Here is a 72,089-nt window from a genome sequence, read left to right on the forward strand (position 1 = left end):
TTTTGATGGGAAAATACATCACTTGGGCTATTTTCACTACCCTGAGTCACCTCTTCCTTGGAATTGGTTGGAAAAGGGCTCAGTCTGTGCTGGGCTACTGGATAGGATGAACATAAACCTTTATTTTGCAGGCAGTCTTTGTTTCAACAATATGAGGCAATATCTCCATCCAGTGTGTTCACCATTAGGTCTGGAGTCCAGCTGACCTAGTACACAGTACTGCCACAAGAGGGAACTGTCGTACCATGGTGGTCTTGGGGGATGGGTGGGGAAATGGTGGGAAAAGGATTCAGTCTGTGTCCAGCTGCTGGAGAGAGGAAGGACTGCAATTTATTTATTTCGGAACAATATATTTGGGGATGTAAATCAAGTAGTTTTTTTTATTACAGTGATACAAAACACTCATTCTGAACTGCTTGGTGTCGCAATACACAGCCTGCAGACCTGCAAACAACTAGTAAATCACCAAAATAATGCATTGCAGTCTACAGATACGAAAATAGATAGTAAATGGTCAAAATAATGCTTGTAAAACACAATGCAAACACCCTCACAGTGCTTAAGCAGCCCGAATAATGAACTGCACAAGCACTCATTCCATATAGGAAACACTTTCGGACTGTCATTAAGATATTCGATTGTGAGGTATCAGCACACTGCCCCCCTACAGAGCTCCAAGGTGCGCATGCCAGACGGCGCACTGACATCAGTCCCATACATGACCTCTGGACCGCGAGTACGTGTTTGTCATTGCTGGCGTGATACCTATATACCTGCAGTCCAGTGAAGACCTAATTGCTGAGTGACTCACCATTGTAGGTGCAGATAAAATGTTGTCGGTGCTATACTAATGTCTCATGTCTATGTAGAATGACAGCCAAGTCTCTGGGGCTTTCGTGATTCTCAGCTTGTATGCATGGAAATGTTCGTGCTAACAGGAGCTATTTACAAAAATAGCCCAGAATAATACTCAAAAATGGGCTACAGATTGTCAAATATGGAAAGACACTTGCTCCATTACATTGAGGATGGAAGCGTGAATATTACAGCATGAAACCAATCTCCAACCCAGCAATATACACTATGTGATCAGAAGTATCTGGAAACCCCCAAAAACTTACGTTTTTCATATTAGGTGCTTGTACTACCACTACGTCCAGGTACTCCTTATCAGTGACCTCGCTAGTCATTAGACATCGTGAGAGAGTAGAATGGGATGCTCCACAGAACTCATGGACTTCGGACGTGGTCAGGTGACTGGGTGTCACTTGTGTCGTATGTCTGTACGCGAGATTTCCACACTCCTAAACATCGCTAAACCCCTTAGCTGACTTTGTAAATTATAAAGATGATTTGGATTCTATTATATCACCGAAATTGGTATTCTCGAGTGGAAATATCAGTTTCCTCTATTTATTTAGAGTTTTCACTTAAAGATCTTCGCCGACAGGATAAGTTTCCAGTTACTCAGTGATCTACAGCACGCTGCATCTCGTTAAGGTTTCGGATTTCTAGAGAAATAATTTCCAGTCTATATCTTCGAAATCACACTGTGAAATTGATACTGCTATGCAAGTCATATTGCTAAGTGGTTCATGTAGAGACGTATCGCGTGAATGGTATAATATTCTGCCAAATCATGTGAAAATACATCTGTTTTTCTAATCCCAGAGTCTGGAGATGGGTATAGAAAGCAAGCAAGCAAACAAGCAGGTTAGGGCCAGAAAAGGTAACGCCTATATGTAAAGGGAACTGACCCCAACTTTGTACAACAGTTTGGAGAGTTTCTTCAGTGCGCTGAGGGAGATCTGGTCACGTGTTGGGGGTGGATGACTTGTGACTGTCGGCTGTGGTGGATGACCGGCCTCGCGGGAAAGATCTAGTGCTGCGAGGAGTATATACGGAGCGTAAGCTAATGCTGTCTGTCTTCGCAGCGTATGTATGAGTGTCTCGAGGTCGATAGCTATATGCATGATGCAAAACGGGCGATTTTGTATGGCACAGGATAAGAATTGTATGCTTACTACATCAACATGGTATGTGGTGATGTATTGCTGGGTTGGAGATCAGCTTCACGCTCTAATGTTCAAGCTTCTGTCCTCAGTGGCAGACCAGTATAATTGAGCAAATGTCTTTCCATATTTCACAATCAGTAGACCACTTTTTTAGGGTTTAACTGTCAGTGCAATATCGTGGTCTGTACAAAATGGTTTTGTTGCTGGAAGTATCATCTGCATAAAAAAAATGGCGAACAGTGCTCCTTCACTGGCAGCAGTGGCAGTGTGGCAGGTAAATTCAGTAAGAGCCAATCAGAGTTCTCCATTCATTCACAAGACATCCTTTGTGCTGGGATGAACAAGCCTCTACATAGGGGTGAGAACGTTTACTGTTTCTGAGACATATGTCGAAAGCAAGTTGTCACGATTTTCGGGAAGAGTAACATGTGATGTATGGGGTGCATTGTTAGGACCATCAGGATGAATGCGGTCACTGTTATTCTGGGCTATTTTCGTAATCAGCTCCTGTTAGGACAAAAACTTCCATGCATACAAGCTGAGAATCATAAAACTTCCTACAAAAGCGACTGTTCACTATTTCTGCGCCACTTTTCAGTTTCTGTGAGGGTCTGATATGTGGTGGACGGGCTCTGCCGTTAGGAGCAGCAGGAAGAATGCATTCGTTGTTATTCTGGACTATTCACGTTAAAAGTTTCTGAAAGGATTGCAGAAGATTTCCATACGCGTCTAGAGGGTGGACTTGGCTGTCATTTACATAGACATGGTTCAAATGGCTCTGAGCACTATGGGACTTAACGTCTGAGCTCATTAGTCGCCTGGAACTTAGAACTACTTAAGCCTAACTAACCTAAGGACATCACACACATCCATACCGGAGGCAGGATTCGAACCTGCGACCGCAGCGGTTGCGCAGTTCCAGACTGTAGCGCCTAGAACCGCTCGGCCACTCCGGCCGGCAACATAGACATGAGAAATCAGTATAGCACTGACAGCCTTTTAGTTGCGCCTGCCCTGGTGAGCCGTTACACGGACATGTCTCACTTGGCAATTAGGTCTTCGCTGATCTGACAGGTATGTGGGTTGGCTGAATAAACACGTATGCGGCCTGAAGCGTCTCGCTTGTCCCGTTACGATCGCTAGGGAGACTGCACCCAGTCCTGTTCTAGGAAACATTGCAACAGACTTTTGTAGCAAATTCAGAGGGGATACTTGGCTCTTATTTACATAGACCTGTGACATCAGTATAACACTGACAACCTTTTATCTGTGCCTACAATGGTGAGTCGCTCACGTATGGAACCTGTGTGAGCGTGCCCTCTGGGGTGCGCCCATTGCAGCTCTGTATAGTGGCAGTTCGCTGATACATTGCAGTCGAATGTCTTAACGATAGTCCGAGAGCGTTTTTTACGTGCAATGAATGTTCGTGCAGTGCATTGTTTCTGCTCTTCAAGCGCTGTGTGTGTTTGCATAGCGTTTTACACGCGTTATTTTGACAATTTACTAGCTATTTTCGTGTCTGTAGACTGTGCAATGCATTATTTCCGTAATTTACGAGTGGTTTGCACTTCTGTAGGCTGTGGATTGTGACCCCAAGCACTTCAGAGTGAGTGTTTTGTATCACTGTAATAAATAAACTATGCGATTACTGCCCCTAAATATATGGTTCCAAAATAAATAAAGTGCGCTCCTTCCTCTCTCCAGCAACTGGACACAGACTGAATCCTTTTCCCGCCATCCCCCCCCCCCCCTCAGACCGCCATGGAGCGACAGCGAACTCTGGTGGCAGTACTGTGTACTAGGTCAGTTGGACTCCAGACCTCATGGTGAACACACTAGGTTGAACTACTGCCCCAAATTGTTGAAATAAAGACTGCCTGCAAAATAAAGACTTATGTCCATTATATCCAGCAACCCAGCACAGGCTGAGACCTTTTCCCGGCAATTCCAAGGAAGAGATGGCGGTTGGATGACTTAGGTTAGTGGAGGTAGGCCAAGTGACTTTTTTCTGCCAAAATTTGATCTGAGCCAGAGGAAGGGGAGGGGAAGGGAGGGGTTGGGTTTGCCTAGGTAGCCCAGTTGACCTATTTTCCCCCCAAAATTTGAACTTCCCACTATGATGTCATTACCACACCTATCGCGATCTTGGGTCGCCATCTTCAATAAATTTAGCAACAATGCAGAGTGGGGTGATGCCGGCCTTGTCCCACTGTTGTCGTTCTTGATCCATTGTAGAGTGAAGATAATTTTTATTGGTTTCAGCCATACAGAGTGGCCGCACGGTTTGAGGCATCACGTCACGGACTGTGCGGTCCCTCCCGCCAGAGCTTCGAATCCTGCCTTGGGCATTGTTGGGTGAGCTTTTCTTAGCGTAAGTTACTTTAAGTAGTGTGTAATTCTAGGGATCGGTGATCTAAGTAGTTTCGTCCCATAGGAATTCACACACACACACACATTGGTTTCGGTTTAGAAAAGCTCTATGGCATAGTGTGACTGAGAGAAACAATGGTCAAGAAACAATGGCTTATAAGTAATGCACAGGATAACAATTCAGTGAAGGGTTTCATGCACTGTCCATCTAACAACATATATCCACAACTGTAGCAGGTGCCTGCGATGTATTTTTATTTGATGCAGCACCTGCTCCTTATCAGACTTATCACATATTTCTCCCACAATCTCCAGTGCTGCAGTCAGAGTGTCATCGGAAGCTTCAAGCTAAAATTTTCTCTTAACAGTTTGGAAAATGTTTGTGATTTCTTTCATAGCCATGTATCGTTGTGAGAGTTCTTGCATAAATCAGTCTATGCATTCAAACATTCATTGACAAACTTTTTCTTGAATCGATAATCTGGCGCCATGATCTAGCTCACTGAAGCGACAAAGAAACTGGTATAGGCATGCGTACTGAAATAGAGATATGTGAACAGGGTGAATAGGGCGCTGCGACACCTATATACAAGTGTCTGGCGCAGTTGTTAGATCGGTTACTGCTGCTACAATGGCAGGTGAGTTTGAACGTTGTGTTATAGTCGGCGCACGAGTGATGGGACACAGCATCTCCAAAGCAGCGGTGAAATTGGATTTTCCTGAACGACCATTTTACGAGTGTACCGTGAATGTTCGGAATCCGGTAAATCATCAAATATTCGACATCGCTGCTGTCGGAAAATGATCTTGCAAAAACGGGACCAACGACGACTGAAGAGAATCGTTGAACGTGACAAAAGTGCAATCTTTCCAAAAATTGCTGCAGATTTCAATGCTGGACCATCAAAAAATGTCACCATGCGAACCATTCAACGAAACATCATCGATATGGGTTTTCGGAGCTGAAGGCTCATTTGTGTACCCTTGTTGACTGCGTGACACAAAGCTGTATGCCTCGCCTGTGCCTGTCAACACCGACATTTGACTGTTGATGACTGGAAACATGTTGCGTGTTCGGACGAGTCTCGTTTCAAATTGCATCGAGCAATGGACGTGTATGGGTATGGAGACAACATCATGAATCAAGCGACACTCCATGTCAGCAGGCGACTGCTCATGCTGGTGGAAGCTCTATAATGGTGTGGGAAGTGTGCAGTTGGAGTGCCTGATACGCCTACATACGACTCTGACAGGTGACACTTACGTAAGCATACTATCTGATCACCTGCATCCAGCCGGCCGGAATGGCCATGCGGTTCTAGGCTCTATAGTCTGGAGCCGAGCGACCGCTACGATAGCAGGTTCGAATCCTGCCTCGGGCATGGATGTGTGTGACGTCTTTAAGTTAGTTAGGTTTAATTAGTTCTGAGTTCTAGGCGACTGATGACCTCAGAAGTTAAGTCGCATAGTGCTCAGAGCCATTTGAACCTGCGTCCATTCATGTCTATTGTGCGTTCCGACGGACTTGGGCAATTCCAGCAGGACACTGCAACACCCCACAAGTTCATAATTGCTACAGAGTGGCTCCAGAAACACTCTTCTGAGTTGAAACACTTCCGCTGGCCACCAAACCCCACAGATATGAACGTTATTGAGCATATCTGGGATGTCTTGCAACATGCTGTTCAGAAGAGAACTCCACCCCCTCGTACTCTTACGGATTTATGGACAGCCCTTGAGGATTCATGGTGTCAGTTCCCTCCAGCACTGCTTCAGACATTAGTAGAGTCCATGCCATGTAGTGTTTCTGCGTGTTTGCAGAGGGCGTACACGATATTAGGCAGGTGAACCAGTTTGTTTAGCTCTTTAGTGTATTTTATTTACCCTTCTCCTTCCTCGTTGGTCAATATTGATGTCCATTTTAGTGCCAAAAGTAACACCATCGTACATGATTGTAGTTCTTTCCATCACTAAAAACTCATTCATGGTATTTAATTTGGCGAGTTCTTTACTGAAAGTCATTTTTGGAGACTGCACATATTGTTGGACCATATTTACTTCCTCCAATATCGTGTGCCAAAAGCTGATGTAGATCAAAAAGATAAAACCACATATAACTGGAAGGAGCAAGCTTTCTGCAGCTCTAGTATCAAGGTATGCCTTGGCTGGATCTTGCATATCATCCAGAGTTTGTTACAGTGGCTATCAGACAATACTTTCAGACTTTTTCCTTTTTTGCTACAAGTAATTCCCAATTGTATGAATAAGACAAGGACAAAAGAAATATAACTTCTCTACAGTTCCAAACCAGACAACACTAGATAGAGCACTTTAGAAAACATGAAGTCCAAAAAGAGTTAGGGAATGATTAGCTCAGGGATTGAACAGAGCTTTTGGACTGACTTCTTGAATTTTTTCGTTGCACTCCCCCATGAACACCTAACGTTAACGCAGCATTCTTATAACCTAAAGAACTGCACAAGGTAATATCCAGGACATCTTTTCCAGCTACAATAGAATATCTTTCGATATATCCTCCTCAGTATAAGCGTAGACTTCCGCTGCCATTGTTACAGTCAATACATTTTTTTCTTTGTTTGTAACCGCATTGTCGATATGTGAAACTACCAACGTTTCGGTCACTGTTGCAAGTGACCTTCTTCAGGGTGTTTTTGTTTACCATTGAATGAGAAAACTTTGTTTATTATACACCTGCAGACATGGATGTTATCTAATTCTGACAGGCTGTTAAGGGTGATGGGAAGGGATATTAGAAGTTCTTTATTGGTGGTTTTATTATTTCTTTTCATTGGTGGAATCCCGATGTTTTGATTGGTGTTTGCATTATTGCTTGTGATTGGTGGAAATCGGCGAATGGAAAGCCAGGCAGCAGTTGTGATGTGGCGTTGTTTCCCTGCTTTCTAGAGCCGGCTGAGGCGCGACAGTACTCCATGTACTTGCATACATACCTACATACATAAATCCTTGTTCCATAGATCATGAATATGACATTTAATAATGATGTGGAATGTGTCACTTTAACATACGTTTTCTCTAAATAAAGTCATTAATTAATTAATTAATTAATTTTATGGTTACTACTTCATATCAAAGAATTCGTCTATTGAGTAGAAAGAGCTGTCATTCAGAAATTCTTTTAATTTGCTTTTAAATGTTGGTTGGCTATCTGTCAGACTTTTAATACTATTTGGTAAATGATGAAAGAATTTTGTGGCGGCATAATTCACCCCTTTCTGTGCCAAAGTGAGATTTAACCCAGAAAAGTGAATATCATCCTGTCTTCTAATGTTGTAGCTATGCACTTCACTGTTGTTTTTGAATTGGGATGGGTTATTAATGACAAATTTCATAATTGAATATATGTATTGCGAAGGTACTGTGGCCGTCCGCTGTGGCCGAGTGGTCCTAGGCGCTTCATTCCAGAACTGCTCTGCTGCTATGGTCGCAGGTTCGAATCCTGCCTTGGGCATGGATGTATGTGATGTCTGTAGGTTAGTTAGGTTTAAGTAGTTCTAAATCTAGGGAATTGATGACCTCAGATGGTAAGTCCCATAGTGCTTAGAGCCATTTGAACCATTTTGAAGGTACTGTGAATATCCTGAGTTCCTGAAAGAAACGTCTGCAAGGTGATCTTGGGCGGGCTCCAGCTATTATTCTGAATACACGCTTTTTTGCAATGAATACTTTTTCTCTTAATGACCAATTGCCCCAAAATATGATGCCATATGAAAGCAGTGAATGAAAATAGGCATAGTAGGCTAATTTACTGCTATGTTTATCACCAAAATTTGCAATAACCCTAATAGCATAAGTAGGTGAACCTAACTGTTTCAGCAAATCATCCATGTGTTTCTTCCAATTCAATTTCTCATCAATGCACACACCCAGAAATTTTGAGTATTCTGCCTTAGCAACAGACTTCCGTTCATAGTCTACATTTATCAATGGTGTTATACCATTTACTATACAGAATTGTATAAACTGTATTTTCTCAAAATTTAGTGAGAGTCGATTTCCAGAGAACCACTTAATAATTTTCTGAAAGACATTATTTGCAATTTCCTCAGCTGATTCTTGCTTCTTGGGTGTGGTTACTATACTTGTATCATCAGGAAAAAGAACTAGCTTTGCATCTTCATGAATACAGAGTGGTAAGTCTTTGATATATATTAAGAACAATAAGGGACCCAAGACTGAACCCTATGGGACACCATTCTTGATACATCCCCAGTTGGAGGACTCTGCTGGCTTTTGCAGACTATTTGTGCTGTCAATTTCAACCTTCTGCAGTCTTCCAGTTAAGTACGAATTAAACCATTCGTGCAGTGTACCACTCATACCACAATACTTAAGTTTATATGGTATAATTTCATGATTCGCACAATCAAAAGTCTTTGACAGACCACAAAATATCCCAGTTGGTGATGTTTGATTATTCAATGCATTTAATATTTGATCAGTGGAAGCATATATAGCATTTTCTGTTGAAAGCCAAATTGACATTTTGTTAGTACTTTATTTTTACAAACATGTGATGCTACTCTTGAAAACATTACTTTTTCTAGAATGTTGGATAAAGCTGTCAGTAGTGAGATTGGACGGTAGTTGTTAGCATCAGATCTATTCCCTTTTTTATGCAATGGTTTGACAATAGCATATTTCAGTCTACCTGGAAAAACACCCTGTTGCAGTGAGCTACTACATATGTGGCTGAAAATTCTACTTGTTTTTGGGAACAAGCTTTTAGTACTCTGTTGGAAATGCCATCATTTCCATGTGAGTTTTTACTTTCGAGTAGGAGAGGTGGGTTGAATTTCACTTTTATCAAATTACATAGGTACTGCCTCTTCCATATACTGCCTTGCATTTTCTAATGAACAACTGAATCCTATTTTCTCTACAACACATAAAAAATGATTATTAAAAATCTTTTCTACTTATGACTTCTTGTTAACATACTTTTCATTGTGTCTGATCGAAGTACAGTCTTCCTGTGCTTTCGGTTGCCCTGTTTCCCTTTTCACAATATTCCAAATTGTTTTAATTTTATTATCAGATGTGATAATCTCAGACATAACGCACATACTTGGGGACTTTTTAATAACCTTTCCTAATACAGTACAGTAGTCTGTTTCACTGTTTTGGGATCATTACTCCTCCTAGCTATAAGATACATTTCCCTTTTCAGTTTACAAGATATTTTTATCCCTTTAGTAAGCCATGGCTTTTTACATGCTTTCTTACAATTATATTACACTGCTTTCTTAGGGAAACTGTTTTCAAATATACTCGCAAAGGTATCATGAAGTAGGTTAAATTTTAAATTAGCATCACGTTCCCTGTACACATCATCCCTGTCTAACTGTGGCAAGCTTTCCCTAAAATTTTGAATTGTTAAATCGATAATAGAATGCACTATTTTGGAGGACTGTTTTGCATTACTGTATGGAGCTATATCCTATACTGTAACTACCTGTGCATCATGATCAGACAGACCATTGTTAAGAGGAAAAGTTTTTATTTGATTAAAGTTATTTTTGTCTATGAAAACGTTATCTATCAGTGTGCTGCTTTCCTGTACCATCCAAGTAGGAAAATCAATAACTAATGTCAAATTGAAAGAACCATGTAATACTTCAAGGTCAAGCTTTCAATCGGACTCTTTCAGAAAATCTAGATAGAAATCCCCACAAACAATACTTTGCTTTCCTTTGTCTAACAGGTAGCACATCAAAGAATCCAAGGTTTTCAGAAATAGTTGAAAATTTCCCAATGTGGACCTACACACAGCTACAATTATAAAAGTGCCATTATTTAGTCTAAGCTCACATGTACATGCTTCTATTTTAGCTCCCAAATTTTTCACACTGAGACTGATTTTAACATATATGGTAGCTCCTCCTGTCTCAATAGTGTCTCTACTTACATGTGCTCAAAGCTTATATCCACCTACATTTACCATTTCCATACCTGTGACTGTATGACGTTCAGACAGGCATAGTACATCTATTCCACCCCCCAGTTTCTAAATCTTCTAAGCAAACTAGAAGCTCCTCTACTTGTTTTTTATAAACCCCCTCATTTCTGATGCACTATATTAACTTTATTTTTTGGTGTGCTTTTATGTGAATCTTGTGACATACTAAAATTGTTTTCACTGTATTGTTATGAGAATCTTGTGATATTTTCGCATCTCCAGTACCTGCCTGTCTGAACTTCTCATTAAGCTTAATTTCAATCAATGTAGGATCACTGGACACTGATCTTAGCCTAAAAATATACTCCCATGAGTTTCAGTGACACCCCCCCCCCCCCCCCCTTGAAGATTTTGCTGTCATCCCAGCCTTTCCTATTGAGATGCAGGCCATGTCTTGTGAAGTCCCACCTACCAATACCATCAACAGGAACCAAACCTATGACTAACAAAGAAGCCATCAGAAGCAGCTGATCTAGCTCCATATTGACCCTTTTGACAGAGCTGTTCAATTGTGGCCAGTCATACCGCATGAAAGCAGGAACCAAACCAACATTTGTATGATTCATTGCAGATGCCATCTCCCGTGAGCCTGTGTGTATTGCTTCACGTGGATTGTGGTCCCATAAGACCTAGTAAGTCAGTACCCGTGTTCTCTTTTCATGTGGTCGGGTCGCTTAGCTATTTCTGTTGCCTCTCTAATACTCCTCCTGAAAGTAAGAGGCTGTTTCACCAGTATGCGAGCTTCACCAACATCAGTCTGTTTGGCACATACATCCTGGTGTTGTGCCTACGCTGACTTTGTGTGTTTTCTCAGCAGGATATATCTTTTGTGTTCAGGTATAGATAACAGCCAGGTCCGCAGGCATATAAGAAACAAAATTTTCTCATTCAACAGTAAACAAAAACACCATGAAGAAGGTCACTTGCAACAGTGACCAAAATGTTGGTAGTTTTACGTATTGGCAATGTGGTCACAAACCCAGAAAAAATTTTATTGACTGTATCCTCTTCAGTGTTTCGTGGCACCTATTTTTCAAGTATTTTGCATAAGTATGGTGCCTCTAAGTCCAAACTGCCTCTTATTTACTGAACACATTTTGGCCTTATTTGGAATCTGATTAAAACTCTTCTGGTCCTGGGGGGGGCTTCTAAAGCTCGAAGCCCTCGAGTTTTGTGGCTCTCCAGGCCTAGAGGCCTCAGGGAGGCCACTCCCACACCCCTCTTAGTCCGCCACTGTACATTTATACAAACTGTCATATATGGAAGCCATACTGCAGGAAATCTAGATATTTACAGACACCGAAAACTTTTAAAAATCATATTTGCACTGATATGTAGAGCCATATTATTTTATAATCATGTTCTCTTGTGTATTTTCAGCACTACACTTGGTCCTTATTTTGCCTTCTTTCTGACTGAACTTAGTTTCTAAATGGAAAAGGAAATGTAAACTATAATTTCGAAATTGGTTTTTCATTTTTTTTTCAAGAAGAAGAGATAATATTTTTCGTGGAACAGTTAATATCCTCCAAAAGTTTGTCCATGTGATATACAACACTTTCCACATATCATTTGAATCTGATGTTTCAGTGAGAAAGAGTTTTCATTCAAGTAAGGACTGATCCATATATAACTATCTGTCTGCGCAAATCTCTGTACACATCACCTCTGCACAGAGAGAACACAGAGCGTGTACAGCAGATTTACTCACATGTGAGTTGTGTGCAGAAGTTGGAGTTTGAATTTTGAACAAAAATGCTCAAATATCCAAGCAGAAGTAATATCTGCACAGACAACTCGTAATAGGTGAACAGATCAAATCTGGTGCTCCAAATGAGTTTGACTCAGCTGTTTGTTCAGTATACTGTTTCCTGTCTTTGCATACACAGTGACTTCTAAAATGGTTTATATGTGTCAGTATTGTAGGGAGTTCATTGCTTAATTTATTGAAATGTACATGCTTGAGTAAAGTGAAAATCAAAGATTACAGTGAGCGAGATAAGAAGGCTGCTGCTTATAATTCTTTAATGGAGGAGCAGTTGACCCCATGGCAAACAGAGAAACTGTAAATCTAGAAGAAACAAAAGTCGTAGCAGGCTTCACCAAAATTATTAGTACTGCTTGCTTTGCACTTAGAAATTCTTTCATTGTGATGCCCTAAATAAGCTAGCGTACTGTCAGTCAGTACAGTCCTGCCCCATATCTAAAAAATAGAAGACAGATAACTGAAATCTCACATATTTCAAGTTGCTCAAACTATATTGTAAAGTATACTGCAGACCCAAATTATGTAAGTATAGGTGTCCCACAGGGTAGTGTCCTTGGCCCAGTACTATTCCTCATTTACATAAACGACTTCCCACAGAGCATCAAGCATGGACAAACAATATTGTTTGCAGATGACTCAAATGTTCTAATCAGTGACAAATCACCAGATGCACTAAAAGAAAAAGCCAAACAAACACTAAACAGTGTACGTGAGTGGGCATCCAATAATAAACTAACACTAAATCTTAAAAAAACAAGTGCTTTTAATTTCTATGTCTGCAAAAAACCACACTATAACAACTTTAAGTTAAACAATGAAACTATAGAATGTGTAGACTACACAAAATTTCTTGGTATGCATGTTGACAGTCAGTTAAAGTGGGAAGAACATATTAAAATACTTAGTAACAGAAGCGCTACAGCACGCTATGCTCTTAGAATTCTGACTGCAGTTTGTGATACTACATGTGTCAGATCTGTATATTTTTCTTATATCCACTCTGTTATTACCTATGGAATAATATTTTGGGGAGTCAACAGTAAAAATATTCAAATAGTTTTCAAATTACGGAAAAGAGCAATTCGTATAATAACCAAGAGTGGCAGTAGGGCTCACTGCCTTGAACATTTCCAAAAGCTGGAAATCCTAACCGTCCCCTGTGAATACATTTTTCAAAGTGTTATGTATGTAAAAAAAAAAAAAATATTGACTGCTATATGAAAAATTCATTAGTACACAGCTATGAAACTAGAAACCAATACAATCTGCATCTAGAGAGGAAAAATAAAGTTAAAACTCAGCAGAGCTTGTTGTACAATGCTGTTAAATTATATAATAAATTACCCCAAAAAATAAAAGATATTGACACAATCGGACAGTTCAAAACAAAACTAAATTTTTTTTATTAAATAAAAGTTATTACACAGTAATGGACTATCTGAATTAAAACATGTAGTGTAATTAAAGTAGCCTGGATTGTAATACATGAGGAAATAATTATAATATGAAATCAAAAATTGTACAGTACTATAAGAAAATTACAAATTACACAAGGATATAAAACTAATTTAAGATACCTCAAAAATGTGTGTAAATACAAATTTTATGTGTATAATTGTAGGTATATTGTATTGTACATGATTTTGCTGACGAAATCCACCCATTTTTAATTGTTACAGGGATTAATAAAGAAATCAATCAATCAATCAATATTCTCCTCCATAAATTGAAGTTTTACGGGATTGACCATGTAACCAACCAATGGATAACATCATACATGAGTAAAGGAATGCAGGAAGTTGTATTTAGTAGTTCAACCAATGTAATCCAGGGAGATTACTCTGGCTGGGGAGAAATCACATAACAGGCTCCCAAAGGTTAAATCTTAGGTCTGCTATTGTTCCTCATATATGTAAATGTTCTTCCACCTGATATACAACAACCAGAATCAGATCTTTTTGCAGATGACAGTAGTATTGTTATCAGTCCAAGCATACTTACAGCAACAGAAGAAATGATAAAAAAATGTTCTTAAAAGTATCTTTGACTGGTTTTCTGTAAATGTCCTCAGCCTCAATTTTAAAAAGACACAACATATTCACTTCTGCCATATCTAGGGTTAATACACCAATGATAAGTGTAACATATGGTGAGGAAATAATATATGGGATGGAAACTTCAAAATACTTAGATGTCTGTATTAATGAGAATTTAAACTGCAAAAGCAAATTTCGAACCTTCTAAACAACTTAGTCCATCTATGTTCACACTTCGAATCATTGCAAATGTTGGGGGGAGACAAATCAATAAGTTGACTAAGTTGACATATTTTGCATATTTTAATTCAGTAATACCATACAGAATAATGTTCTACGATAACTCATCTTTAAGTAAGAAATTGCTCAAAAATGTGCTGGGAGAATAATATTTGGTGTTCAACCACGATCATCTTGTAGACATCTGTTTAAGGAGTTAGGCATTGGACTACATTTTCACAGTATATTAATGCCTTCATGAAATTTGTTGTAAATACTCCACTACAGTTCAAGAGGAACAATGACGTATATAATTACAACACTAGAAGGAAAAATTATATTCATTAGTCCACATTAAGGTTGTCTTTAGCACAAAATGGGGTGCACAGTTGGCAACAAAACTTTTGATAACTTACCCAGTGATATAAAATATCCAACAGACAGCATAGTAAAATACGAATATACTGATAAAATTTTCTCGGGCTTCCAGCCATGTCCAAGGATTTAAAGTCCATGAGCTTTCAACCGAGTTCTCCTCGGCCATTGTCGAGTGGGGACTGTCGAATGACTGCTGCTGCTGGCCTTATACAACCGCACTGCCTTCAGGACAATAACAGGAAAGATTACCTGGCTTCTAAAGAAGCATAAAATCGATACTGTTTTTAGGGCAACAGGTAAAATTGGACAGCTAGTGGCTAGTGAGGCCTGTGAAAGATGATGTTGGACTCAGAGCGATGTGAGTGTATAAAGTACCGTGTGGGTGTAGACAGTTCTATATTGGACAGACTGTTGGTACTATTGAACAGTGCCATGTGGAACACGAGAGATGTCTTCACCTAAGGTGTCCTGAGAAATCAGCAGTGGCGGTACATGCTTTAGAAAGTGGACACCGTATTGCATTTCCTGAGACATCATGATTTATCATGCAAGTAACCCATGGAACATAAAACTAACTAACTGTGAGAGAGAATAAATAAATAAATAAACTAATTAACTAACTTAACATGTCTTCACGAATGGTATACAGCTGGTATACAGCTTCGCATGTGCCAGGTATTGATTCATTCCATTAGACTAGATTAGATTAGATTAGATTAGTACTTGCTCCATAGATCATGAATACGACACTTTGTAATGATGTGGAACGCGTCAGGTTAATAAAAGGTGTCCATACAGGATATTACAATAGACAAAATATTACATGACACTCAATATTTTTAATTTTTTGAATTTTTTTAATTTTTTTTTTTTTTTGGTAGGGTTGGGAAATTACCCACTTACTATATCCAAAAATTCATCTAATGAGTAGAAGGAGTTGCTATTAAGAAATTCTTTTACTTTCCTTTTAAATGCTTTATGGCTATCTGTCAGACTTTTGATGGTATTAGCTAACTGACCAAAGACGTTTGTGGCAGCATAATTTACCCCCTTCTGAGCCAAAGTTAGATTTAACCTTGAGTAGTGAAGATCATCCTTTCTCCTAGTGTTGTAGCCATGTACACTGCTATTACTTTTGAATTCGTTCGGATTGTTAATAACACATTCCATAAGTGAATATATATATTGTGAGGCTACAGTGAAGATTTCTAGCTCCTTAAATAAGTGTCTGCAGGGTGATCTTGGATGAGCTCAAGCAATTATTCTGATTACCCACTTTTGTGCAATGAACACTTTTTTACTCAATGATGAGTTGCCCCAGAATATGATGCCATATGAAAGCAGAGAATGAAAATAGGCGTGGTAAGCTAATTTACTCAGATGTATACCGCCAAAATTTGCAATGACCCTAATAGCATAAGTAGCTGAACTCAAACGTTTCAGCAGATCCTCAGTGTGTTTTTTCCAGTTCAACCCCTCATCAATGCATACACCTAGGAATTTTGAATATTCTACCTTAGCTACCGATTTCTGATCGGAGCCTATATTTATTAATGGGGTCATTCCATTTACTGTGTGGAAGTGTATATACTGTGTTTTCTCAAAGTTTAATGAGAGACCCTTTGCAGAGAACCACTTAATGATTTTCTGAGAAACATCGTTTACAATTTCACCAGTTAATTCTTGTCTGTCGGGTGTGATAGCTATACTTGTATCATTGGCAAAAAGTACCAGCTTTGCCTCTTCGTGAATATAGAATGGCAAGTCATTAATATATATTAAGAACAGCAGAGGGCCCAAGACCGAACCTTGCAGCACCCTATTCTTGATTGTTCCCCTGTTTGAGAAATCACCAGTTTTTTGCATATTATGTGAACTGTTTATTTCAACTTTCTGCACTCTTCCAGTTAGGTATGATTTAAACCATTTGAGCACTGTCCCATTCATACCACAGTACTTGAGCTTGTCTAGAAGTATTCCATGATTTACACAATCAAAAGCCTTTGATAGATCACAAAAAATCCCAATGGGTAGCTTCCGGTTACTCAGAGCATTTAATATTTCATTAGTGAAAGTATATATAGCACTTTCCATTGAGAAACCCTCCTCGAAACCAAACTGACATTTTGTTACAACTTTATTTTTACAGAGGTGTGGAGCTACTCTACAGTACATTACTTTTTCAAGAATTTTGGATAAGGCAGTCAGAAGAGAGATTGGGCGGTAGTTGTTGACATCAGTCGTATCCCCTTTTTTATGCAGTGGTTTAACAATGGCATACTTCATTCTATCTGGGAAAATACCCTGCTCAGAGAGCTATTACATAAATGGCTAAGAATCCCACTTATCTCTTGGGAACAAGCTTTTATTATCCTGCTGGAAATGCCATCAATTCCATGTGAGCTTTTATTCTTATGAGAGTTTATTATCTTCCTAATTTCAGAAGCAGAGGTGGGAATTTCAATTGTATCAAGTTGTGTGGGTAAGACCTCTTCCATTAACTGCCTTGCTACTTCTAATGAACATTTAGATCCTATTTTCTCTACAACATTTAAAAAACGATTATTCAAAATGTTTTCGACTTCTGGCTTGTTGTTTATCAAGTTTCCATTCGATTTGATGGTGATACCATCATCTTGTACTCTTGGTTGTCCTGTCTCCCTTGTACTAATATTCCAAATTGTTTTGATTTTGTTATCAGAGGTATTAACCTCAGACATGATGCACATGCTTCTGGCCTTTTTAATAACCTTTCTTAATGTAGCACAGTAGTTTTTATAATATTTGGCTGTTTCTGGGTCATTACTCTTTCTTGTTGTTAGATACAGTTCCCTTTTGTGATCACAAGACTTTTTATTCCTTTAGCAAGCCAAGGTTTTTTGCATGGTTTCTTGTAATTAGATTTAACTACTTTCTTGGGGAAGCAGTTTTCAAATTATCTTACAAGTGTATCATGAAATAAGTTATATTTTAAATTAGCATCCGTTTCCTTGTACACCTCATCCCATTCTAACTGCTGAAGATTTTCTATGAAATTTCTAATTGTTGAGTCATTAACTGAACGCACAACTTTGGAGGGTAGTTTCGAATTACTGAATGGAGCTATGTCATGTACTGTAACTAGCTGATCATCATGATCAGAAAGCCCACTCTCAACAGGGAAAGAATTTATGTTTTTAAACCTATCTTGGTCTATAAAAGTGTTATCTATCAATGTGTTGATGTCGTTTACTACCCGAGTAGGAAAATTAATGACAGATGTAAAACTGAAAGAACTGAGCAAGACTTCCAGATCATTCTTCCTATTACACTCTTTCAGTGAATCAACATTGAAGTCCCCACAAATAATAATTTGCTTTCCCCTATCTGACAGATAGCACAACAAGGCATCCAAGTTTTCCAGGAATAAATGAATGTTTCTTGAAGGGGACTTATCTACTGTTACAATTGTAAAAGGGCCCTCCTTCAGTTTAAGTTGACAGGCACATGCTTCTACATGTTGCTCTAGACAAAACTTTTTTGTATCTAAGGTTTCTACACCGTGATAACTTTTGGCATATATGGCAACTCTTCCTCCCACCTTATTCTCACTACTCATATCTGCAGCTAGTTTATAACCACTGATATTTACCCTATCCATATCAGACACAATGTGATGCTCAGACAGGCATAGTATATCCATTACATTATCAGATTCAATGTCATCTAAACAAACCAGGAGCTCATCTACTTCATTGTTCAATCCCGGAATATTTTGGTGAAAAATAGTAACATTATTTTTTACTTTACTTTTGTGAGAATCTGCTTTTTTCTTTAATCCACCAATATTTTGTTTAAATATGGTGACATTATTATTTACTTTCCTGTTGTGATTATTTTGTGAGTTTTGGACCTCTTTAGCACCTGCCTGCCTGAACTTCTCATTGGGCACTGGTATTAGTCTAAAAAAAGAGGTACATCCATGAGTACTAGTGTCCTCCCTCATGGATTTCATTAACAACACTGCCAGTTTACCCTTCCCTTTCCTATTGAGATGTAGGCCATGCCTTGTGAAATCAATTGCCTTGACAGGAACCAATCCAATGTCTGACAGAGTGTCCACCCTACGCAATTGATCCAACTCCATATTTACCCTCTTGACAGAGCGGTTCACCTGGGGCTGATCATGCCGCACGAAAGCAGGCACCAGCCCAACACTGGTATGGGTCGTTGCCGAGGCTATTATCACCAGGTCTCCCTCAATGCTGTAGCTCTGATCCCTATCAATACTGTTTCCCACTCCACCCACTATCATCACATGATCCTGCTATGTGAATCCCTTGCACAAGGAACCTACATCCTCTACCACCCGGCTAAGACTTGCACTTGGCTTGAAAAAGTTTGTGACCTGGTACCTGTCACCTAATTTTTCCTGCAAAATCTGGCCCACACCTCTTCCATGGCTGCTACCTAGCAACTGAACTTTCCTCTTACTTTTTACTTCTTTTGAAACATTTGGTTTCCTAGTGATATTCTGTTGCATCTTAACTACATCTACTTCTACTGGAGCCTCTTCCTTACTTAACTGTGGTAACAAGGCAAATCTATTGGTTGTGCCAATTGGGAAACTGTCAGACACTGCCCTCTTTCTGTGGCCCCTGTTCCCAGCTACCACTTCCCACCATGCTTCTCTGAACTTGTGTGTGTGTTAGAGAGGCAGCTAGAACAATCGACAGTATCAAAAAGGAAAACCTATCCTTTATTTCATCAGAGTCTTGCAAGATGAATTAAAAGAAATATGTGAGGAATACAAGATGAATCCGTGTAAGTCAGACACTCGTGATTCTCATATTGTATAAGCAGAAATTTTAGTAATTCTGAATTGTCTACGCAGTAATTGCGAGGCGAAATGGATGTGAAAAGGAACAAAAGTGAAGTGTAGTGTAAGTAGTAATTCGAAGGTACATCAAGTGAGAAGAAAGAAAACAGAAATCTCGTGATAGCCACAGTAAGCGACTAGCCCTAGAATTACTAAAAATAGTTCGATACACAAAATAAAGGGCACTGTAAAGTCTGGCGCACATTTCGATGATGTAACTGAACATGTCTTAAGTAAGAAATATGAGGAACATGATACAGTTGTGATTTGTGCTGGATCCAATGACATATATTGCAATAGTAAATTATAGCATTAAATAATTATCTAAGACTATTTGTTCTTCTTATTAGCACAGATATTACTGTAATTAATTACAGCAAGAGACATAATTTTCCTGAGTGGTCATGTGTGAACAAGAAAATTGACTGAATTAATAATAAGCTAAAGAGATTTTGTACTAAGTTCTCTGATGTTAAATCAGTGGATGTAAGCATGTATGATAGGTCATGTTTAACTACCCACAGTCTTCAAATGAAGAGCCAAACAAGCACTCCTAGTAAATGAATACATTAGCGCTCAGTCACACACACTAATCAAAGAACAAAGGGTGGAACAAAAGTATTAATATGCTTATTACTGTAGACAAGGTTTCTTGTGAGAGCATAGTTGGTCTGAACAATTCAGTAATGTAGCTGATAGCAAACAAGGCCTGAAACTAAAGCACAAATATATTCAGTGCCTCAGAAATAAACCAGACCTTTTACAAGTTTTTGTGACTGAACAACACCCTCCCCCATGTCATTGTGATTACTGAATATGCTCTTAAAGCTGAAGAAATAAAATTTTGTAAATTTGAGGGTTATATTGTAGCTAACAGCTACTGTAGGTAGCGACATAAAGACGGTGGGGGTGGCTATTTTTGTTCAATAGACTTTAATTACTACGAAAATGTCATTCCTGGATAGACATAGCAGTGAAAGAAATCTAGAAATTACTGGAATTATTCTTGAACTGAAGGGAGAGGGTAGTAATTATACAAAAAATTATACACAAAGTAATAGCAATTTATCACCCACGAAATGCAGAAATATCACAATTTTTAATACACTCAGCTTATTAGTTAATTAAGTGGCCCAGTAATCTTACCATACTTCAGGATCTGAATATTATTGCAAACTCCAACAACATGACTAACTTGAAGCTGACAGATATATAGAATTTATGCAACATTGTGAACAAATTAGACACTAATACAAGAGTGGCAGACTACACCTCCAGCAGGAGAGATTATGTCATAATCAGTAAACTTGCTACAAATGGTATTAAGAACAGCAATATAGAATTTCACTACTCACACCACATTCGACAGTTTGTTGAGTCCATGGGTATAAACACAGCAGAAGTAGCAAATGTTATTGAACACAAACAAATCTTGAACTATCATTGACATTTACCAGTCAGTTGTACACATCAAAAATAACATTGCTAATTACTGCACAAACAGCTTTGTCCATGACCATGCAACAAGTGACAGACTCAACTTACATTCACCAAGAGAAAATGAACAAAACACTCAAAACAGTATTTTCTACCAAGGAATAAAAATGTACAATAAATTACCAAAAGACATTAAAGAAATTGCAAAAATATACTTATTTAAAAAGGCAGCTAAAAAGTACCTGTTATGCAATATATTTTATACATTGAAGGATTACTTAGATGAAACAGAGTAGGGTTTTGGTAAAAAATGTTATACAAATAAATAATAATAATGGTTATAAAACATCCAACATTCCACATAAAACCTTCACACTGTATTTTTTTTCCTTTTTTTCCTATTCTATAAATACTTACCCCCAAGCTATGCATAGCACAACATTAACAACTCTTCCTCTTTCTGAGATCGACACCTCACTTATTATAGAGGGCTGCTGACTCAATTTTCCTGGATAGCAAATGGGAAGTTGTGGTACAGAAAACAGCCCAGAGAGCAAATGTGTGTGTGTGTGTGTGTGTGTGTGTGTGTGTGTGTGTGGTGTGTGTGTGTAGTGAGTGAAGTGTTATGAAACAGACTGTGTTTAGTGTATGCAGTGACTGATAGTGAGATATGAGTGAACAGTGTGACATTAAATTACTTAATAAGTTATTTTAAAGAAAGAATGCATACCAGGAGTAAATTTAATGATTGTCTCTAACTGGAAGTCCGTAAATGTATGTGTTTACGAATTAGCTTATTTTAAATTGATCCAAACTTGTAAATATTTTCAGATGTCCTATATCCTGGTAAAAAGAGATCTACAGATGACTAAAGCTACTGCTACTACTACTACTACTACTACTACTACTACTACTATCATAATTCAAACTGCCTCTAACATAAACTAGCCCAGGAGGAATGGAACAGTGTTTATATGGTAAAATGCCCACACAATAAATGAAATGAATTTTATGAAACAGTTTTGAGACTCTAATACATGGAAAGAATCCAAAGCGGAAACTACGCGGTAGTCTGATTAAACTGAAGCAGAATGTTCATGACCTCTTCTTACTTTACAAATCTAAAAAGGATATCATTCTCAAGGAAAAGTATTGCAAAGCCATGAAAATGTTTAAGACATAGCTTTCAAATTTCAGAAGAAAGATCTCAATGTTTTTATAATTAAATCTGACAATGTGAGTGAAGCATTTTGGAAGCTCATTTATCTACGCCAGAAAGCACCATCAAACGTGAATACAGAAGAAACAAGCATATTGCATGAAGGGAAATTAATAGAAGATCCAATAATAATCTGTGACTCTTTAATACATGTTTTGTCATTCTGTGAAGCATCCCAGCTCAATCTATTGACCAAAACATTCAGATAAACATTTGCTCACCCTAAGGTATAAACTTTGAATTCAGAACTATAAGTGAACTTGAAATAAGTCGAATAATCAAGACATCAGAGACCAAGCACTCAACGGGCTGTCATGAGATATCTTGTGCTCTAACTAAAAAGGGTCATACAGAATTAGTTTAACTTATTATCTATCTCATTAACTGCTGTATTAGGGAAAACAGCTACCCAGACTCATTAAAAATGTCCTTACTTAAACCAGTATATAAGAAAGGATCCAAAAAATATGCTAAAAACTTTAAGCCAGTTTCATTAATCTCTACATTTAGCAAAATCTATGAATATTTTTTGCTTTCACAACTGAGTGACGATTTCACAAAAAATAGTCAACTTACAGAAACACAATATGATTTCAGGAAAAACCACAGCAACCTGTGACTTTTACATAATGGATGTAGTGTACTACATAAAGGAATTGGCAACAGGCATATTCCTCGATTTATTTAAACGTTCCCTATTAATAAAGAAACTTGAGCATGTAGCTGAAAAGTTTCAGCAATACTACTGCTGACCTTCTATCTGTCAAACCAGAAGCAGTGCACAAAGCTAATCTATCAAATTAATGATCACGCTGTAACCTCTCAGTCTTGTAGTGAAACAAGAGGTCCCCCAGGGGTCAATTCTTGGCCCCTCTCTTCTTAGTCTATGTGAACAATATTACCCAGCCACAGAACTCCAAAAGGCTGAGGGATGCAGATGAAAGATCTTTGTTGTTTTTTGGCAAAAACACTTGGTAATTTACATCTTCTGCAGCAGATGGAGTAATAAACAAAATTAATTACTTTCGTGATCAAGATCTAAATGTAAATATTAACAAATCGCAATATCATTTAAGATTGTTAACTCTTACCACACCTCTGTAAACCATATATGTAGAACTGAACCAACTGATGCCACTAGCAGCAAATTCTTAGGCCTAAACTTAGATTAAGTGTTGCAATGATCAAATCATATTAACTTTCTATGTGGTAAAATTATCAGTGGATTGTATCTATGCAGTCACCAAGCAAAAATAATTACAGACTCTACTAACAAAACTGTTTAGTATGGAACAATATATCCTTTATTAAGCTCTTCCCAACCAAGATCACCGCCGGGTTAGAGCACAGGTATTTTCTTTGTCCACTAAGAGAACTTATTTAAGAGGAAATAGTGTCGAATTTAAATTTTCTTTGTTTTTTATACTTCCTGTAGTGTCCGTTCTTGTCACACAACTGAATATTAGCACCCCATCATCGCTTGTTCTTGAAAAAAACTTGTTCTTTAGCTGAAGTCCCGATAATCGCAACATAAACGAAAAAATTTTGAGTGACGTAAAATTCGTTTAAAAAAAGACTGCTACTAGTTTCATCAGTGTCTATTGCCGCAATAAAAGTGTAATTGGACGGTTCTAAATCGTATTTAACTAATACATCTAGTATTGTTTACTAGTTAGATAGACGTGATCTAGGCCTAAATTTTCTGAGTTATAAACGTTTGAAAATCTGACCAAACACGCCTGATAACGTAAATTCTCTAAAAGCAAATTAACTACAAATACATTATTCTGCACTTGTATCTATAAATCAGTAAAAAAAACAAAGAACCACCGCACATAAGACTTTTGTGTCGTTTTTTGTTTACACACAGCCAATTTCGCGTCCTTAACAAATTTAAAACATTCTTTAAACTTAATTATTCTTTCGAAACTGACCATGAGTGAGAAAGGTGGGAGCTGTTATAGGGTAGTGAGTAGAGGTATTTGTTGCCAATCTTGTAGGAAATATTTTCACTGGAAGGGATGAAGTGGGGAGAACGTTGGGAGAATTGAAGAGGCTCTCACCTGAAACTGCAAAGTATGCAGTAGGAACATTTTGATTGGAACCAGGAAAGGATAACCTGTGCCCTTCAGGCACAGTTGGAGGAAGCAAGGAAGGAACTCAGAACGATCAAGGGAGCTAGGGGGAAGGAGGATGGTTGGGAACTGGCAGCTGGTAGGAGGATAGGAAGAAAGATACCGGTAATGCAATCTGACAGTTTTATCATCAACACCAAAAACAGGTATCTACCACTGCAAGAGTTAAGTGGAGAAGAGCCTCAGGTAGAACGAGGAGCAGGAAATGTGCAGCACACTTCAAGAGGGCCAAGAAGCCTAGGAATGTACAAAGTGTTAGGAAGAAGAAAGTGCTGCTGCTAGGTAGTAGACATGAGCGAGGTGTAGGCCCTCAGTTACAGGAAAGTTTAGGGGCAGCGTACCAGGCCACCAGTATCTTCAAGCCAAATGCAGGGCTAAGTCATGTGATAGAGCACCTAGGGTCTTTATGTAAGGACTTTACAAAAGAGGACCATGTAGTGATAGTGGGTGGGGCGGGAAACAGTTTGGACAGGGATGGGGCATATGACATAGGTAGTGACCTGGACAAGATAGCTTCCCTGACTCATGGCACCAACGTACACTTTGTTGAGCTGTTCCAGCATCATGATTGACCACAACATGATGGAGCTATGAGGCAAATCAATGTGGGGTTAGGGATGGCTCTGAGGACAGCCAACTTTGCTCATGTTTCTATGGTGCCCGATGGGACAGTCAACAGATGGGGTTTCACTAGGTATGGCCTACACCTAAACAGGAATGGGAAGGGAAGATTGGTACAGCTGATTCATGAAAGTATGGGGGGTGAATCTTGGGCCACACATGGTCAAATATCTGTTGTCATATGTAGGAAAAGTAGGTCCTTTTTAGAATAAATCCAGAAAAAAGGTTCCCCTGCTCAAAGAGTATCTCCAGCACTTAAGAAAATACTGAAACAAGCACTCACAAGGCAGATTTTAACACCTCAAATATCACATATATCAGATGTCACAAAGAAAAATAAACCATTGGAAGGAGTAACATGGGTCATTTTACAGACTTAACAATCCTCCATCAAAACATGCAATCAATAAAAAATAAAATAAAACTATTAGAAGTTGAGCTCCAATCTTTTAACTGCACAGTAGTTTGTATTACTGAGCACTGGTGTGGAGTCACAGAAATCCAACATGTAGTGTTATCATTGTACGAAAAGGCAAACTTTTACTGCAGAACTAGATCAAGGGGTGGAAGATCATGCATTTATATCAGAAAAGGAACACAGTTCAAATCAAGACATGACCTCAGTACCGTAAATGAAGATAAAAACTTCGAAATATCAGCTATTGAATTAACAGGGTTTGATATCACCAAGAAATTGAACATTTTGTGGGTGTATAGATCTCCCAGTGGTAGTGTCGACACTTTTTTCAATAAGTTAACGGAAGTTCTAGATAAAGTCTCAAGTACAAAGGTCAACATAATACTGTGAAGGGACCTTAACATCAACACTAACATCATAAATGAATCCAGCAGCACTTTCATAAAAATCCTCCAAAGTTTTGGCATGTCCCTATTGGTCAATAGTGCAACAAGGATTATCACACTGACTTCATCAGTAATTGACCATGTGGCCACAAATATGGACAGGCAAAAATGTGATGTACCTGTAAAAGATCACAGATTATCAGACCATCTCTGTCAATCAACAACAGTAAAATCAGGCATTGAATCATTCCCTAAACTACAAGCCTACAAACAACATCTATCAGAAACAAAAATAAAAGATTTTTCAAAGCAACTAGAAAAACAAAGCTGAGATGAGGTGTATAAGGAAACCAATGTGAATATGAAATTCTCTAAATTCTCCATATTGTTTAAATTGAACTTTGAAAAGGCATTTCCAGAAGTATGCATGTCTGTATCAACATCCCACCAAAACAGATGGATAACAGCAGGTATTAAAAAGTCCTGCCAAACACTTAAACGCCTCAATTCCATGAAAAAGATTCGCAATGATCCAGAATTCTTAAATTTCTATCATAGATACATAAAGATCTATAGAAAGGTGCTGATTGCTGCAAAAAAGTCATTTAATGACAAAATAATATATAATACAGAGAATAAAAACAAAGCAGTCTGGGATGTTATAAAAAAGGAAACGAGGAGAGGCAAACAAACGCAGAATAACACACTGCTAAGGAAGAGGGATAAAGTTATAAATGATCCACAGCACTTAGCAAGCTATGTAAACGAGCATTTTTCAAGTATTGCAGAGAAGTTACAGCAAAAATTCTCCCAAACAAACATAACACCTGTAAATAATGTTGCACTTAACACAATGTTTTACTTCCAACCACAGAGAATGAAGTCAGTAAAGCAATTCAAAAACTAAAGAATAAAAATTCGGTAGATTTATATGAAGAACCCATGTGTGTACTAAAAAAATGCATAGGGATTACACAAGGCCCCTTAACAAATATAATAAATGAATCCTTCACATCAGGGACATTTCCAGAGCAGTTAAAACAGGCAAGAGTTGTACCTTTGCTTAAGAAAGGTTATGCAGAAGACATAGAAAATTACCGGCCCATTTCTCTGCTGTCAGTATTCTCAAAAGTAACAGAAGCAGTTATGAAAGACAGATTAATGAATTACCTGAATAAATACAATCTTTTAAGCGAATCACAGTTTGGTTTCTGAACTGGCAAATATACAGAGTCAGAAACACTCCATCTACAGACCACAAGTGGCCCATCGGGACCCTCCAACCATCGTGCCATCCTCAGGGGAGGATATGGCTGGAGGGGCGTGCGGTCAGCACACCGCTCTCCCAGTCATAATAATGGTATTCTTTACTGAAACTGCTACTATTCAGTCAAGTAGCTCCTCAAGTGGCAACACGAGGCTGAATTCACCCCGAAAAATGGCAACAGCACATGGGGGCCTGGATGGTCACCCATCCAAGTGCCGACCACCCCCGACAGCGCTTAACTTCAGTGATCTAATGGGAACCAGTGTATCCACTGCGACAAGGCCGTTGCCTGTCAGCCATAGTAAACTTCACAAAAGCTGTACTTGATGCTCTTGTTTAACATGAGTGTGTTACAGGCATATTTTTGGATCTTTCTAAGTTGTTTGATACCATCGACTACAAGATTCTATTAAATAAATTAGAAGCATCAGGAACAAGACGGGTAGGTAATGACTGGTTTCGATCATACCTAACAGATAGGGTACAAGGAGTAGAGATAACACATACTACAAATAGATCTAAACATTTAGTAAAACACTTATCTGAACAAAAATGCATTAATATAGGGGTTCCATAAGGTAGAATATTAGGACCAATTGTGTTCCTGATATACATCAATGAATTTCCCAGTAGTGTTACTCATGGTGAAAAAATCCTCTTCGCTGATGACAACAATATTATAGTCACTGAAAAAACCAGAGAATTCCTTGCCAAGAAAGCAAATGAAACTCTCAAGGAAGTTTATGATTGGTCAATAGGTAATAAAGGACATTGAACATAAAGAAAACTAATGCTTTGAATTTCAGTTTGAAGAGGAAAAATGACAATGTTAAATTAAATGTGGATGGCACCTCTACAGATTGTGTAACAAAAGCAAAATTTCTAGGAATGAATATTGATTCTCAGTTGAAGTGGTGTGAACACACAAAGGTAGTTGCCAACAGAATGTCATCATCATGTTATGCCTTTAGAATCCTATCGTCAGTATGTAACATGCAGGGTCTTTTAGTTACATATTATTAATATGTACACTCAATTCTTAGCTATGGCATTCTCTTTTGGGGAACAAATGCACAAAATATGAACACAGATTTCAAACTCCAGGAAAGAGCCATAAGAATAATAACCAAAAATACTAGTTGAGCTCATTGTAAAGATCTGTTCAGAACACTGGGGAGTTTAACTGCTCCATGTGAATACATTTAACAGGCAGTTGTACACATTAAAGATAACATTGCTAATTACTGCACAAACAGCTATGTCCATGACCATGTAACAAGAGATAGACTCAACTTACATTAACCAATAAAAAATAACATAAAACTCAAAACAGTATTTTCTACCAAGGAATAAAACTGTACAATAAATTACCAAATTGCAAAAATGTACTTATTTAAAAAGGCAGCTGAAAAGTACCTGTTATGCAATATATTTTATATATCGAAGGATTACTTAGATAAAACGGAGTAGGGGTTTGATAAAAAAAATGCTGTACAAATAAATAATAATAATAATAATAATAATGATGATTATAAAACATCCAACATTCCACATAACGCCTTTACTTTATGTTTTTTTCCCTTCTTTTTTCCTTCCTAGAAATACTACCCGCAAGCTAACCATCACACAATACTAACACCTCTTCCTCTTTCTGAGCTCAACATCTCACTCATTATGGAGGGATGCTGACTGTGTGTATAGTGTGTGCAGTGACTGATAGTGAGTAATGAGTGAAAAATCTGACATTACATTATTTAATAAGTTATTTGTAAAAAAGTATTGTATACGAGGAGTAAATTTAACGATTGTCTCTAACTAGAAGTCTGTAAATACATGTGTATAGGAATTAGCTTATCTTAAATTGATCTAAATTTGTAAAAAAATAGATCTACTGATGAATAAAGCTACTACTACTACTACTACTACTACTACCACAACATGATACTGGATGATGAGGCTGCACTGCAGATACACATCTCAACAGACTAATGTTGTAGGAGAAGGCAATTACAATTACGCATGGCTTGAGTCAACGTGATTACTGTAGAGAGGTTTTTGCCCGAAATAAGTAATACACACACTACTGGCCGTTAAAATTGCTACACCACGAAGATGACGTGATTAACCGACAGGAAGACGATGCTGTGACATGCAAATGATTAGCTTTTCAGAGCATTCACACATGGTTGGCGCCGGTGGTGACACCTACAACGTGCTGACATGAGAAAAGTTTCCAACCGATTTCTCATACACAAACAGCATTTGATCGGCGTTGCCTGGTGAAACGTTTTTCTGATGCCTCGTGTAAGGAGAAGAAATGCGTACCATCACGTTTCCGACTCTGATAAAGGTCCGATTGAGACATATAGCGATTGTGGTTTATCGTATCGCCACATTGCCGCTCGCATCGGTCAAGATCCAATGACTGTTAGCAGAATATGGAATCGGTGGGTTCAGGAGGGTAATACGGAACGCCGTGCTGGATCCCAACGGCCTCGTATCACTAGGAGTCGAGACGACAGGCATCTTATCCGCATGGCTGTAGCGGATCGTGCTGACACGTCTTGATGCCTGAGTCAACAGATAGGGACGTTTGCAAGACAACAATCGTCTGCACGAAAAGTTCGACGACGTTTGCAGCAGCATGGACTATCAGCTCGGACACTATGGCTGCGGTTACCCTTGACACTGCATCACAGACAGGAGCGCCTGCGATGATGCACTCAACGATGAACCTGGGTGCACGAATGGCAAAACGTCATTTTTTCGGATGAATCCAGGTTCTGTTTACAGCATCATGATGGTCGCATCCGCGTTTGGCAACATCGCGGTGAACGCAAATTAGAAGCATGTATTTGTCATCGCCATACTGGCGTATCACTGGGTGTGATGGCATGGGGTGCCATTGGTTACACGTCTCGGTCACCTCTTGTTCGGATTGAAGTTTTAACAGCGGATGTTACATTTCAGATGTGTTACGACCCATGGCTCTACCCTTCATTCGATCCCTGCAAAACCCTACATTTCAGCAGGATAATGCATGACTACATGTTGCAGGTCCTGTACGGGCCTTTCTGGATACAGAAAATGTTTGACTGCTGCCCTGGCCAGCACATTCTCCAGATCTCTCTCCAATTGAAAACGTCTGGTCAATGGTGGCCGAGCAACTGGCTCGTCACAATACACCAGTCACTACTCATGATGAACTGTGGTACCGTGTTGAAGCTGCATGGGCAGGTGTACCTGTACATGCCATCCAAGCTCTGTTTGACTCAATGCCCAGATGTATCAAGGCCATTATTACAGCCAGAGGTGGTTGTTCTGGGTGCTGATTTCACAGGATCTATGCACCCAAATTGCGTGAAAATGTAATCGCATGTCAGTTCTAGTATAATATATTTGTCCAATGAATGCCCGTTTATCATCCGCATTTCTTCTTGGTGTAGTAATTTTCATGGCCAGTAGTGTAGTACATTCTTGGTATATATTTAAAGTATTTTTATTTTTTTAACGTCGTCAAAAACATGCTAGAAAATGCAATGACATATATGACCACAATACTAGAAATAGAAATAACTATAATAGGCAAAGAACTAATCAAAAATAAGTGACCGCACTCCTTACATCAATGGTTAAATCTGGATTAATAAATTGTCAAAAAATTTATGCGCACTTGATGGAAATATCTTGAAATAGAAAATTAGGTTATTCTTGGCAAAAAAATTTTATACTCACTTTCTGAATTTTCAGTTGAAAACATGTGACATTACTGTTTTTAATACAAATTAAACATATTTTAATTGTCCACCTACTTTTGTGGCTTATTCTTTTTTATGCTTGTATTGCAGTTTTGTTAATTTATATCAACTATCTATTTTATTGGCATTTTAAAAGAAATTCTGAAAATGATGTAAAACAACACTGATGTTTGCAATCTATACAATCTATACAAAAACTAAATAAATAAAAATAAATGTATTGCTAAATCTTTGTAACTTCATACTGTTGCCTGGAATCGCAATATCGCTGTAAGACGGTCGTGTGCCGAAATTACTCTCCTCATACAAGTATTTCACCGTGTGATATGGGGAGTCCATTCTAAAATAATTTCGCCAATCGTCAGGTTTTGCATTTAGCTTGCGAAGCACATTATTTTATGAAAAGCGATTAAGTAGCTTCTTAAAGACGTTTTGGCTGAGATTATATTATGCTTATAGACGTTTCTCCCACAACGAACATGAAAACAGAACCCTGTATTATCTCTCATATTAACTAATAATCTCCTCTTTGTGAAAGCGAACATTGAAACAAACCAATAAACCTGGAATGTGTTTGCTATACTGTACGTGCTAGAAGTGAGGACATTCGAGATATCGAGTGGTAAACACAAATAATATCTACGGCAGAGATTATGGTAGCCGTTGCTGCGGACATTTTTTGACTTCTAGTAGATGTATCTGTAAGTGCGAAAGCTGTGAGTATTAAAATTGGGTTTCATTCTTCAGTTGCATGAATTTTTTACAGTTTTATATGTTTTATTACTTGCTTACCTTTACGCTAAGTTTGTTAAGCCTTCCCGTTTTATGTGTACCAATCGGCTATGATGTAATGAGATTTTATGTCTTGCTTATCGTTACGCCATATTTATTAATTCTTTCCATGATATATGTAACAGTTATTTGTGTTTTAATGAGGCCGTGCTTCAAATAATTATTTGATGTTTCGTAGTCGAAGAAAATGAGGCTAGCAGGGAGTGTGCACATAACCGACTACTTGGAAAATACCTTGCTTCAAAACTACGATTCAGTGGTGTCTCTTCAGTCTGCTCATGGCGAAGACTTATTGTCAGTAGTGAATCCGCACCTCAAACCCGGCGTGAGATACAAGGTACTGGGCTGTTACCATAAGTTATGTTTCACGAAAGGCTACCATTTCATGATATCTTATTTTCAAATGTGTACTGCTTTACATTCTCTCATTTGCAGTCAATTTACAGAGTCGTATTTAGTTGTTCGTACATAACATAAAGCATATTGGGCGCGTTGTTTGGTACGATGTTCATGCAAAACTTCTATCTTTTGTGCAAGTGCAACGTAATGTTTCAGTGACCTTAACGTGCTGACAACAAAATGTATTTTGTGAAGATGTAGAAAATTGTGTATAGTCAGTCATTCACCTACACCAACTAAAGCATTTCACCCTGAAAGTGCGATCTGTACACTATGCCACACTATGATCACGTTAAGAGATATTTTAATGAAGCTGACTATGATGATAACTTAATGTTAATAAACTGTAACTTTAATTCTTTTATTTAAATGAATATCTGATAGATATCTAAAACCACGATAATGTTTTTATGTAATAGAGGCCTAGAAAATCTCGTCTTAGTTACATGTTGTTTCCAGTAATCTCTGTTGCACATATCATCACTTATGTCCAAGGGCGTATCCAGGATCTGAAGTGGGGGGGGGGGGGGGAGGTCATACTAGTCTCAGGAAACAAGGACTCAAGACAACATATAGCACTTCTTATTAAATAAAACAGTAAACCAGTGAAAAACTGCTTTTAATAAACATTTCAAATACAAGAATGAACTTGTACAATCCGAGAAAACATGCAGCATTTCTTATTAAATAAAACAGTAAACTAGTAAAAAACTGCGAATATCTTCTACGGGGGGGGGGGGGCAGCAGCTGCCCCCTCCCCCCCCACCCCTGCCACTCGCTGGGTATGCCCATGCTTATGTCACTGACACAGTTGCATTGCTTAGAGTTTATTCTCTCTTCCAGGAACTGTAAGCTGCATTTATGCAAGTTAAATCTGAATTGTAAATTCTATGAAGTTTTATTTTTTTGTGCTGTGTAGAAGACTCTATAGCTGCATGGTTATGTTTTGCTCTCTTGTGTTCTTTTAAAGATCAAGATACTGGTGTTTGTAATAAGTCACATTGTTAAGTGGGCCTAATAATCTATCTTCGTATTGCATTCTTACTGGCATGTCCATATCTGTTGGTGCTAATTGTTGACCATTATCACAGGCTGTGTGCGGCACTGTTTATAAAATAGTTATTACTTTTGAACACACAGAAGTGTTGTTCTGCATGTATAGTATTAGCTGTAACACATAATGTATAGTTAACAACAACAACAGCAACTGTTACATAATTGTGCCTTTGTACAGCTGCATTTACCAAATACATACCAGTACTTGAAATTTCCAGGATATTGGGTAATAGTCTGAATAGTATACCTTTTCCTGGCTATGTAGCTATATATTTATGGATGTGCACAGTCATTGCTAAAGTTTGTTGTGGTTAGAATATGGTCTTTGTCTAATGTGTTGAAGTCTTGTGCTGATCTGATAACCTCCCTCCTCCCTCAAATTACTTTTGGTGTTAGCCATTGAATCAAAGTGTGTTTCATGAAAGACAAAATTATATTGTAGTGATATCCATAGAGAAAACTAGGCAACAGCAAGTGTATAATATGTCATCAAAGTCTGCCGACAACGTTCTTTCATTTGTTTTTCTTTGCAAGGAGGTGGCCTATAATAGCTTACAGCTGAGTTTTGGTTTGTAAGCTGTATCACTTCTAGTAGTTGTTTTCATAAGGTTGGATGCAGAAGTTACCTGTGGTGATTTACTAACCCCAGTGGTATTAAGGATTTATTTTGTAATTAACATGTTTTTCTTCTGTTTGATGTTTGAATTACAGAGTGACAAACTATTAGCCTCTCTGGAATCTGAAATAGTTGTGAGCTATAATGTGAGAACATATTTAAGTATAATTATATTTTGTGACTTCTCTTTCATATGAGAACTGGTGGTAGAAACCAGAACTGTAGCAGAGACATAATTAATGTTGTTTTCAGTACTCCATGGAGACAATTTGTTGGACTTCCTGGAAAGCTAAATGGCATTTGGTCATTATAATAATATGAGAGTTTTAAGTGCACATCCATAAAATGTATTTTATATTGTTTGCCTTTCATGTAATCTGTTTTATTACCAACTGACAAGACTTTGAAGAGACAGTATTTGTTATTATGTGAATTCAGTAACCGTAAATAAAACTTTACTCATCAAAAGAAGAGGTTTTTGAATAGGAAAAGCACATAAGTTCTATTACATACTTTATTTTGAATTGTGGACCCCGCATTCCAAATAGATAGAAGTTGGAAATCTTCATGACAGTTTTGTATCTATTCATTGCCATGGGAAGATATCAAGCAACACTGTGTTTATCAGAATTGTAGTACTCATCAATTAATGCTATTTCACTTTTGTGATACACAGTTCTATAGTAGCAAGTATTGTGATTGAAAATGTCACTACTTAAGGTGATTGAAGTTACAGATTCCTTTACACCAAACAATTAAGGGCCTGATAGCTTTGTGTCACTTCAGATTTCATAAACTATTTCAGTCTACCTATAACTCGTGTTTTCATTAACTGTTGGGCTGATTAACAATTTACCCATAATGTGTTTTCATTTTGCTTATCCAGTAACAAGTCCTGACAGTGTTCAGGACTCAACACATATGAAATGTGATCTAGGTTACCTTTAGCATATGGACATTGTTTAACACTGTAACAGTTGTTACTGAGTAAGCAGATTGAGCAGATATGATGTGCATTCTATAGGCTGTTATACACTGATGTTGAATGTTTTACTGTGCTGAAGACAATGATTAGATAAAAATTATATCTGCTTTTAAATACATATGAACTTTACAAATTCTAGACTGACCACTGGAAAGTGATATGGAGTATCACTTGAAAGAGTTGGTTATCAGAGTGCAAGATGGTCAGGAGTTATTTTTCTTTGTCTGTATCTACCTTTTGAGTATAGCAGTTGTGTTGGTGAAGTATTGACTCTTATGAACGTTTTAGCTGTGTAGCAAAAGTTATTGAGTTTTACTATTATCTTACATCTTTTTAATTTTCAGTTGTAGATATTCCACAGAAACAACACTGATCTTTTGTCATAATTTTAGAGAGTTTGATTGATAATTGACAAGCTTCTGCAAGATGTGGTCAAATATCCATCAGCTTTCAGTCTCATAAACTATTTTTAAAACTATGATAGAATGGTATGAATATAATTTGTGTTCATTTATGACTGATAATCCTGTTTAGTTTGTAATGACAGTGAAAATCTGAGTCAAGGATGAAGGTATGCTTAGAAAACTTTATTGCTGAAGCAATTTCTGACAAAAGCAGGAAATACAGGTTCAAGTCATGACCTGTTGCAAATTTTAAGTTGTCGTGATATATTTATTAAATTTCAGATTCGACAATTATGAATGATTTGCACTGTTGTAATTTCCTTTTACTGCAGCTTCATTGACTTCATCCCCATCAATCAATTTATTTCATTTCAAATATATCCCTTATAGCAGGGAAATTAGTGGCCATCTACTGTCTTTGATCTGCCAGTGATGCTATTCTCACATACTCTATAGGAGAACCTCTGGTATTAGTGTTAAGAAATCACAAACAGAAACGTCAGTGACAGTGAATCACTGATTCTGTCCTGGAGGCATACACAAGTAACCATAATGGTTAACACAACTCCTCACAAATAACAGGAAATCCAGGTTTGGGTCCCAGTCTGGCACAAAATTTCAAATGTCATGATACGTATTTGTTGCATTACAGGTCTGGTGTTTCAGAACGGACTGCACTAACATAATTTCATATCATTGCACTGTTGTTGATTTCTTTCTCATTCACCTGTTTATATTCATTTCAGCGCATTTAGTTTATTTCAGGAAAATAATACTGTAACCCATGAAGGATCAAGCCCAACTTTTCAGTTTCTTGTCTGATATTTACACGCTTAAGCACTGAGCCAGTGCAATGAAAAAATTTGTCACTGCATATATAGGTAGCCATGCTGTTTGATAAAGAAAAGTTTATAATTAAATGCAACTAACAAGACGCAGCTTGATGTGGGAACTGCTTGAATCATGAGGGGAAGAAACCATAAAAAAATAATCACATTTGTGATTTAAATAAGTGGGAGTTGTGTGAAAATAGTAAATGGACTTTGAGGAAACATATGAACAGCTAAGCAATATCATAATTGAAATGACAGGATAGTTTGCCAGCCAAACAAATTTGTGTGGAACAGGTAATCTATTTTGCTGAGCTTGCATTTATTGCCTACCCTCACATAATGTCTTTGGAAGGCATACTACCAGATCCTAAAACACATGATGCCTTTAGGAACTGCTCTGTTCCTCAAAACAAGAGGCAATTAAAGGCATACTTAGGCCTAGTGTCATTTTTCAGGAAATTCATTCCCTAACCAAATTATGAACACTGATGCTTTACTCAGTCTTCTCTGGAAAAACAGTGTCAAATTGATTTTGAAAACATCATGTAAGCCTTGTTAAATGTTAATATTTTATCTCAACCAGACATGAAGAAAGATTTTTGTTTATGCACCAACATGCCAACTCACAGTCTGGGTGCATGCCTTTTCCAATGGTAGAAGAAGAAGGAACTCTCAACCCTAAAGTAATTAGCTACACTGAAAATTAACTGACCTATATGTTTCTTTTAAAAAATCAAAATTTATTATATTTTCTTTGTATTCACACACACACACACACACACACACACACACATATATATATATATATATATATATATATATATATATATATATATATATATATATAATGGAAGGAAACATTCCACGTGGGAAAAATTATATATAAATGCAAAGATGAGTATGTTTGTGTTTGTTTGTGTGTCTATCGACCTGCCAGCGTTTTTGTTCGGTAAGTCACCTCATCTTTGAATTTATATATATATATATATATATATATATATATATAAGGCTCTGTGAGCATATTTCTTTTCCCTGGTGAATTTTTGAACAGAGTATTAAACATCTGGTAGACTAATAATTACTTAATAATTACTGACAGTGTTGTATAGACAGCATTTGTTTAGAAGATGAATTATACATATTTACATAACTTGTTCACCGATTGATGCTTTTTAGCAAAAATAATTGTTTTGATTGCATGTTTCCTGATTAAACATCATTAAAGAAAATTGATTTTAAAATGAAATTACAGCCACATAAATATAGAGAAGACAACAACTGATTAGATGACAGCAGACATAGATACAGTGAAAAGTTTGTGTAAATGCTAGTGTTTGGAACCAGATAGTCCTGCATCACCCAGAAGTAGGAAAGTGGGTAGAGAGAATAAGACTATTCATGAGTCAAGAAGATAAAATATCCAGGACATTGTACCATAGGAGTTACAGCAGTTTAAGATGAGACAATTTTTCATTCTATAATTTATCATACGAACTTAACATTATTGTGTCACCTGGTCCTTGTGTGGTGTAGGAAAGTTATGGTATATGGAATATCTGAGGTGTTCACAGAAATGTGCCCAAGGAATGAAGTTTGGTGAAGGGGGGTGGGGGGAGCAGTTTGCGAAATACATCTGGTATGGTGTATTTTGAGATGTGTCATGCTCAAAGAACTAAATTTTACTGGATATGTGAAAAACTTGTTGGATCTCAAGAAGTGATAGTTATCCATTCAGTATCTTTTGTAAGCAGTTTATATTGATACTTTCATTGAAAATATTATTTCATTGGTCTATACAAAGCAAATATTTTACAATATTATTGTTATTATGGATACCATCATTTTGAGTTAATGATCTGAAATGATAATGTACAATAATGATTAAATTTTACTGGATATGCATAAAACCTATTGGATCTCCAAAACTGATAGCTATCCTTTCAATAATTTTTGAAAGTAGTTTACCTCAAAACCTACCTCGAAAATATTAAATCGTTGGTGTATACAGAGTATATATTTTATATTATTACTATGATTATGGATACCAACATTTTGAGTTAATGATCTGAAGTGTTATCATATCATTAATTAACTCCAGCATGTAACCAGCAGTGTGTTGCAACTCACAATATATTAGTAGTTGCCAATTCCTGGAGAGGACATCTTTTTGATATGGACACATTCTGCATGGTCTTTTATGATCCTTGTGCATGTCACACTGAATGTAATGTCAATGAGATTCCACAGGTCTTGTTTGCGTTGTGTAAAATATAAACTGCTGTTGTGGTTAAGTTGTGCAGCAAAAAGGGTGCAGTCCATGTGGAATTCGTAAGTGGTTATCAGTAAAGAATGCTATTGCATTGTGTTGGGGTGAAGAAACAGAACTGCCATTGGACTCCACATGCCAATATAGTGAACTGATCTTTTCCTGTGGTTTGATTAGAATTGTATGAGGAAGAGGGTGGGGACAATATCTTGACACTATTCAGTAAAAGTTCACATTGCCTTGACTCCAGGACAGCGTTCAAACCACTGTCACCCCAAAGAAGTGGCTTAATTTTGCATGAACACTGTGACTACCAAATAAACTTAAGTTGCAGAGTGTTTCATGTTCAGCAATGCTATATTTGTGGTCTCTAGGAAAACAGACAATCATTTCTAAAAAAATATGACAATTCTACTACGAGTAAAATGTTTGTGTCACAGATTCCAGGGGGAAGGGGATGTCTGTGTCAAGTAACTCCGCTTGCCTTTCTTTGTGGCTGCACCTGAAAAGTAACAAGAGGCTGCTGTAGAAGAAAAAGTTTTCACTTTTCTTACATTAAGTGAGAATCACAAACATGATGCATAGTAATTGTTTGAGTAGGCTATTACATGAAGTACAAGAGGTTCTGGTTTCATGATCTGTAAATTTACTCGTCCACTTTCATCTCCTGGAGTTAAGAAATTAGTGCATGTCCTTATATTTTAAGATTAATGTTCTAAATGGATTGAAAGTCTTGCTGTGAAATGTGACTGGCTTATCACATGTTTCTGCATATCTTTCTTGCTGTATGACCTTGGAAAAACTCAGGCCTGCTATACAGCATTTTAATTTAGCTATTTTGCGCTACTGTATGATAGCAGAACATTACACCACTGTTATTTATGTGGACATGAGAGTAAATCATGAAACAACATTATGTTGTTGTGAATAATATAATGAAATATTTTTTAAAAGAACTCATAAGTACCTAATTAGCTATACTTCTTATTGAATCTATCTGTGGAACAAACGTTTCAGTGTTCCTGTACATATTTACAATTGCAGCATTTGACTTGTTGTTTGATTGAAAGATTCTTATATCTTTCTCTGATTTCTTTTCTGTACTTCTGCTTCTCACTATCCTCACTGATTATGGATTTGGAGCAAGAATATAACTGGGTAAGTTAATTAAGACAGTATTTACACCTATTTCCCTTACCAATAGCAATAGCAAAACTGCAGGTCCTTGATATTTTTTACACTTGCCAATACTTATTATATGTAGTAGATGTATGGCCTTGCTGCAGTGGATACACTGATTCCGGTGAGATCACCGAAGTTAAGCGCTGTCGGGCGTGGTCGGCACTTGGATGGCTGACCATCCAGGCCGCCATGTGTTGTTGCCATTTTTCGGGGTGCACTAAGCCTCATGATGCCAATTGAGGAGCTACTCGACCAAATAGTAGTGGCTTCAGTAAAGAATACCATCATAATGACCTGGAGAGCGGTGTGCTGACCCCACACCCCTCCTATCCGCATCCTCCATTGAGGATGACACGGTGGTCGGATGGTCCCGGTAGGCCACTAATAGCCTGAAGACAGAGTGCTATTTAGTAGATGTAACACTAAAACTCCCCCACAAATCAGGGATCTTGCTGGGTAGAAGAGACATCCATGTTTCAATGATACAGTTAGCAACATAATAGGAGTAGCAATGTCTGATGTGTGATGTGTCCATGGAGAGGCCAAACTAACATATGTTCTCTGACAGGCAACTCTTCTTTGATGTTGAATGATGACGAAGATATCCTGACTAAAATATGCAAATTTTAAAGTAGGTCCCCACTCAGATTGCATGGTGGGGACTACCTGAAAAGATCTTTTTTGGAGCAAACAAACAGTAGACATTCTGGAGTCTCAGATCCCGTAATTGTGTGTATAGTTTCGAGAACTTGGAATTAGAAATGAATAGACTGAAGTTAGATACAGTGGGAGTTAGCGAAATTTGGTGGTTGGATGGATAGGATTTACAGTTGAGTCAGAACAACATTATCATTACCACACCAAATAGAGATAATGAAGGAGTAGGTCCAGTAATTGAAAGTTAAGCGGGAGTGTAGGTAGACTGCTATGAATAACATAGTGGACACATTACTGTAACAAAGATAAACTGGAAACAATGGAATACCGTAATACTTATATGCCTACTTGCTCTGCTGATAATAAAGAGATTGTAAAAAAGATAAATGGTACTATAAAGAAATTACTCAGTATGTTAATCCTTTCATGCTTGATTTTTTTCTGGAAAAAGGAAAATCATCCTTTACACTGTAATGCTCTTGGTGAGTTATTAATGATTTTAGTTGCAAAATTTAAACAAAATATGTACCTGTTTTCGAAATTAACATTTTACAACTGATTTATTTTCATGGATTAAAATAACTAATTTTGAAACTTTCACTGTTGAAATAAATAAACTGATAATTCATGGAGCCCTGAGCAGCCACTGGTGAAGTATCAGTGCAGCAGCAGTGCAGTAGCGAGTCGCGTATTTAGCTGTCATAATTGTTTTGCACTTTGATTCTTAATTTCTTTCCGAGTGTTTGTGCCCTTGCATATTTAATTACATAAAATCCTTACATATTCTCGTATTTGAGGGAAGTAATATTGCTTATTGATAGCTGTAGAGCATAAATTCGTAGAGTTGTTAGATATTAGTAGTAGGATGGATAGGGTGTGTGCGTGCTGTGTGCAGGCACAGGAGGAACTGGTCGTGGTTCGCGAGCAGCTGAGTGTGCTGTTGGCCACGGTCAGCTGCCTTCAGGCTGCTGCATCGAGGTGCAGTGACAGCGGAGGGTCTGGTGCGTCACTTGAGACACCCCAGGTGTCGCTTGCTGTGTCTGCAGACTCAGCCGCTGAGGCACCTTCTAGTGTACCCAGCGCGTTTGGGCCGCCCTCACCTCACGGTGAGTGGCGGACTGCAACGCGTTCACGTCGCTCGAGGCGGACGTCGAATGTGGAAGCTGGCCGGCTGGCCTCGCCCGTTCATCCTGTCAGTGGGCAGGTGGCCGCTCCTTCAGCAGGGCCCAAGCAGGCACACGGGGGCAAAGGCTTGCTGGTTATTGGGAGCTCTAACGTTAGGCGGATGATGGAGCCCCTTAGGGAAATAGCGTACAGGGCTGGAAAGAAATTTAACGTGCACTCGGTTTGTCTGCCCGGGGGCCTCATTCGATATGTGGAGGCAACCTTGTCTGTGGCTATTGAGCGTACGTGGTGCAGTAGTCTGCAAGTAGTTGCTCACGTTGGCACCAATGATGCCTGTCGTTTGGGTTCTGAGGCGATCCTCAGTTCGTACGGGCAGCTGGTGGATTTGGTGAAGACCGCTGGCCTCGCTCGCGGGGTGCAAACAGAGCTCTCTATTTGCAGCATCGTTCCCAGAGTGGATCGGGGTCCTTTGGTTTGGAACTGAGTGGAGGGTCTCAACCAGAGGCTTCGTCAACTCTGTGGCGGTGTTGGCTGCAGATTTCTATAGACTTGCGCTATTGGGTGGGGAATTGTAGGACGCCCCTAGATAAGTCAGGGGTGCACTACACAAAGGAAGCGGCTACTCAGGTAGCAGAGTACTTGTGGCGTCCACATAGGGGATTTTTAGGCTAGGCAGTAGTGCGAGGTGTCCTGATGAACACTCACCAGTCGACATGCAGGAAGGGAAATCAGGACGTGCTCAGTATAAAGACACTTCAGCTATCAAGATATTAGCAGTAAATTTTCAGAGTGTTCGGAATAAAGTTCATGAATTTACTGCCCTCCAGGAAGCGTATGGCGCGCAAATTATTCTCGGGACTGAGACCTGGCTGAACGCTGAGATAGGAAGTGCTGAAATATTTAGTGAGGGTTGGTACGTGTATCGGAAAGACAGATTAGACACTGTAGGAGTGGTGTCTTCATTGCAGTTGACAAAAATATTGTGTCTGCTGAGGTTGAAGTAGAGTGTGATTGTGAAGTTATCTGGACACGTTTAACAGGGCTAGGGGAAATAAAGTTAATTGTGGGGTGTTATTACCGGCCACCAGGTTCCACTGTGACAGTTCTAGAATCATTCAAAGGGACTCTACATTCTGTATTGCAGGAGTAGCCGGATCGAGATATATTAGTTGGAGGTGACTTCAACCTACCTAGTATAGACTGGGATGTCTATGGATTCATTACAGGTGGTACCGATGAGCCGTCATGTGAATTACTTTTGAACACATTATCTGAAAACTGTCTTGAGTAGCTAAATCGACAGCCATTGCGTAATGGAAATATTTTAGATCTGGTAGCCACGAACAGACCAGACCTCATCGACGGTGTCAGTGTTGAGACAGGGATTAGTGATCATGATGTTGTCATTATGACTATGGTTACAAAAGTTAAAAAGTCGGTCAAGAAGGCTAGGGGAGTATTCTTACTAGAAAGAGCAGATAAGCAGTTGTTAGCATCCCACTTAGTAAATGAATCGACTTCATTTACTTCCGGTACGATGGACGTGGAAGAATTATGGGCAAATTTTAAACACATTGTAAATCACGCATTGGACAAGTATGTGCCAAAAAAGTGGGTTACGCACAGAAAAGATCAACCATGGTTTAACAGCACAATTCGGAGAATGCTCAGGAAGTAAAGGTAGTTGCTCTTGTGGTACAAGAAAGATCGGGAGAATGACGACAGGCAAAAGTTAGTAGAGATTCGTGCTGCTGTAAAAAGAGTGATGTGCGAAGCATACAACCACTACCACCGTCATACATTAGCTAAAGATCTTGCTGAAAACCCAAGGAAATTCTGGTCTTATGTAAAATCGGTAAGCGGGTCGAAGGCTTCCATCCAGTCACTCACTGATCAGTCTGGCCTGGCAGTGGATTTGTGATTCGTGTAAAGAATGGCAGCTAACTCTAAATATAGGTAAATGTAAATTAATGCAGATGAACAGGAAAAAGAATCCTGTAATACCTGAATATCCATTAGTAGTGTAGCGCTTGACACAGTCAGGTCGATTAAATATTTGGGCATAGCATTGCAGAGCGATATAAAGTGGGACAAGCATGTAATGGCAGTTGTGGGGAAGGCGGATAGTCGTCTTCGGTTCATTGGTAGAATTTTGGGAAGATGTGGTTCATTTGTAAAGGAGACCGTTTATAAAACACTAATACGACCTATTCTTGAGTACTGCTTCAGCATTTGGGATCCCTATCAGATAGGATTGAGGGAGGACTTTGAAGCAATTCAGAGGCAGGCTGCTAGATTTGTTACTGGTAGGTTTGATCATCATGCGAGTGTTATGGAACTGCTACAGGAACTTGGGTGGGAGTCTCTAGAGGAAAGGAGGTGTTCTTTTCGTGAATCGCTACTGAGGAAATTTAGAGAACCAGCATTTGAGGCTGACTGCAGTACAATTTTACTGCTGCCAGCTTACCACAAAGATAAGATAAGAGAGATTAGGGCTCGTACAGAGGCATAGGCAGTCATTTTTCCCTTGTTCTGTTTGGGAGTGGAACAGGGAGAGAAGATGCTAGTTGTGCTACGAGGTACCCCCCGCCATGCACCGTATGGTCGATTGCAGAGTATGTATGTAGATGTAGATGTACCACACAAAATAAGAATAATAATACTCAGTTATACAGTGGAATATAACTAACCAACTGCTTCCATGTATTCTGGCGATCACAAGCTGGTGCACATTGCTGCTTTGACTTGTCACTATTTACATAGTGATGCCCAACAGTTGGCAGCACTTGTGCATGATGAAAAGACTGAACATTCACAAATGTGTACATGAGGTTTCCATTGGGTAACAATACTTCTGTTGCCGCTATGATACAGTAAAGATTAATGTACATGTTTGTATTAAATGGATCTGAAAGGGTTAATGGATACAAGAATGTAATTGTAATGGGAGACTGATATTTGATACTTGGAAAAGGGAGAGAAGGGAAAACAGTAGGAGAATATGTACTGGAGGAAATGGATATGGGGAGCAGCCATCTGATAGAATTTCACCCAAAGTGCATTGATAAGATTTGGACTCTGATCATAATTTATTGGTTGTGAAAATGCAGATTAACTCTGGGTGAAGAAGAATAGTATATTACGTAGATGAGACCAGTATAAATTGAAACAACCAGATTTTGTTGAAAGTCTCAGGGGAAGCATTGTACAATAGCTGACTGAAATAGGTAAATGGAACACAATAGAAGATGTATGTATAGCTTTGAGATATGATTCAGAAAAGTCAGCAGAGTAACAAGTTGGTAGTATTTTTAGATTCTGAAAAAAAAAAAATTATATTGCTGATGCGAAGACACTATTTGAAATTCTGAAATTATTGATGATAAAATATAATGAGTGAAAGCCTATCTGCAACTTACATGGCAGCCTGACTGCATCTGCAGGAGTTGAAGGACATGAAATGGAGGCAATAGTTGAGAAGGTAGTGAGACAAGATTGCCGTCTGTACCCAATGTTATATGTTATCCTTTGCATACACAGATCAAACAGCAAATGAAACTAACAATTTGGAAAATGACTGAAAGTTCAGAGAGATAAAATAAAAACTTTAAGGTTTGTTGATGACACTATAATTCTATCAATGATGGCAATGGATATAGATCAGGTGAGTGGATCAGATAATTTCCTGAAAACAGGTTATAATATAAACATCAACAAATTTAAAATAGGTAAATGAGTGCAGTCAGATTAATTCAGCTAATGTTGAGAGAATTAGATTATGAAATGAGACAGTAATTCATTAAATGAGTTTTGCTATTTGGACAGCAAAATAATGATGGCAGAAGTGAAGAGGATATAAAATTGAGGCTAGAAATAGTAAGATAAGTGTTTCTGAAAAAGAGAAATTTGTTAATATTAAATGTAAACTGAGGAATTACAAAATCTTTTTTGAAAGTATTTGTATGGAGTGTAGCCTTATACTGAAGTGGAATATGTGGTATAAACAGTATAAACAAGAGGAGAATAAATGTTTTTGAAATATGGTGTTACAGAAGAATGCTGAAGATTAGATGGTTAGACTGGGTAGTGATAAAAATGCACCCCATCAAGTTCTGGAGAAAAGAGCTTTATGGCAAAATTTGATGAAAAATGAGATAAGTTAGCAAGACATATCATGACACATCAGCGATGTATTTAATTTGGTAATGGAGGGAAACATTGGAGATAAAAATTGTTGAGGGTGAACATTCTTCATTCTTGATTACAATAATCAGGTAGAAATGGGATGCGTGCTGAAGTAGTTATGCAGTGATGAAGAGACTTGCATGGAATAAACTAACTTGGGAAGCTGTATCAAACCAGTCTTTGGACTGAAGACGACAACCATAACGATATAACCGCCCAAGCCAAAGGTCTTACTTATATGTCAAATGCTACTATTTTTCTATAATCTCTCTGCTGTAATGTAAATATTCAGCTCATTTAGATAATATGGTTGTAGTAACTTCACACACAAAAATAAGTATGCACCTAAAGTGTAAATCACTTAAATGAGTTAACAGTTCAGAAATTCCATACACAGTCCAAGTACAATGCCAGGCAAAATACAGTAGTGCAGATTCAAGTTAAAATGAGAACACACTATAACACAATGAGGCTGAGTGTACGCCACTCTAGGATTATATCAGGTAGATTTCTTGTCAGTATCTTGAGCTGGTACTGTCCATTGCCTGCGTGCATTGTTCCCAAAACGGTGCTGTGTCCAGTATTTGATCCTACTGCCACCTGGCAACTGGACCTGTGCCACTGGGCACCAGCACTAACAAGTTGAATCATGTTGGTAGCAGCTGCCTAGGTGCCAGTATGATACGAGTAGTAACAGAGTGTTACCACAGTTATCTTGGTAACTTCAAAGTGTCAGAGAATTCATTTTCATCTTCACTTGCAATGCATTCAGAGTCCATTTTCTTTGTAGACAAATCATCATATTGATGGCTTATTTATGAAGCAAAAGTTAAGAAAAACATGCTTAGTCTTTTATCTAAATGCAGAAGAGATAAATTTACAAGATGGTACAAATGCAATGGGGAAAAACTGAATGCAATAAACAGCTTCAAAAGAAAGTTCATTTGTATTGTGCAGAGGAAGGCTTTGTTATGGTATGACTCTGGAAATACTATTTTGACCTTGTATTATCTAGTTACAGTTTTGGCAAGAAAAGATTACATATCTTGGTACTGGGTGGAAACAAAGATAGATAATATAATTATAAAGTCCCATGTTCTCCCTCATGCATGCCCAGTCTGGACAGACTGAATAGTGTGCCATCCTCGACCAATGACATGACTTGTACGTGGTATGGGTGAATGTGGGATCAGCACACTGCTCTCCCAGGTGTTGTTGGGTCTGCTGATCTTGGAGCCACTGCTTCTCATACAAGTAGCTCTTCAGCTGACATCACGAGACTGAGTGGACTCTGTTCCAGTCCTCCCACTAACAGAAAGATCCCTGGCAGTACCAGGTATTGAACCCAGGTCCACCAAATGACAAACAGCTATGTTGACTACTCAGCTACAGAGGCAGACAAAAAGAAAGAAGGGAATATGAAGTATCTGCACTAGCAGAATAAAAATGCAGAAAACACAAGTTCAGAAACAGTTTATTGGACTTACCAAAATGAAACAATAATACAATCTCCAAAAGAACAGCCAAGTTGATCCCAACTGCGGATTGACACAAATATAAAATAACAAATAATAATAATAGAAAAGATCTGACTCTTCGTGGGGAGCGAACACGACAAACAATTCTACTATGTCAAGATGTTTGTCAACTATACCAAGTCCATCTACAAGAGATCAGCCAGCTAGAAGAGGCATCTGGCCAGCTAGAAGAGACATCTGGCCTCGGCTGCCGAGGCGGCAGCTCTGTATCCTTCCAGCAGAACTGCCTTTTGCCAGCAGTGCACCACCTTATAAAGCCCGTTGGCAGATGGATGTGCAGAAACTATTTCCGACCATGTGCCTGGCATATCAGAGAAGTTCCTGGGCTAGCTACGACCTCTGGTGAAGCTGTTCTGCAGGCTCCACAAATGGGTAGCAGTTCCTGATGGCCGTTGGTGGAGACCTGGTGTTGTGTTGTGTTGTGGCCACTAGTAAGTACTTGTTTTGACAAGGCAGATGGTGCAGGTTTTCCTGGTGAATATATGCCCTGTGATGCAGTCATCCCATGTCGGTTGGACATGAAGTGGGATGCCAATGCAGTAGGTGCTACGATGTATGAAGTGGACAGCCACAGCAGAATTAAAATTCATTTGTAATTTCCTTGGATCATGCGGCCCAAAATAATTTGTGACATTTTTTAACATGATGTAGTGTAAGCACATGAAACACAAATCAGATTATATTGTTTCTTGTCTAGAAATTTTGATCTTAAAAATACACCTCGATCTTCTCAATTTAGAATGTGAAAAGTCAATGAAATCTTGAGAAAAACCGAGCAACACAAGGGCTGATGTCAACAGAACAGTGCTTTACAAGGTCTGGTCCTATTGAAGCTAATACACCAATGATTTCTTTTGACCTATTGATTAAATTATCAAACCCACTATAGGGGGACTTCCAGATTAACATGGACTCCTTAGGAGAGTCTGACTTGGCATTTGTTACATTACTGAATCATTGCTATACATTAAAGAAGTATCTTTGGATTTGTGTTCTGACAATATAAGCAGTTTCATAGTATTAGCATATTAGCATCTAGAAATATGAAAGAAACTAAAGTCAATCATGAAACGGTTTTGAGGCACTTAAAGAAGACTGTATAGTAACAGTTCAATTCCATATTATTTGACAGTGATTTGAAATTACATCTGCAAAAAATAGCTGAAAGAGAAAGGATTTTCACAATTTTTGAAGCCACTCATTTTTCCTCTCCAGTGTATATATCTTACATGTGTTGACTGGACGTTCTCCACTTTCCTCTGCCCTTAGCCTCTTCCTCCATGTCTTTTCTCTGAAGTTTTTCCTTTGATCACTCTTTGTTGCAGGCAGTATGTCCCAGCTAAGTTGTCCTTGTTATTTATTTATACATGTTCTATAGATCCGGTATACAAAAGAATTGCAAGGATATGTAACGAGTCACAATATAAATTAACACAGTAGCTTACTTGTATATGCTAACAAATGTAAATTGCAATTGGTGTATAAGAAACAAAATATGTTAATAGTTACAGGCTTAAGCACTTTCCATGGTAAAACAGAGGTATAAAATAATAAATTACAATTTTCCATATTACAAACTATACATTAGCAGGAATTTGATAGTGCCAATTGTCTGAACACGAATTCCCATCCTGGTGTAAGATGTATTAAGTTACAAAGTAGCAATAGCAAATATACAAGTAAAGTATTACATCTAAGTTACAATGTTACACTAAAGGATTGATTAAGAGAGTAAAAAGCTTTTTCAAGAAGATATTCCTTCAATTTACTCTTAAATTTTGGCGTTTCACTGGTAAGATTTTTTGTGTCAGATGGGAGTGCATTAAACACCTTTATGCTTGAGTAGTATACTCCCTTTTGTATCAGACTCAAGTTTTTTCTGTCAACATGAAAGTCATGTTTTGTTCTTGTGTCACAGTCATGATAAGAAGTATTGGTTTTGTACATGTGTAGGTTCTTAGCCTAAAAGCATATAAGGGATAAGATATATTGTTAGGTCATTGTTAATATCTTGTGTGTTTTAAAAAGATTTCTTCATGAATGATTCCTGTTAACTCCACTTATAATTCGAATTGCTCTTTTCTGAGTTACAAATACTTTATTTGCCATTGCTTGGTTACCCCAGAATATTAAGCCATAGGATAACAATGAATGGAAATTGCCAAAATAAGCATCCTTAACAGCATCACTATTAGCAGTTGTTGCTATAATACATAGAGCATAAGTTGCTGAAGCAAATCTTTTTCTCAAGTCCAAAATATGACAAGACCAATTTAATTTATTGTCAATGTGGAGGCCTAAAAATTTTGTTGAATAAACTTGATGTATATCTTGATCATTACAGCTTAGACTTACGTCATCCCGAACTTTGTGAGACCCATGGAAATGTATGAACTGGATTTTATTTAGATTTAAAGTTAGGCCATTGCATCTGAACCACTTATGGAGGTCATGGAACACCAAGTTGGCAGATGATGCAATATCATTTTGAGGTGTTTTTTCAATTACAAGGGATGTATCATCTGCAAAAAGAGTAAATTTGATGGTAGCCTTAGAACAGTGAGGAAGGTCATTAATAAAAATAAGAAAGAGCAAAGGGCCAAGCACCAAACATTGCAGCATGCCTACACTAACTGTTCCCCAGCCAGTGGAAGCTATTGAGCTACCTTCATGATTCAGCAATACCCTCTGCTTTCTGTCAGTCAGGTATGATCTGAGCCACATTCTCAGTGCCAATTAAACCATAATAGGCTGCTTTTGAAAGGAGGATTTCATGACTCACACAGTCAAAGCCTTTGGTTAAGTCGCAAAAAATACCAACTGAAGCCAATTTATTGTTCAGTGCTACTGGAACATTATTAGTAAAGGAGAATATGGCATCATCAGTTGACAGGTCTGATTGGAAACCAAATTGGCATTGACTAAGAGCCTTGTGGAAATTCAGGTGATCTACAATTCTCCTATGCATCAGTTTCTCGAGAACTTTGGAGAAGCGTGTTAAAAGGGATATAGGGCGGTAGTTAGAAGCATCAGTTTTTTCACCCTTCTTGAACAGTGCTTTCACATCGGTATACTTCATTCTATCAGGGACAATATCTTGTTGAAGGGATTCATTAAATATATGGCAAAGTATTACACAAATGGCATTACGAATATGTTTAAGTACCTTAGTGGAGATATTATCAAAGCCAGATGACATTTTGGTTTGCATTTTAGTGATGATCCTTTTCACTTCACTGACTGTAACTGGGGCTTTGAGCATTTGATTAATTTTGCACAGACCAGATCCTTTCAGAAGGTCCATAGCCCCATTGACTGAACTCTTTTTCTTCCCACTTCTGTTCTTGCAAGTCATTATGGGTTCAGAATTTGACCCATTAATAGTAATGCAAGAAAAATGTTGTTCTTGAAGTAAGATGAAGCTTTTTGAATGGGGTTGAAGTGAGGACTGGCACATGCAAGATCTTCTCATACTGCCCCAAGTGTGTGTTTGGTTGGGGAGGGGGGACATGGTTCAAAAATTATTCATGATTGGCAACCCCTCAAAAATGGAGAGAACTTGGTATCTCCACTTGCAGTATTGAACTTGCAATATCAGATTACTTTTGGTTTTAGTCTCCATAGAACTTTTGTGATGTTGTAAATTTGATTTTAAAATAGTGCTGTAAAAAGTGTTTTCATGGTTTTTCACTCAGAAATCACAGTAGTTCTACAGCAGCTGAATTACGTTTTCATCATAATAATGGCAAAAGTTTTTTAAAAAAGGCGCATATTTCAGTTGATAAAATGCATTTAAAATAAAAACTCTCTCACTTTTGCATTAAAGTATCAAAAAATTTTCTCCCAACCCTCTCACTTGGGCTCCAGTCTCAGAACAGAGCCAAGTTCAGCAGTGGCAACAGCAGTTTATTGTTTGTGTACAGTTAGTTTAATGGACTTTTTACATCCTTCTGAGTAGAAGTCAACAGTGGATGTTTATTTATCTGCTTTTTGTGGTGTTACTCATTTTGTTGTAAGAGTTTGCACATTTTTTGGGCATTTGTGCTGAGTGAGTTCAACTTCTTGGGTTAGTGTTACATTAGCAGAGGTACAGGAAAAGAATGATTAAACATTTATGTGTATTGCACCTGTTATGTATGAATGCAAGGGGAATTGTCCACTGTCCATAATTAACTGGAATCTGGGTTGCCACAGTTGACAACCTTCAGGTTGCTGGCCTTGGCTGTAGTGGCATCTGAGATAGCTTCTTTGGCACCTCTGGAGCCTATAGCATCACTTGAGATCTCTGATGGCACTGCAGCTTCTGATTCACATGTCATCACCAGTCAACACTTACCTTTTGGTGACTAGTGACAGGATTGTGAATCTCTGGGCAGAAGGCAAAAGTGGGTACCAACTATACTGCTGTCCCTTTATGTCTTAAAAGCACTCACCTACTGGAACTGCGGCTGATCTTCCTGAGAGGTCTGGGTAAATGTAGAGACTGGCATTATTTGTTACTGGGTGCTTCAGTGTTAGACAGGAGATAGAGCCCTTCAGTGAAATACCAGGCAGTTCAGGGAAGAAGGCCAGTGTCTTCTCTGTTTGATCACTGCGGGTCCCTTCCGAGATGTAGAGGAGGATCTTTCAGCAGTGATTGAGCACACTAGGTACAACTGGCTGCAAATTTTGGCTCATGTCAGCATGGATTCAGAGGCCATCTTTGGTTCCTACAGGCAGCTGGCATAGAGCAGGGAATCATTGATCACAAGGCCATTTTTGAGCTATCAGCACAAAGATATCATCTTCATCACTAACAGCATTCAGTAGCAATGGAGAAAGTTCAAGAGCATTGTATGATAAACTTTAGACCGGTATGTGATGAGCAAATTTATGAGTAATGGAGAAGACCCAATGTGGTTCGACAACCATGTTAGAAAGTTTCTATGATAGCAGAGAGCACATCACTGCAAATTTATGCAGCCAAAGCCTCAAAGACAAACAAAAACTAAATGAAGCAAAAATTAATGTAATGAGAGCCATCTGTGAAACATTTAATTAAATCAGAAGTAAAATACTGTCTACTGACCTGACAGAAATCCTAAGAAGTTTTGGTCTGATGTTAAATCATAACTAGATTGAAGCCATCTGTCAAGACACTGTGACTATAATGGCATTGAAATAGAGAATGACATAGAAAAGACAGGAATGCTAAATGCCTTTTTCCAAAACTGTTTCACAGAGGAAAATTGCACTGTGGCATCCCCTTTAATTCATCACACAAACAACAATATGGCTGTTATTGAAATAACCAAATAAGTGGCCGTGGGATAGAAAAGCAACTGAAACTGCACAACAGAGAGAAGGTCACAAAATCTAATGGGATTCCAGTATGGTTCTATCTAGAGTATGCTAAAGAACTTGCATCTCTTCAGGCAGTTGTGTACCTCGGGTCTTTGGAGAGGCAAAGTGTTCCCGATGATTGGGAAAAAGGACAGGTAATTCCTGTTTCCAGGAAGGGTTGTCAAACAGATGCATAAAGCCATAGGCTTGTATCTGTGAATCATTTGCAAAAAATTTGAACATGTGTTATTCCCACATATTATGTCATTTCTGGAGACCAAAAATCTCCTGTATGGGAATCAATGTGGGTTCCAGAAACAACAGTCATATAAAACCCAGCTTGCTCTCTTCATCCTTGAGACCTAGAATGCAGTAGGTACTGGTGCCCAGGTAGCTGCTGTGTTCCTTGACTTCTGTTAAGCTTCTAGTACAGTTCTGCACTGCCACCCAATGAACAATATATGAGTGTACAGAATATCTGACCAACTGTGTGAATGGACTGAACAGTTTCCAGCAAACAGATCTTGGCAAGTCATTATCAATTAGGAAAAGTCTCCAGATGTAAAAGTGACTGTGAGCATACCCCAAGGAAGAGTTATAGGTCCATTAGAAAATTGTAGCAAAATGTGGGAAGACCCGCAGAGGATGAGTGCTTGGTACTGGTTTGGTAATTGGCAGTTAACATAAACAAATGTAGCATATTGTACATACATAGAGAGGAAGACCCATTATTGTATGATTGCAGTATTGAAAAACAATCAGTGGAAGCAGTTACTTTCATAAAATGTGTAGGAGTTTGTGCATGGAGTGATTTAAAGTGGAACAACCATATAAAAGTAATCATAGGAAAGGTAGATGCTGAACTGAGATTAATTGGAAGCGTCCGCAGAAAATGTAGTCCCTCAACAAAAGAGGTGGCCTGCAAAACTTTCTTTTGACCAGTACTTGAACATTGCTCATCAGTATGGGATCCAAACCAAATAGGATTGACAGAGGAAATAGAGCAGTTCCGAAGAAGAGCAGCACATTTCATTAAAGGTTCACTTATTAAGAACGATAGTGCACCAGAGATAATCAACCGACTCCAGTTGCATTCAGTGTGGTCTAGACACTTTGTGTCATGCTGTGGTTTACTGTTAAAATTCCAAGAGTGTACATTCCTAGAATAGTCAACAAATATAGTGCTTCCTCCCATATGTTTCTCACAAATAGACCACAAAGACAAAATTAGAGAAATATGAGTCCACACTGAGTCTTAGCAGCCATTGTTCTTCTAGTGAAACATTTGTGACTCAAAAACGAAAGATGGAGGTGACAGTGGTACACAGAGTACCCCCTGCCACATGCTGCAAGGTGGTTTGCAGAGTGTAGATGTAGAAACATAGACTGCCGTATCTATTTAAACAACAAAAAACATCAGTTGTGGAGCCAGGCTGTACAATTTCCTGGCAGGTGGGAACATTTTGGTGGGTAAGGACTATAAAAGAGAACCTTGGCTTTACTTGCAAAGCTCTTTTACCATCTGCGCTATCCAGACATGTCTCAGGATCTGCTCTCACAGCTCCCCTTTTCCCAGCTGTTCTCTCCTAGTTTCCAAATTCTGCATAAGCTTGCCTGCATATTTTGCTGGAAGAAAGAATAGATATACTGCTGGAAGTGAAGCCATAAACGAGCTCATGTGTCACGCCTGGACAGCTCAGTTGGCATGAGCACTGGCTGTGAAAGACAAGTACATCAATTCCTGCTTGCAGCTAGGGTGTCCATTTAATTATAATTTCATTTATAGCAAAACTGCATGGTCATCTACAGTAACTGTTCTATTGGGAACAGATACTACCGTCATATACAGACAAGTTTCCGATTTTTACAAAAGGCCTGCTACACAATCTTAAGTTGTCAGGAAGTTTCAAAACACCACATATTCTACTGCAGATTGAAATATTCGTGTTACTGTCATATAATTGAAAAAGAACAGATAATCTGGTAAGCATAGTCAATAAGTTGTTGGGGCTGGCATCTTGGATGCCAGCTTGACAATATCAGCTTTAATGTTGGCTGCACTAATTTTTAAAAATAGATGCAAACTCTTACCTAAAGTCTTGATAGCAATTTGTAATTCTTTTCTTAGAGAAAAATTTTTCTTGCACTCTGAAATGCTGCCGAAGACAGTGTAGTGTGCAGGGTGCAGACATGTTTACTTTGAGAAAGGGTTTGGAAGACTGGGGAAGACTGGCATAAGATAACAGTGTAATGTTTTTATTAAATAAGGCTTTGAAGCCCCATTACCTCCATCTGTATAAATTTTCTGGAACTTTCAGGACATCCACTACAATTACTTATATTGCCTGAACACATGTATTACCAGGAAAACTACTTTTTTTCATCATTAAGTTCTTCAGAAGGAATCAAACAAGACAGAAAGTGTCCTAAATTTACGTTTCTGATATGGCCTTTAAAGTTTTGATTTTGTCATGAAATGCTTTTACATATCAGTAGATTTAACAAATTTTCCATCTCCTTGTAGTTCCAAATTTAAGTCATTCAAGTGGAAAGTGAGGTCACATTTTCATCTTAAATTGACAAGTTCTTCATCGGGCTTGACTTTCTTTGGGGAAAAAATTATTTGTTTACAAATGTTCCAGTATGTTGAAAATACTTAAAGAACTTATCCTCAGCTAAGTCCGTCCACATTAGATTGATAAATTGTGTTTCCATATTCACTAGGCATGTTAGCCAACACCACTGAAACTGAATTGTCTTGTGTGGTTTATGTTTGCTACTGATAAATAGACATTCCAAGGTAGCCAAAGAATATTGGAACTTTATTAATCTTCTGATCAAATACAGTACTAGTTTCTTAGAAGAAAAGAGCCATATCATTTATGCTAGACATAGTCAACCACGTTGCATTGATCTGCCCTAAAAAAAGCCTCTTACATTGCTGAAAAATGTGCATATGTGGATGTAGTCAACGATTGAGCCACCAGCGATGACTCATCAGTTTAGATGTAGTATGTGAGGCAGAGATCTCCAGTTGGTGAGGCTAGGATTTGGCTGATGTAAAGCCTGGAGTGTACTGCACACTTGGCAAATGGCACTCTGATTAAAGGACCACTTAGCATGGTCTATGTGAAGCCGATAGAAGTGTGAAGTGTGAACTGCCAATGCCAACTGCCTGAAGAGTGGACAGACAGTGTCCTATAAAGCCATCTGGTGAAAGCACAGTGGGAAAACACAATGGTGACACATGACTCACAAAAGGAAGATAGTGCTGACAACAGCCGCACTACATACGGCAAGTGTAGCACTGCCAGGTGCCGTGATTCTGCTGGAGGTGTGATCTTCCCCAGTTGTGTTGCTGGCATACTGGATGGTTGGCAACCCATGGTAAACCACTAAATGGCTCGTGGCTCTATTGTAGGCAACAACCAAGGGTAGAGCATATCTCTTTCCCAAAGACATGGCAGGGCCATCTCACTATGTGGTCAGTAGCTGTAACATAGGTGACAGTCAAAGATACAGCATTATTATTTTGACTGTGGTCAATGGCTGTGACATAACTGACAGCTAAGAATACTGCACCCTTTCTTCCTCAATGGGGAGATGGAGGGACCATCATGGAGCAGAGGCACTTCCCATAGAGAGGGGGCATCCTGGAGCAGGACAGCAGATCCACAAAAGGGTGACAGGTTCAATGGAGATGTGGACTTGAAATTGAGGCCAAAGGTCAGTGATGTGGAGGTGGTCATAAAGAAAGGGAGGTCCACTCATCTGAGGATGTGGAGGGCTCAACCTGGAAAGAAGAGATATGTGGGATCACTGTTGAGGAAGGGCAAATGAAGGTGGTGTGAGATGGTGTAGCCCGTCTTTGCAGCAAAATTTCGAAGGCTGAAGAACAGGAGTTCTGGGGGAATCTGGCAGCAGTCCCAAGCGGGATGTTGACATGTGAAAAGGCAGGCACTCTGTGTTGAGTGGAAGGCCCTGGAAGTTGCAGGAGACATCCAGAACCAGTGATGTCTAGGGGTAGCAACCAGTATGGGGTAGCACAGGGTAGGAACCTGCAGAAGGTATGGTGCATGCTGTGAAGCCATGTGTCAGAGAAGAAAGCAAGAGCGTGATCCACACTTGAAAATGAAGAGGCCTAGGAGAGGAAACAGGGTGCCGAGGAATTGGGCTGAGCACCAGAAACAGGGAGAGAGGAAGGTGTAACTGAAGGCAACCAGTCAGCAGGGAACAAGTTGTGGTCTGTGGAGTCAGAAGAGAGTGGGGCGATGCCGCCATTGGAAGGAGAGGGTGAATTCATGGAATGAATGGATGTCAGTAGCAAAGCAAGCAAGGAAGAGTGGACTGGAGATGGGCTTTGTATGGTCCTGTGGCATGAGGACTGGTGAAGGAGATGCTGGCAGCATTTGAGCCGGTGGTTCTGGAGCTGGTGGTGCTGGGGCGAATTGCACCTGAGTTAAGGGGGGGGGGGGGGGGAGTTGGGTGCTAGAGTCAGTAGTGCTGGAGCTTAGTGTGCCTCCATTTCTGCACTGTACTCAGCCCAGCTGCCCCACTGGCCATCAGATCCTCTGAATGTGGGTGCTGATATGGACATTGCTTTTTGGGATGCTGCTGCTGTAAATTGTAGTTGAAGCACCTGAGTAACATCTTGGAACAACTGCTGGGTCTACTGAACTCGTAACTGTAAAAGCTGAATTAGTGACTTTTGGTGCTGTATTAGCTGTGAGGACTAGTGAATGCAAGAGACATGCTATGACTACTGACAACCCAGGAGGCAATTAGTGAAACAACAACTATCATCCACAGTTCCCTAGAATGGGTAGCACGCATACAATCCCAATGAAGGTCTCAAGCTCCCATAAATACCAACAATAACAGTTTGCAATCCGATTATGTGGTGAGAACCAACTGAAAACGCCATGTGGAGAGCACATGAATGTGGTGAGTGGAGGGAGATGATACAAACTTCAAAATAACCCACAAATTACCTTTTTCATTGTTACTGTCCCATGGGGACATTATTTAATAGAAAAATTGTGTGTTACTATTGGAATCATGAATACTAATAGGAAACAACAAAAAATTTGTAAATCATTTCCCAATGCAACTTTCATACCAGTTGACAGCTCTAAGAGAAAGCACTTTACAAAACATGGTCAGTACTGAAATAGCAGGGGTAAAGATGCCATGCATGCTGGAATAGTGAAAGCTGTTCTATCAACAAATAAAATGAACAATATCTCAGTTCCCCTGGCAGCAGTGACAAGTATTGAAGATCCAACCATATCTTTGCAAACAACAGATTACTCAACAGCAACACTACCTCAAACATCAGGTGCTGCAACAGTGGAATCTCAAAATGCAGCAGTCAAACCTGCAACTTCTGTCCCCCTGCATTCACCAGCAGCAGTGGTAGAAATTACATCTACTGTTGACTTTCCATCAGCGACTCAAGACACTTCATCAGTCTGAGTCCCTCCACAATCTACAGAAGGACAAGACCCTACTCCACCTGATGAGGCAAGCAGAAGAATCCCAAGAACCAGGAAATGCACAAGTCTACAAGAGTTTTGGTACCCAGCCTCAGTTCCAGGACTAACTTAAGTCAAAAATCTGTAGTTACATTGCCTGTAATCACTAATTCCAATTTACAACAAAACAGTGACATCAGAACAAAGAGTTTAGGAAATGACAAACTTCGTATTTTTCATTAGAATATAATAGGTCTAAGAAAGAAAATTGACCAGTTGGGCATTATTGTCAATGATGCAATAAACAATGCTCATATGTTATGTTTAACAGAACATCATTTGACAGAAAAAATTGAAATGGTGCAACTATATAATTACAACCTAGCAGCTCATTATACAAGAAATACAATGGATAGTGGTGGAGTAATAATGTATGTTAAAAATAATATAGTGTACAGGTCTGTAGATGTAAAAAAATTATTGTGTTGATCAACATTTTTAGGCTTGTTGCATTGAACTCCACATTAATACTTTGCCTGTTTATGTGATTACTGTTTACAGAGCACCCTCATGAAAGCTTCATATCTTTCTCAACAAATAGAATTACTTTTAATTCGCCTGTTCTCAAAAACGCAAAGAATAATCATGCTTGGTGATTTTAATAGAAATTTTCTTACCTGTAATAATTATAGAACATATATTGACAATGTAACGAGCTCTTTTAATCTGAGGGCAGTTCTTGACTTTCCCACAAGAGTGACTAAGAACTGCACAAGTCTGATTGACAGTATTTTTGTAGACAATAACAGAATTGATAATATTTATATAACACAAATCTTAAATGGCCATGCTGATCATGATGGGCAGTTTTTAAAAGTGCATGATGTAAGCCCAGCCAAAAAGAGTAGTTTTACATATCAAGCTAAGGATGTCAATAACAAATTTAACAAATTACTGAATGAATTCATTACCATTTTTGAAGCTGTATTTCCCAAAAGAATTTTTAAAAAAGTACCAATCTGAGTGAGTACAGGAGACTTTGACTCACTAAGAGAATCAAAACATCCTGTAAAACAAAGAGAATGCTTTACGTTTCACTCAGAAATTATAAAAAACCTCAGGATAGGAAGCACTACAAATTATACTGTAGCAGCCTAAAGAGTGTCATTAAAAAATCAAAGAGCATGTTTATTAATTCTGAAATTAACAGTTCAAATAAAAAGATAAAAACTATTTGGAATGTGATCAAAAGGGAGACAGGAAAAATTACAGAAGGTACAGACAGTATCAAAGTGTGTCATAATGGAAGCATGGTAGATGAGGGTGATATAGTTGTCAAGATCTTGAACAACCATTTTTTGACAGTAGCAGATGAAACTCATTGTAAAGAGTCTAGAGTTGAAACCATGAGTATTCTACAAAAAGCAGTGCAGAACAAAATTAGTCAGATGCATGTACCCAATATTACAACTGAAGAGTTTGAGAAGGTAATTAGGCAATGAAAAATAAAAACTCCATTAATGTGGATAAAATATCTATCAACGTACTGAAGCACTGCTGCAAATTTATTCGTGAAGTTCTCTGTCACACATTGAATGAGCCCATAAATCAAGGTACCATCCCTAATAGACTCAAATATGCAACTGTGAAACCACTGTTCAAAAATAGTGATAAAGCTGATGTTTCCAATTACCCGTCAGTTTCATCATTAACAAATCTCTCTAAAATCTTAAGAGACACTAACGTTCAACAGAATCATGGCTCATCGTAATAAAAATAAAATCCTTCATGAAAATCAGTTTGGATTCCAAAAGGGTATTTCAACTGAACACACCGTTTTCTCATTTGTCAAACAACTCCTTGAATCCATAAACAATAAAATGTTACCTGTTGGAATCTTCTGTGATCTGTCTAAAGCTGACTATGTAGATCACACAACTTCATGTATGAAGGCTGAGCAGTATGGATTAAATGGTAAAGTAAGGATGTGGCTCTAGTCATATGTAGATGACAGAAGGCAGTTCATGTACTAAGGCTGAGCAGTATGGATTAAATGGTGAGGTAAGGATGTGGCTCTAGTCATATCTAGATGACAGAAGGCAGAAGGTAGTATTGATCAATTCTGCAATGGCACCTGCCTGCTCTGACTAGCATACAGTAAAATGTAGTGCCACCAGGCTCAGTGCTTGGTTCCTTACTTTTCCTCATCTTTATCAATGATCTGCCATCCTGTATGACACAAAAAGCACACTTCACCCTGTTTGCTGATGACACAACCATCGTGCAATCTAGAAAACACTGCGACCACTGTATTCAAAGAAGCTCTAGCTTGGATCACTTCAAATGGTCCGTTGCTCAATGTGAACAAGACTCAATTCATTCAGTTTCAAACAGCAAATAAAAAACAGGAAAATGTTGAAATAAAATGTGGTGACAGAAATTTTGATAGTTGATTCTTCTAAATTCCTGTGATTACACATGAACAACTCTCTAAACTGGTCAGTTCACATCAATGACCTATGTGAAAGACTGAATTCAGCAGCATTTACCAATCACTCGATTTCATCTGTTTGTGAAACAATTAAGCTGCATACCCAGGATATTTCCATTCACTTATGACATATGGCATCATATTTTGGGGTAACAAGTCATGAGCAAACAGAGTGCACCTCAGATACTCCTGCAGAAATATGGTATGTGAACAATAATCATACACTTTACAAAAGAAACAGTGAATATCATGATCATGATACAAGAAGTAAACATGATCTTCACAAAGGTGTAAAAAGTCTCAGCATGGTACAGAAAGGAGTACATTATTCAAGTATAAAAGTACACAATAAACGTCCATTTCATGTTAAAACAGTCATTGGGGATATGACTAAATTCAAAAAAACAGCTGAAACTTTATCTTTTGAATAGTTCTTTCTGTTCTTTACAGGAATTTTTTGACAGTGTGTAACAATTAGTACAAAATGTTCAATTTTAAGCATTCCTATAAGAACTGACTATGTAGCACTGGCATATCAGCTGATGACAGAATGTTTTTTATATGTATTAGAATGTATGACTTATAATTTGTTTGTGTAATCATTATTACTACTATAATCTGTGTTATTGTTGGTTAAACACTTGAAGCTCATGTATCTGTTTGTATGTGATTTGGTTTGTAAGCCTCATGATCATTTACATATGATTATTACATGTTCTTCATCCTAGCGATACACTTGCATCAAGGACCTAAGGACCACAAAAATAAATAAAATAATATAAAGTATGGTGGTTGAGCACAAAGTCAACAAAAATGGAATCCCTCAGTCATGAATCCTTGTAGCCTATGGATAGAATGAGAACATCACTGCAAAATTTTTCTGTAGTTGCCAACCGAAGTGGCTTGTGTGGTTTATGCACACTGCTGACAAGTGGACATGCCCAAGTAGCCATAGAACAAAGGGACTTTCTACATCTTCATCTACATCCATACTCCGCAAGCCACCTGATGGTGTGTGGCGGAGGGTACTTTGAGTACCTCTATCAGTTCTCCCTTCTATTCCAGTCTCTTATTGTTCGTGGAAAGAAAGATTGTCGGTATGCCTCTGTGTGGGCTCTAATCTCTCTGATTTTATCCTTGTGGTCTCTTCACAAGATATACGTAGGAGGGAGCAATATACTGCTTGACTCCTCGGTGGAGGTATGTTCCCAAAACTTCAACAAAAGCCCGTACTGAGCTACTGAGCATCTCTCTTGCAGAGTCTTCCACTGGAGTTTATCTGTCATCTCCGTAACACTTTCACAGTTACTAAATGATCCAGTAACGAAGTGCGCTGCTCTCCATTCGATCTTCACTATCTCTTCTATCAACCCTATCTGGTACGGATCCCACACCAGTGAGCAGTATTCAGGCAGTGGGCGAACAGGTGTACTGTAACCTACTTCCTTTGTTTTTGGATTGCATTTCCTTAGAATTCTTCCAAGGAATCTCAGTCTGGCGTCTGCTTTACTGATAATTAATTTTATGTTGTCATTCCATTTTAAATCACTCCTAATGCCTACTCCCAGATAATTTATGAAATTAACTGCTTCCAGTTGCTGACCTGCTATATTGTAGCTAAATGATAAAGGATCTTTCTTTCTGTGTATTCGCAGCACATTACACTTGTCTACATTGAGATTCAATTGCCATTCCCTGCACCATGCGTCAATTTGTTACAGATCCTCCTGCATTTCAGTACAATTTTCCATCGTTGCAACCTCTCAATATACGACAGCATCATCCGCAAAAAGCCTCAGTGAAATTCCGATGTTATTCACAAGGTTATTTATGTATATTGTGAATAGCAATGGTCCTACGACACTCCCCTGTGCCACACCTGAAATCACTCTTACTTTGGAAGACGTCTCTCCATTGAGAATGACATGCTGCATTCTGTTATCTAGAAACTCTTCAATCCTATCACACAATTGGTCTGATAGTCCATGTGCTCTTACCTTGTTCATTAAACGACTGTGGGGAACTGTATCAAACGCCTTGCAGAAGTCAAGAAACATGGCATCTACCTGGGAACCCGTGTCTATGGCAGTCTGGGTCTCGTGTACGAATAGCGTGAGCTGGGTTTCACAAGATCGGCTTTTTTGAAACCCACGCTGATTCCTGCAGAGTAGATTTCTAGTCTCCAGAAAAGTCATTATACTTGAACGTAATACATGCTCCAAAATTCTACAACTGATCGACATTAGAGATATAGGTCTATAGTTCTGCACATCTGTTCGATGTCCCTTCTTGAAAACGGGGATGACCTGTGCCCTCAGGCAAGTTCCTTCGTGTACTCTCCGTTAAATCGAACTGGTATCCCATCAGGTCCAGCAGCCTTTCCTCTTTTGAGCGATTTTAGTTGTTTTTCTATCCCTCTGTCATCTATTTTGGTATATACCATTTTGTCATCTATGCAACAATCTAGAGAAGGAACTACAGTAAAGTCTTCCTCTGTGAAACGGCTTTGGAAAAAGACAATTTGTTTTTCGGCCTTTAGTCTGTCATCCTCTGTTCTTTATTAATCTTCTGAACAAATACAGTAACAGTTTCTTAGGTAAGAGTTTTATTATTTACGCTAGCCATACTCAAACCAGTTGCCACGGTTAGACCTAAGAGGGTATCACTGATATAGCCACGAAGTGTTCATATGTGGACAAAGTCTGTGATTTACTAACTCACGATGACTTGGCACTTTGGATGCAGCACGCAAAGCACTGATCTCAGATTGGTAGGCCATGGGTGTGGCCACCGTAAAGCCTGAAGTGTATTGTGAGCTCAGCAAATGGAATCCTGATTGAGGGAAGTTTCGTGTGGTTGACATTAGGCCCAGAGATCCACGAACTGTGATTTCCTGATATTGACTGGTACAGAGCGGCAATGTCCTATACAGCCATCCAGCAGGATACCAGGAAAGAATGGTGGTGGTACTTGAGTCACAGAAGCAAGGCAGTACTGATGACAGCAGGTCCGCGTGTGGTGATCGTAGTGCCAGCAGGTACCGTGGTGGCTGCTGGAGATGTGGTCTTCTGCAGTTGTGTTGCTGGCGTATTGGAAGGGTAGCAGTCCGTGGTACACAACTGGTAGCTGGGCCATAGTGACAGCTGAGGATATAGCGTCCCTCTTTTGTACGGATGGGCTGGTAGAGCCATCTCACTATGTGGTCAGTGGCTGTTCCCAAGGGTACAGAAGGCACTATCAGTGATTAAATCTTGACTGCTTATAAAATTCAGCTCTTGACTACCAAACTCATCAAATGATCTCCATTTTAAATTTTACTGTGAAGTGATCATTGATGCATAATACAACGAAAGGAAATTGGAGGGTCAGAACAACAATTTGAAATTTCTTGTTTCATTTTAGTAACTTTACTTCTTACTTCTATAAATAACTCCATCAGTGGTCACTTTTTCTTTTCTTTTTTTCAACTCAATTTCATTTCTTTTAGACTTTGCACACTTTTTTAAGTATGTGCCTTAACTAGATTGTACCCTTCAGTCTCTGAAGCGTTGTCAACTCTTTGTGTAGCACAAAGATGTTGTTGCTACCTCTAATAACAACAGTAAATTTTGCAGAGTCAGAGATGTTTGTATTTTCATTCATAAAGAGATAAATGAAGATAAATTTACTAGCACTTTTTATATATTATTTCATCACCAAAGCCTTCTGCTCTGCATTTCACCACTGAGAAACAGTTTCAGATTCTAATAACTTTCCGGGTTATGTCATGCCTGCATATAATCTCTCAGCACAGGTTTTCCCATTTCTACCTCATTGTGTGATCTACAGCCTCTTCATGTTATCTCAGAAACATAGTAAATATGTTGCAGAGTGGAAACATAGTCTTTTGTTTACTTTGAGAAGATATTTTGTGTTGATCTACGGTTTGCCTTTAATGATTAAAACCTAGTCTTGTGATCAAGGGGCAAATGCATGTCATATGCAGAAGTTGATAGCCTCTCTTCAAATTGTATTCCTTGAAGACACACATATTTCCTCCCCAAATTAAATACGTAGTGGGTTATTCATATGTTGTACACAAAAGCATCTCTGTCTGTTGACCGAATAAGGAAATCATGAGAATTACTTTTGAATATGATTAAAACATTGCTGATATAGCTACATCAGATTCTAAAAACATTTTCAATTCATCTGTCATTAGCACTAGTTATCCTACTGGGTGGAAACAAAGCTTATGTTTGACAATATACAAGGAAGATAACCCAAAATCACTAGGCGACCAGAGGGTAACCAACATATTGCTCACAGTATGTAAAGCATTTGAAGCAAATTGATTATGAACAGCTGATGGACTACCTTAAAACTTGTAAGATGTCAATCACGGTTCTCATAACATCGTATCACATGTAATAGGATGACCGGGGCGGGTGACATGGTCGGGGATGTAGGGCGTGGCTGGGTAGAAGAAGGTGGCTGTTTTAGCAATCTTCCTCTTTATTGTCGGTTCTTCCAATACATTTTCCAGTAGCTCAGCCCCACTGCTCGTGTTGTGGTGGAGACGTGCTGATGCACGCAGCCCGGGGAATGTGACGCCACGCTCGGTCAGCGGCTGTACAGGCGGTAGGAGGTTAGCGGCACGAGGCCTGGCCCAGCGCGCCTCCTGCAGACGCTGCGGCCTGTGACGACACCGGGAGTCGCCGGTGCAGCAGCAGGCAACGCCCCCCGCTGGCCGGTCCTGGTGGACAGTGTCACTGATGACGACGATGTGACAGCGACCGATCGCCCAATCGGTCGAACCGAATGCCGACGCCCACCTCTGATGCCCTTAAATAGAGCAGACCGCTGCTGAATCCACCAGTTACGTGTCGGCGTATTTATTAGAAGGTTCTCGATGAGTTGGCTAATGCAACCACACCACACGCAGCCCACGCCTGTGTAATTCTGCTAATGCTGCGTTCTGATGGCTGCCGCACACATACCGACGCTTGTTGCAAAACTGTGTCACCTGCATAACGCGCTGGCCGGCCTTTGTCCGCTGTTTGCAGTGAGGCTGGCGCATCGCACACTGAAACACACTAAATCACAATTTCACACCGTATTTCCTAAAAATAACCCCTTGTTCTCTACAATTCCTCCCTCGTACGGAAAGAATTTGTCCCAGAATTCAACCAAAAAGTCAAAACAACTACGGTTCTGCTGCAGTGCTTCACTACTGTTCAGTGATTTTGTCTGGACCCTTAGGTTAAAGGTTGGAAGGGGCGGAATTTGGGCTACCTTCCTCTTGAGCCGATAGTACACTAATCCTATGACAAAGATAAAAATACAGGCGGCGGTGGTTGATGATCCAATAACTAGTAAGCATTGCTTATGCTCATTACGCTACTCATGCACTCGTTGAAAAAGATGTTCCATAGTTATACTTCCATCCTGAGCTGCTAGCATCTGGTCCAAAGAGGCGAGCAAAGTCTGTTCTAATGTGTTATTCAAAAGAGTGAGATTTTCTGTTGTGACGAATTGCACCAGTCTGGTACATACATCAATGTGCGTGTTATGTTCATGATTGTAGCTCCAGTAATCACGGCTGGTGAACGGAAAGTTGGCACTGAAATGTCACACTGTGTGCCATTAATTAACAGTCCCTGCCCCTGCAATTCTATTCTTTGCGTACTCCTTTGCTTACCCTGCTCGTAACAAATGCAAATAACGACTGTGTTTTCCATTACTGAAAATACCCAATGTGGACCCACTTACTGAAAGAACTGCACTGTGCCTACTATAATTTCCTTAGAGCACTCCGTGACTGGTTCTTGAGAGCGGGATGGAGAATACTCACAAGATTTGGGAACAGTGTGTAACAATTTCGCGGGGCAGATGGTAACTGGACCTGTTTGACAACGCAGCAAGTCTTGTGCAGCGAGGAATGCACGAGCTTGTCTGTTACAGTGTTTCCCGTATGGTTAATTGTACGAATTTCTGCAAAATTTCCCACTTCACTGGATACGTATGCAAGGTGTAACATTCAAATTTACAATCCTTACATGTTAATGGTATTATGATATGAATTCTCAGCAGGGTACCCATCTGCATACTGGTAACAGTGGCCATTTTGTAGAGATAAGTGTTCGTCTGTTAATGTCGTCAGTAGCTCCAGGGATGCGGGCAATTCTGATTGAACTTTCCGTAATCCTTCCCGAAGTTGTTCCGAAGGTAACAGTACCGGGGTTAGGTGCCCACGCATTGCGTGCAACAAAGCCTCCTGTAGTTCCGTGGCTTCTATGCATGCTTCCGTAATACTATCAGCAAGAAAACGGAGCAGCTTAGTGATTATCAGCTGTGAATCGATGTTATCCAACCGGTACTTGATTATACCCCAGTCGTGATTGGTTGTGTCAGCTGTGGCCTTAATGTGGGACATCAAGGTCGCGGCCAAAGCTCGCAATTGGCGCGTATTATTCACTACATCTTTCTCCAAACTCTCTAATTGGGTTGTGCGAAGATCTAGCATTCTCTGGTTGCTATTCGCATTATCCTGTACCTGCCGTAGCATTTCATTAATACTTTTAATCTTCCATGTCAGTGGTCTCAAAAACACTTTTTAGGATACGACCACCTGCGTCTAACCATACTGTTTTCCTACGGACGTGCAGGATTAACCCTGCAGTTTGCCGCAACTGAGCTTGTAAGTGTGCAAAAGCTGATCGTAGTAGCTGATATTCCCCCTGTGTGTCATTAAACCTTGACTGATTAGCCACCACAGAATGAAGTTCATTAAATGTATCCTCTAATTTACAGATTCGGTCTTCAACCGCCCAAATATTACATTCCACCCTTAATGTCCATTGATGTCCGGACATAATTACGTCCGCTTATCGCGAGAACAAGCACCACTTGATATAGGGCATACTTTCAAGGCTTCAGCTAAGTGCAACAGCAAAACAGAATAACTATGCTGAGAGATAATGCACACCTTCCCTCTTCAGCGCAACCCGTGATGCTGGAACTGCTGGTCTTACCAGAACGTCATGCCTCCTGAGGAACAAAAGAAAAACAACTCACATTAGCTCTTCCTTTTTACGCGTGGCCTAAGAGCATAACGGCATGTCTGATCACTTCCACAATTAACTCGGTTCTCCTGTTTATCTACTCCTTTCTTATTCTTTTTCTTAGATTCATCTTTCTCTCCACTAGAAGTTACTGCAGACATTGAAGGAAGTTCCTCAAAATTCCCCTCAAAAGGCCTAATTCAGCTCATGTGCACAATAGTAGGGTGAGTTGGAAGTTGTAATTTTACATTTACCGGTGATGTCATCTCGATCACCCGGAAAGGACCTCGATAATGGGATACATATTTTTTCGTTTTGCCTTTTGGCACATACAGATTAGTCATCATCACCCATTGTCCGAAATGATATTTGGGTAAAGCTGCCTTTATATTGTGAACTTTGTCCTGTCTCTCTAACGCTTTAGTGTTCATTTTTTTCACCTGCCACCAGATTGTTTTCAGCTTTGTCGATAAATCCTTAACGGCCGGAATATGGGTTCCCGGTGGGGTCTCGAGCAATTCAAATGGAGATGGCATCTTCCGACCAAACAGTAATTCGTACGAAGACAATCTTGTACTTTCATGCACTTTCGAGTTATATGCCGCGGTTACAAACACCAATAGGGTATCCCAATTGTTGTGTTGCGAATCTACATAATAAGTTAACATCTTAGCCATTGTACGATGAACTCTCTCGGTCTGACCGTTAGCCTGCAGGTGTAACACTCTCGTTCTCAATTTCTTTACATGCAACAACTTGCATAAAGGTTCAAATGGCTCTGAGCACTATGGGACTTGACTTCTGAGGTCATCAGTCCTCTAGAACTTTGAACTACTTAAACCTAACTAACCTAAGGACATCACACACATCCGTGCCCGAGGCAGGATTCGAACATGTGACCGGACCTAAAGTTTGACCCTCGATCTGTAATTATAGTTTCAGGTGTTCCGAATTTCAATATCCATTGATGTACCATGGCGTGAGCCACTGTTTTGGCTCACCAGTCCGGAATAGCTGTCATAGACACACAGCGCGAAAAATGATCTATTATTGTTAAAACATAGCGATTACCCGCTGGTGTTTGCACAAATGGTCCCGAGACGTCTGCGCCCAGTAATTGGAGAGGTCTATCCGCTTCCGGTAGTCGTTGTGACACAGTTTTCTGATGACTCAGTTCCGCTCGTTGAGCACACGGAATGCAATTCTTTACGTACTGATCGACATCTTGCCTACGGGTTGACCACCGGTAACTCTGTGCTACCCTCCTTTCTGTTGCTCTGCGACCCGAATGACCAGAAAACATTGAATCGTGTGCTTGCCTTAAAATTTCACTTCCCAATTATTCTGGTACGACTATGCGTCGACCGTTCCTAGTTTTATGGTACAATACCCCGTCTTCCACGACGAACTGTCGCTGCAAGGTAAATCGTTGACAATCTGTGTTGGCGGTTTGTGCCTCCACCCATTCGTTCTCATTTATTCCTATGCATTCCATGGCACATACTTTACGACTCAGACCACCCGCATTTCTGTGCGATTTACCCGGTCGATGAATCACTTCAAAATCATATTCACTAAGACACGAAGCTCACTTAGTTAATCTACTCGTTGGGTCTTTAAGCCCTAACAACCACTTAAGTGCTGCATGGCCAGTAATCACCTTGAAACGCCGTCCGTACAAATAACACCGGAAATAGGTTATTCCGAAAATTAATGCCAGTAACTCCTTCTCGGTTGATGAGTAATTTTTTTCTGCATTGTTTAGCTGTCTGGAAGCATATGCTATCGGGTGTTCCTGCCCGTCTATTTCCTGAGATAATACAATACCCAAAGCAAAATTGCTAGAGTCACAAGATAATATAAACTGTTTACTAAAATATGGAAAAGCCAAAACCGGACTAGATGTTAACAAATTTTTTAACTTTTGAAAAGCCTCTTCACATTCTGCTGACCAGTGAAATTTTGCTCCCTTCTTCAACAACTGCATGAGGGGCCTTGCAATTTCCACAAATTTTGGAATATACCTCCTGTAAAAATTGGCGAGACCTAAATAAGACTGCAACTCTTTTACTTTTGTAGGTGACGGAAAATTCATTACCACCTCTACAAGTTTTGGATCTGTGCGGGCACCCTCCTGTCCTATAATGTGACCTAAATAACGGACTTCTTGCAACAAAAAATGGCATTTTTCCATATGAAGAGTTAACCGCGCTGCTTTCAGACGATCGAAAACTTCGCGCAAATGGCTCACATGTTCTTGCACGACCTATGAGAAAACAATTATGTCGTCCAAGTATACCATACACTGATTAGGTTCCAGCCCTCGTAACACGATATCTAGTAACCGTTAGAAGGTTGCCGGAGCATTTTTGAGTCCAAAAGGCATTCGCCGATACTCAAAATGACTTGTAGGTGTTGAAAAAGCTGTCTTCGGTCGGTCTTCTGGGGCGACCTCCAACTGGTGGTACCCGCTTCGAAGATCTGAGGTCATGAAGTACCGACACTGACCCAAATTATCCACAGTTTCAGTGATATTAGGCATTGGATATACATCTGATACAGTTTTTTGATTCAGGAAACGAAAATCACAACAAAATCGACATGCCTTGCCCCCATCAGGCGATTTTTTACCCACTATTATGACAGGAGCGGACCGGGGACTACTACTGGTTTCTGTTATCCCATCCTTAAGCTGTTGATTAATAAATTCTTCCATGACAGGCTGTAAACTTTTTAGAACACGATATGGACGTTTATACACCGGTGCTTCATTTCCAGTGGGGATGTAATGCTGAACTAACCGTGTGGCGGGCATTGGACAATGAGATCTAAATAACTCTTTATATTCCGTCAAAAGGTTCTCCATGACTTCTCTGTCTTGCCCTTCTAAATGTGCTAATTTATCCCTCAGTGCGGACCAGCTGACAGACTCTGCTGTGAAATCCTTACCCAGTTCATCTTCCCCTATTATCTCCAGATTCGCTATTACGGTACCCCGTGCTAACTGTGCCTCTTCAAGGCCAAAATTATCAATACTGACAGGAACAACCATTTTCCCTTCTATCTCCCACACGTAGGACATGCTACAGCGCTTAAAACACTTAATTTTATCCAGCAGCTCATTCTCAGACAAAGGTTCAATGACACACAACTAATTTACCGGCACGCTAGCTCGAACATCTGCCCAGATTATTTTCCCTGTACCCTTCGGTATAGTATCCCGCGAGTTAACCCTAAGGGACCTTGTACGCAGTTTAGGTGGTCCACCCGACGTCTGGGTGGTTCCTTGCAACAGTAATGGTTTTTCGGCTGCAGAACCTAGGCGAAATTGTATTCCGTCCAGTTCTACGGTACGCCGCTCCAGGTTAACTTTTGCGTGATGTGCAACCAGGAAATCCAGTCCGAGTATGACATCATAGCTGCTGCTATCAACTGGAAGAACTTCTACCTTAACCTGGAAGTTCCTCATTTCCACTCGGAAGTTCAACACTGCTGATCCGAGTGACTTAACCTGTCCCCCACCCATGCCACTTAACGCACAGTGTGGTGGTTTTAATTGTACTTTACCGAGTACATTTCTACTTGCCACGGATACCTAAGACCCGGTATCCAATAAAAATTTGCACAGTCTGCCCCTCACGAAGCCGGTCAGAAAAAAGTCTGCCACTGATTCTGCACTAACATTAATCCTTACCGGGGGTGTTGCACAGTGGACACACCACCCCCTGCCCCATTTAACTGAGGGGGGTGAGGCCCACCTTGCGGTTTCCTATCATGTTTCTGTCAGGACCCATTGCAATTACGCTCCCGATGACCCCAACGTCTGTATTTCCTGCACTGCATTTCCTTGCAATCGCGTCTAATGTGTCCCATCCGACCACATCGGAAACATTTTATTTCTGCATTAAACACTGTTTTCCCATCCCGCGTCTTTGTTACTGCTTCAACTTTCTATAACGCCACAGCGATTCCGACTGCCCCATTGAGAGTCTTAGGGAATTCCATCCTAATCTTGCGGGAGGTTTCGCGTTGTATTCCCCACAAAAATGCATCTAGTGCCCTCTGCTCAGCTTCCTGCAGAATGGCTTCATTAACCGTATCGGAATCCGTTAGCTCATAAGTATTAACATTAACTTTTCGAATTCGATCTACAAAAGCTTCTATTGATACCCCATTCCTTTGATACATTCTATTCAATTGTTCCCGATAATATCTAGACGTATTATTCCTCCGATATCTTTTCAGCAACCATTTTTGAATACTTCAAATGTCCGAGCATCCCTTAATTCTTCATGGGATGTAACGTACACTCTGGGATCCCCAGTTACTTTCAGCTTAGCCACATGAAAAATTGTTTCTGCACCCCAATTTCCCAATTTAGCAGCCGTGCTAAGGTTCTAAAAAAAAATCATAACATCCTCCACAACTTTTCAGGAGAAAGGGGTGACCAAAGTGTCAAGAATTACTGCATTAACAGGAAACCGTTCCTTGCTCGCTTCTTTAGACCGAGCAAGCTCTGTCTCTAATTCCGACACTCACTCAAGTAGCTGCTGAATAGCCACCTCGGCTGACACAGACTGCTCCATCACTACCAGCTATCGAATCAAGACTACAGTAAGCCCAGAAAGAAGAACAGGAAGGGAAGACAGGCTATGCAACAGGTTCAGACAAACCCCCAAATGAAAAATTGGCACTTACTTGTCATGTCGCCATAGTTGCTGATTCATTGTTCCCCTTCTCATGTGCCACATATCCTCGTTTATTAGTAGCCACAATTTCCTCCAATTCCAGGGAGAAGACCACTACTATCACCAATTGTAACAGGAGTGTGTGATGCG

This window comes from Schistocerca piceifrons, chromosome X (genome assembly GCF_021461385.2).
Source record: "Schistocerca piceifrons isolate TAMUIC-IGC-003096 chromosome X, iqSchPice1.1, whole genome shotgun sequence".
Classification (NCBI taxonomy): Eukaryota; Metazoa; Arthropoda; class Insecta; order Orthoptera; family Acrididae; genus Schistocerca; species Schistocerca piceifrons.